Source organism: Euleptes europaea, chromosome 1, assembly GCF_029931775.1.
Source record: "Euleptes europaea isolate rEulEur1 chromosome 1, rEulEur1.hap1, whole genome shotgun sequence".
Lineage (NCBI taxonomy): Eukaryota > Metazoa > Chordata > Lepidosauria > Squamata > Sphaerodactylidae > Euleptes > Euleptes europaea.
This window is the reverse complement of record NC_079312.1, coordinates 14,301,938-14,373,560: the sequence shown is the minus strand read 5'-3', so window position 1 is coordinate 14,373,560 and position 71,623 is coordinate 14,301,938. Positions and strand designations below refer to the sequence as shown.

At 45.5% G+C, this 71,623-nt stretch overlaps 2 protein-coding genes across 2 annotated transcripts; both read left to right on the top strand.

Annotated features, from left to right (window-relative positions):
* Window positions 1-16,293: 16,293 nt before the first annotated feature.
* LOC130493760 (zinc finger protein OZF-like) lies at window positions 16,294-21,151 on the top strand. The gene is made up of 4 exons (XM_056867401.1): window positions 16,294-16,447; window positions 17,588-17,695; window positions 19,014-19,904; window positions 21,111-21,151. The coding sequence occupies exons 1-4, from the start codon at window positions 16,294-16,296 to the stop codon at window positions 21,149-21,151; spliced, it is 1,194 nt and encodes a 397-aa protein (XP_056723379.1).
* A 12,490-nt stretch (window positions 21,152-33,641) lies between these two features.
* On the top strand, window positions 33,642-65,688 carry LOC130493744 (zinc finger protein 883-like). The gene is made up of 9 exons (XM_056867400.1): window positions 33,642-33,792; window positions 34,280-34,337; window positions 48,171-48,379; window positions 48,829-48,921; window positions 50,577-50,886; window positions 51,052-51,293; window positions 58,424-58,427; window positions 64,638-65,163; window positions 65,242-65,688. The coding sequence occupies exons 1-9, from the start codon at window positions 33,642-33,644 to the stop codon at window positions 65,686-65,688; spliced, it is 2,040 nt and encodes a 679-aa protein (XP_056723378.1).
* The last annotated feature ends 5,935 nt before the right edge of the window (window positions 65,689-71,623 follow it).

The window sequence follows — 71,623 nt, the reverse complement described above, 5'->3', positions numbered from 1 at the left end:
ACTGAGCAAAAAACTAGCCCACTTGGAAGGAAAGTCTGGCACCCAGGCTTTTCCCCACCACAACACTGACTCTCCAGAGCAGTGATTTCCTTTTCCCTTTGGGGAGGAAATCTCAACAATTCCTCTGGAACCAGCAGTTAGATTGTCAGTCTAGTAGACAATACTGACTTTGATGGACCCAAGCGTCTGATTCAGTATAAGGCAGCTTCATCTGTTTGGTTGGTGCCTGGAAGAGGACGGGGTACAGAGGCGTAGACTTTCCAGGGGAGGCTGGGGCTGGGCCAGAGGAATTGCTATGATAGCATAGGGAGGGGCCTCCATGGGCACTATGTATGGAGGCAGGTCTATGGGGGTTTAGAGAGGGGCTCCCCAGAAATTTAGGGTGGCTTCAACAAATGATCTTCAGACAGCTGAAATACAACTTTAACATTTAAATGACAATGCAAACTTTTTATTTACATTTTTAAAATTACAGTAAAATCAAATATTCTCGTAATCCCCTAGTACCCCTTCTGCTGCTCCCACAAGCATCCTCTCCTGCCATATCCCACCTATCCTTCCCAATTTCCCTTCACTTCCCTACCCCAATAGTTGGCATGTATTGGTATGATTAGTGCAGAAGCAAGAAGAAGCTCCTGCTTGCTGGAACTGTAGATTACTTTTTTGAAGTGCTGTTTAACGTTTTTACAAAACAAAAGCAGCAGTAACTGTAATATACGAAGCAAATCTCAACAAGCTTTTTGCATATCCATCAGCTTTTGTCCCAGGACCTCCTCACTCAGAAGATTCCACGCTGGCCATAATTAGAAGAGGACTAGAGAATAAAACTGCTGCTTGAAGAAATCTATGGTGAGACCACACTTGGAATACCGGTGTACAGTTCTGGTCACCACACCTAAAAAGGATATTGCAGAGCTTGAGAAGGTGCAGAAAAGAGCAACTAAAATGATCAGGGGACTGGAGCAACTGCCCTATGGGGAGCGGTTAAAATGCTTAGGGCTGTTTAGCTTGGAAAGAAGGCAGTTAAGGGGGTAGAGGCCTGGCTTTTGCTTTACATTAAAGAGGGAAGTGTCACAATCCAGCTTTGTTTGTAGGTTGTTAATAATACGTTGGACAGGTTTCAGTTGAGAGCTGTATGTGACCACCGGAGGTAAGAACATAAGAAAGGCCATGCTGGATCAGACCAAGGTCCATCAAGGAAGCCCACAAACAAGACAACTGCAGCAGCATTATCCTGCCTGTGTTCCACAGCACCTAAGATAATAGGCATGCTCCTTTGATCCTGGAGAGAATAGGTATGCAACATGACTAGTATCCACTTTGACTAGTAGCCATGAATAATCCTCTCCTCCATGACCACGTCCACTTCCGTTTAAATGCCTTCCAAGTAGACTGCCATCACCACATACTGGGGCAGGGAATTCCACAACTATGAGTTGTGTGGAAAAAAAATACTTCCTTGTATCTGTTTAGAATCTCTCACCCTCCTACTTCAGTAATTGACCCTGCATTCTAGTATTATGAGAGAGGGAGGAAAGCTTCTTCCTGTCCACTCTCTCCAAACCATGCATAATTTTATAGATCTCTATCATGTCTCCCCTTAACCGCCTTCTTTCCAAGCTAAACAGCCTTAAATGTTTTAATCTCTCCTCATAGGGCAGTTTCTCTAGCCCCCTTTTGGTTGTTCTTTTCTACACCTTCTCAAGCTCTGCAATATCCTTCTTTAGGTGTGGTGACCAGAACTGTACATAGTATTTGTAAGGTCTGAGTCCACCTGTCAAATCCCAAACAACAGAACATCCAAACAGAGTTGTCTAAGAAGCCATTTATTTGGGAAGCATAAGGTGAAAGGCAGCAACTTACAGGAAAAGGGACGAGGACTCAAGTGAGGAAAGGCGGGCAGGTTGAAACATACATCAGAAGGGCGCCATTATACATCAGAAATGGCACCGTTAGATACCAGGCTGACTCTGGTTGCCATGATAGATTACAGCAGGCCGTCAAAACAAACTGCTGAGCTACTCGACCTTGACTCCAGCTGCGCTCCCAGCTTGGAGCTCACATTCTGCCCCCCTTAGAGCTCCCTCCTCCCCACGTCAGTCGACGGGGCGGGCTTATCTGGATACATAGCATGGAATTGACGTAGCAGGCGAGGGGCGGAGATGTGACGATGTTTAACCCATTCATCATGGGCGGGACTGAAATGCTTCCATCGGACTAGGTATTCCAAGCCCCCCCCCCCCTATGAACGTGGGAATCAAGGATTTTGGAAACTTCACAGTACTCCTGCCCTCCCACCATTTCAGGGACTTCTGGGGGCTTCTCTCTATGCCACTGGGACGTGGGTACGTACTGTTTCAATAAACTGACATGGAAAACTGGATGGACCCTCTTCAATTTTTTGGGGAGTTGTAGCTCCACCGTGACTTCATTAAGCACTCGGGTGACAGGGAAAGGGCCAATGTATTTTTCACTCAGTTTTTTGGAGGGTTGCAGAGACCGTAGGTTTTTGGTGGAGAGATATACTTGATCCCCCACCCTGAGCGTCCTGCCTGGAGACCAATGCGTGTCTGCTTGAGCCTTATACTTCCATTTGGCCCGTTCCAGATTTCTAGTTAACCAAGGCCAAGTAGACTGGATGGTTTTGTCATGGGCTATCATATGTGAACAGGATTTTGATATGAAAGCATGTCCCATTAGGCTTCATGAGGACAGAAATATGTTATAGAAATGATGTCATTTCATAGACTGGTACACTTGGAACACCTGTGACTGCATTAAGCTCAAGGCTAGTAACTTGCTATTAAAATCATGTCATATCATTAAAGGTCACAGCTGCAGGGATGCCGATTAAGCAAAGCATACAGCTGGACAAAGATAGACAAGGTCATATCCATTAACTATAACAGATGACAGTCAAGGATACAGTACCATTTATAATTAAATAGCCTATTGAACTACTGACTAAACAAGCTATGGTTTATTTATAGAATGCCTTAGCTAAGGGATACTGGAACTAAAAGATTACTAAACCAGCCCATCTGCAAGATAAATGGCTCTGGAAAGGTATAAATAGAGCTCTCTCTCTGACTACAGGTTAGAGAGTTGGCAGAGAGCAACTGAATGTTGCTTGGCTGTTGGCTCTCCCAAACATCCGCCAAAAATGTAAAACTAGGAAGGCAGGGGGTTGAAGGAAGACGGCTGGACGCTGTCTGACCTCACTCCCTACATATGTCTCTTGCGTGAGACTAAGAGTGAGACTAAGAGAGAGGTTCCTGATGGTCTGAACATGCTGACCTATGGACTTCCTCCATCTACCAAGAGATGTAAAAGCCTTGGCAGCCTAGTCCTTGTGGGGATTAGGAAACTGATCCTTGCGTGGATCAGGACACATTTATTCTTGTCTCTGTTTCTGAAGAACTCTTACAAAGAGAGTTATTATGCCACACAGTCTGTCCCTCTGAAGACTGATTGTCTGGAATAACTGTCTGTACAGATGCTTCATCTTGAATATGTGATGAAGACTCTTATGCTCTAAGGACTATAAGAGTATGGATCTTACCATGTTTGAATATGGTGACATTGAGAGTTCATTTGTTCTAACAAGACTAATGTCTTCTCATAAGATCTGTCTTATATACAGACTTCCTAGTTCTGACAGACAAGAAGTAAATGCAGCTTCTCTAAGAAGCCCACTAACAGAGCATATTCCAGGGGTTCCTCTACACAGGGAGAGGAATATACTCTGCAGTCCGCTCTAAGACTAAAGTCTCATACAGAACTGTCTAACATATACATGCATACATGAACATGCATCACAGCCAACAATGGCTAACACATAGAATTACTCCAATTGAAATACATATAATTGGAAATACATGGATGGAGATCCATGGAGCTCTAAGCTCTTAAGCTGAACTATATTCAATACTCTCTAAAGACTGGCACTGCCAGAGAGATTGTAGAATAGAGTTTATACTCTACACATAATGTTAAGCTTTACACATAGCTTCAAATACTGATTAATTACAGTATAGCTCTTAGCTATACAGCTATACAGCAAAGCCATCTTTGAGTATGGTTTTCACAGAATCTTTTATAATCTCAAACATAGAGACTCTATGGTTTTATGCCTTCAGTCTCAAATAGACTGATGTTAAGAGCTATAGAACCAGCTCTAACATGAAACTATGGAACCAAAGCGATCTCTCAATAAAATAACAGAATAATACTAAGAGGATATCTGAAGGAAATCTAACTATTCTAAATGAACTTATAGACTCCTTACAGAAACTCTGCAATGACATAACTGTCTTATATTTACATAAAATGAAGTAGAATACTTATTCAATGCACTAACCATTATTTTACAAGATTTCTGTAAACTGTATTATTTCTTGAATGGAATATATACTTGAGAAACTCTCATATAGAGTCATAGAGATTGTTGATATTATTAATATTGCTTGAATACATAGAATTGTTGTTCCTGTTGAACTAACTAATACAGTTTTTATTTCTGTAACTGTTTACATGCATATACTTTATGTGAAATAAATAGTATTTTTATTCAAATATTCTTTTCATATTTTTACTGGAACAATTCAATAGAAAATCTATCTCGCGAGAGATGGAAAGTGTTGATCCCTGCTTAGTGGGTAACGGGCTGAATAGATACAGATCACTTTTTAGGAAGGGGTCAGTTCTAGGAGCTGGGTACCTTAACGGCACGGACCGCGACAGTTTGAATCCAGTCTGATAACTCAGTACCTCCCTCCTCCCCTGACACATCCACCTGCCCAAGGGGACCAAACTCCTTGCCATACACAATGCGGAAGGGGCTGAAACCTGTAGATTGATGAACAGAATTATTATATGCATATTCTGCAAAAGGCAACAGATCAACCCAGTCATCTTGATGATAAATCACATAACATCGGCGATAACATTCTAGTACAGCATTCACTCTTTCAGTTTGTCCATCTGTTTGAGGGTGGAAAGCACTAGACAGACCCTGCTCCACCCCCACCATTTTGAGGAAGGCTTTCCAGAATTTGGCAACAAATATAGAGCTGCGGTCCAAGATTATCTTGCGCTGGAAGAAATGATATTTGAATATGTGTGTCACAAATAAGTGAGCCAGTCTTTGAGCGGAAGGCATGCCTGCACAAGGGACTAAATGAACTTGTTTGGAAAAAAGGTCCGTGACCACCCACAGGACAGTTTTTCCATGACTGAGTGGTAAATCATTGAGGAAATCCATGGCTATTACCTCCCAAGGCCCTGAAGGCACCTCTAACGGTTTTAGCAGCCCGGTGGGCTTGCTTGGCAGACGTTTAGCAGTGGCGCATACTGGACAGCTGCGAATGAAGGAGTCCAGATCAGAACGCATACCCGCCCACCAGAATTGATAGTGAAGCAAATGCAGTGTTTTTACAAATCCAAAATGTCCAGAGATTTTTGCTCCATGAGCTAGTTCTAATACATTTTTTCTCATCTTGTAGAATTTTGAATCTAATCCTCAGTTTCTTGCCATTCCATACAAACTTGTTTAGTCTCTATTGCAAATTATTGTGTCTTCTCTTCCAAGCGTTCTTCATGTGGGTGCCACATGAGTCTTGCAGGGGGGGAGAGCATTCCACAGGTGAGGCACAACCACAGAAACAGTCCTCTCACTGCCACCCACTACACCTCTGAAGGCATGGGAACAGAGAACAGGGCCTCAGAAGAAAAGTTTCCCAGGGTGTGTGTGTGGACATGATCCTTTAAGTATCCTGGCCTAAGCCATTTAGGGCCTTAAAAGGAACTAGCATGTGGAATCATTCCCCAAAACAGATGGGCAGCCCGTGCAAACCTTTGAGCACCTGAGTAGTACAATCCCTGTATCCCACCATGCCTTTTGCTTATTGGCTATATTTTGTACCAACTGAAGCTTCTGTATAGCTTTCAAAGGCAGCCCCAAGTAAACCATATCAGAGTAATCGAACTTGGATGTGATCACAACATGGAACTTTGTGGCCAAATCACTTGTCTGTGTGGGTGGCCTCATTTTGCTTCCTTCGTGAAAATAAGAGAAGTCAGCATCTTTACTATTGGAAGGAGTGATCTCACTTCTGTAGGCTGCATCGACTCGGTATGATCTGTTTGGATAGATAATGACTCTCTGATAGAAATGCCCTTCCCAAAGCCTGATTGTTATGTGGGAATTGGGAGAGTGAAGACAAAAGACTCAGTGTCAAGGAAACAGACCTTTGGTCACAGAGCTGCGTTTTATTTATAGGAAGCTGTAAATAAGTAACTTGTAACTTGCAACTGTTGTGAGTAACCATGGTAGCGGCAGAGATAGCTAACTAGGGCAGCCGAGCAAACAACCTCTTCCATATATGGTGCAGGAATTAGAAGCCTTTGTCTATTGTTCTAAACCCCTCTGCAGAGGCAGTCTAGATGACGTGGTGTGCCAACCATCACCTGACTGCCCCAAGGCCTTGTGTGGTATGGCGGCGGTGTGCCAACTCGCCAATAGCAAGGCCTTGTGGATATGGCGGTGGTGTGCCAGCTCGCCAATAGGCCACACCCCTACATTGTTATGACCATTTTTAACTGGAAATACAAGGGACTGACCCTGGGAACATCTGCATGCATAGCTAATATTCAGTCTCTTTAGAATGCCCTCTTTAGAATGCCCCGTTTATCAATTCCAACATGCCTTTGGTGTCCTCTTGAGAACTGGGATGATTGTGTATGTAAAACTCATGTTGAAGTACCCATTCACACAAACTTGGTCTCCCCAAGAGCAAAGCCAGGCCTCAAGCAAAGACATACGTCTTTTATGCATGACTGCTTCCCTCACGGTAACCCCTCTGACAATTTCGGATCTTTGCTTTGATTATGCATGTTGTTTCCGACCGTCAGAAGTTGCCCTATTCTCCCCACTGCGCTTCCCTGTGTTTTGCCCGCGTTTTCCAATTTGAGATAAAACAGATTCCTGGAAACGCAGGCAAAATGTGCGGAAACGCAGGGGGAGAGCAAGGCGACATCTGACAGTCGAAAATGGCATGTATAATCAAAACAATGACCCGAAGTCATCAGAGGGGTGACAGTGAAGGAAACAGCCATGCATAAAAGTCCATAGTGTAGCGTGCTCCTAACGGTACAACTTTACTTTCTGGCCTGACAAGAGCTACCTTTAGGAGTCTAACCCAAGAACCAACTTGCTCCGCTGAAACCCTTCAGATGGTATAAGCATGGGTTACTCCAATATAGAAGGTCTCGAAACTCAACAGATATTTTGTTTCTTGAATTCTTTTTGGGGTGGGAAAACTAGAAGTTCCATAGAACACAGATCTCTGCCTGCTTATTGCTAGAACTTCCATCCCTGAGAAATATTATGTCAAACCATAAACTGCTTTTGAGAGCCTACCAGGGCTTAACTGGTGGTCCCTTTGCAGGGGCCAATGAGAACCGTGGCTAAGGTTGCCAGTTTTTCAACCACCCCTCCCTTCCACTTTAAGAGCATCGGGATACTTGTATATTAGCAATTAAGCATTCCAGAGGGACTATCAGATATGCCTGATGGGAATGTTGACAGCTATGGTGTAAAAAAGCTTCATCTAATTTCCTCACATCTAGCTGCAGCAAATGCAGAAGACCAAGTCAGGCTGGCAGTTGTCCCTAGTCAGTTGACAACCATTGTGACAGTTGAATCCCAAAACTCAGTTCACTGTATTGACTCACCTCCCTGAGATATGGCATGACTTAGGAAAGAATGTTCTCTGAGCATGTGTAAGACACACTCTCTCCCTGTTGAACCGGAAAGCTCCGTATCACAGAGATGCAGACTTGGAGGGCAGAGCTGGCTCCAGAAAGGGGTTTCAGTACCTCTATCAATTCAGCACTGGTGCTAAAGAGTTGGAGGGGGGTCTGGGGCTCAGCACCATGGCAAGTGGAAATTGAACTGGTGCCGTTTCTCTCATCAGAGAGAGGCTATGAAGAAAGATGCTGCATGTGTTGAATGTTTGACTGCCATATAAAAGCGGAGAGGAGGGTGAGGGGAAGGTGGTAAACTAACTCTTTTCCCCACAGGTGGTCCTTTTTCGTCTTCTGCCATTTACCTGGGAGAGGCTGGAAAGGGTTAAATGGTCGGAGCCTGCATTTCTAGAAGCCCAATAATGGGAGTGGCCTTTTCAGCCACCTGATTCCTCCTCTTCAAGGAGATTATCTTTGCAAGATTTTTGTGTGTCTGGCCTTTCTGTAGTCCCAGATGAAATGCAATGTAGAAGTTTCCAGGAGTAGGTGAGTGCAAAGAGGGAAGGAGATTCCTGGATGAAGGGAAATGGTGGAGAAAATAGGTTCAGTGGCTGATAAGGAGACCAGTGGTTAAGAGGGAGGGGGAGACAGAGGTCTAAAGAGGAAGTCTTAATCCTTCCGTGCTCATTTGCACAAGAGTTGGTGCCTGTCCACTTGATCAGCACTAATGAAGAGCAAGACACGGAAATAATAAAATATGCTTGAGGAGTCCTTCCTCTCCCATAATACCAGAACCTGGGGTCATCCACTGAATCTGTAAAGGTAAAGGTCCCCTGTGCACCGGGTCATTCCTGACCCATGGGGTGACGTCACATCCCGACGTTTTCTAGGCAGACTTTTTGTTTTATGGGGTGGTTTGCCAGTGCCTTCCCCAGTCATCTTCCCTTTACCCCCAGCAAGCTGGGTACTCATTTGACCGACCTCGGAAGGATGAAAGGCTGAGTCAACCTTGAGCCGGCTACCTGAAACCGACTTCTGTCGGGATCGAACTCAGGTCATGAGCAGAGTTTGGACTGCAGTACTGCAGCTTAACACTCTGCGCCACGGGGCTCCTAGGGTGGCAAATTCAGAACAGACAAAAGGAAGATTTCTTCACACAACACTATAGTTAATTTGTGGATGTGGTCACGGCCACCAACTTGGAAGGCTTTAAAAGGGGCAGTGGACAAATTCGTAGAGCCCTGGGCTAGCAATGGGTGCTAATCATGATGGGTATCTACTCTCTCCAGTACCAGAGGTAGTATGCCTCTTTAAATCAGTTACTCTGGGGTGCAGGCAGGATGATGCTGTTTCAGTCTTGCTGCCTGTGGGCTTCCTCGAGGTAGCCGATTGGGCTCTGTGAACAAAATGCTGGACTAGATGGGACTTTGGTCTGATCCAGCAGGGCTTTTCTTATGTCGTTCCTTTATCAGTTCACAGCTCTATCTAGTAAAGTATCTTGTTTCCAACTGTGGCAAGCCAGATCCTTCCCTGAAGGTAACAGTTCCCTCCCTTGTTGTTTCAGAGGGTAACTTCATTGGTCTTCAGTAGAATTGCTAAATTCCAGTCCAGAGTCCAATAAGATTTTGTGGGGTATGAGCTTCTGAAGGGGTTACCGCACTTTGTATTCCCAGCGATGTATTAAGATATTGTCGAAGGCTTTCACGGTTAGAGTTCATTGGTTCTTGTAGGTTATCCAGGCTGTGTGACCGTGGTCTTGGTATTTTCATTCCTGACGTTTTGCCAGCAGCTGTGGCCGGCATCTTCAGAGGATTAACACTTCAGAGGAGACACTGTCCTTAAGTGTTACTCCTCTGAAGATGCCTGCCACAGCTGCTGGTGAAACGTCAGGAAAGAAAATACCAAGACCACGGTCACACAGCCCGGATAACCTACAAAAACCGATGTATTAAGAGTTTGAAAATGTTATAAAAAACATCGCTTTAAAAGGGTTTTTGGATACCACGGTTTATAAATGGTTGAAAGACGTCTTCACAGCTAAAGGGTCCAAACAAAGTGTGAACAGTATTTTTTATAACGTTTTCAAACTCTTAATACATCGCTGGGAATACAAGTGTGGTAACCCCCTGAGAGTCAACGCTCCATTTATCAAATATGCTGTTGTTTGTTTCCAGTGATGCTACTGAGTGGTGTGTTTCCTCTGTTTGTGGAGGCTCTATTCCTAGATGTTATAGCTGGTTGATATTGACAAATGGGGACCCACAAGGAGTTGTAATGGGAAACACATCCCCCCCCAGTATTCCCCTTCACTGAAAGCCCCCATAGCCTCTCCCCTTTTCCTTCTGCCTTCCCCCCTTCCCACCCAACTTACCTTTATCTCTCTCCCCCTTCAGCTTTCCCTTCTTCCCTCCCCCTGGTAGCCTGGTAGGGACACATTTTCCTCTGTATCCCCTTCCCCACACCATTTCCATTTTCCCTCCTCCTGGCAACCCCCTTATCTTCACCTTTCCATGATTCCTTCTCTACTTCCCACCCACCAACGACCCACATTGTATCTGCTTCTCATAGGGTTGCCAGCTCCAGGTTGGGAAATACCTGGAGATTTTGGGGGTGAAGCCTGGGAGGGTGGGGTTTGGGGAGGGAAGGGACTTCATTAATGCCATAGAATCCACCTTCCAAAGCAGCCTTTTTCTCCAGGTGACCTGATCTCTGTTGCTTGGAGAGCAGTTGTAATAGTGGGAGATCGCCAGCCACCACCTGGAGGTTACTAGAGAAAGAAAACAGTACCCCAAGACCCAATTGCTAACAAATAGTGTTATATTACAAAAAGTGATATGACAAATAAAGACGAACATACACAAATATGTACATTACACCTACATGATATGAAAGACCAAAGTATCAAAACCTGGTATAAATCTCAATACAACAAATTGCCAAACAATATAAGTGCAGTTCATAAGGCAAAAGCCTTTGGTGAGTTCAGATGGGCAAAAAGCCGTTCCGCAAGAGTAATGAAGAGTATTTAAGTCCAGGATTGATAACAAGAAGATCTTCAGAACGTGTTATCCAGATCAATTTGACACATTTCGCTTTTGGCTTTGTCAGCCCAATGTTCAATGCAACTAATTACAAAACCATAATAGGAGACAAATTTTAAGGACCAAACAGGTTCCAAACAGATCTCTAAAGTGTGAAAAAATAACCAACACAAAACATTAGATTTTGTGTGTGTGATTTTTTTGGGGGGAGGGGGTTGCTGTTGAACAGTATCAAGTAGGCAGTTCTGGTGAGTCATGCAAGTTGTGTGGTAGCACGTTGCCTGGTGGTTGCTGCTAGGCCTGGCTCTGATGGAGAAGACCCTGCCCCCTACTCCTGCCTTTTACTGACAGAAACCAAGGTTCAAAGACTGGAAATACTTTTGTGGTTGCCTAGCCACAACTATTGAGGACATTCAGTTCTTAAAGCTACAGGCGCTGCTTCTATTATTTTGGTAGGTTTGAAACTCCAATTTTATTTAATTTTTTTATTTCAGATTTTTCTGCAAGCCGTGGGCTTTTTCAGTTTTGTAGAAAGATCTGTCTGTGTGTATTTTATGTTATTCATAATGGTACCTGGTCCTAGGAAAGGTAAAGGTCCCTTGTGCAAGCACCAGGTCATTCCTGAACCATGGGGTGACGTCACATCCGACGTTTACTAGGCAGACTTATTGCTTTTAAATGGGAATGAGACAGACTGGTGGAGGTGACCAGGTCCATCAGTGGTTATTAGTTATGATGGATAGATAGAACCTCCGTGTCCAGAGGCAGTCTACCGCTGGTTGCTGCGTGCTGGGGGCCAGGGCCGTCTTAACAGCATTATGGGCCCCTGAGCAAACCAGTGTGCTGGGGCCCCTACGACAACCACTCAGGAATAAAAAGTAAATGGTCAAAAGTAGTATTTATTTATGGCAAGTCACTTAACATACACAGATTAGCATAGGGCCCCTATGCTCGTGGGGCCCCCGGGCAAGCGGCTATCGGGCCCATGTGTTAAGATGGCCCTGCTGGGGGCAACTCTGTGGGGTGGCTGTTGCCTCCATCCTCTGGGGGGGGGGCTTCCTAGATGCATCTGGCTGGCCGCAACAGGGTGCTGGATGAGGCAGGGCGTTTGGTTTGATCCAGCGGAGCTGTGTTATTCTTCTGAAAGGCATGGGGCTTGAAACTCAAAAGCAGAATTCAGTGCCCCCCCCCAAAAAAAAACTTTCTGTGAATCTTTAAGCCAGCTCCTGAGTTCTTAAGTGTGGAGATAAAAGCCCAGCCACGTGAAAATCCCTGGAAGCAGAGAAATAAGAAAAGGGGGGGGGGAGATCAGGAAAGATCCTAAAAAGAACAGAGGCTACTTTTCTTCCATTGCAGCCTTTTGTCCTCTTTGCGGTGAACGACAATCCCCAAAACTCCTTGCCCAGGGGCTATTCATGTTTTTAACCTGAAAATTACCCCAATTATCCTCTTTGGTGTTGCCATCTGGATTATAGTCATCAATGAATCTATAGATCGTCCACTGCTTCAGTTCTTACGAAAACTCCTAAATGCCCCTCGATGTGTTGCTGGCGTTACTCTTTGTTCCGAGTTTGGCCAAATGTCAGTTGAAGCTAGGGCGTGGTTGGCCGCCTTTAAACTACACCTTAAACTGTGCTTTAGCATTGAGGGGTTCCTAGCTTCTCTGAAGCATGACCCTTTCAAATCCTCATGGCAAAAAATCTTAGATGAGAAACTGTCGTTGCTGGGCTTCTCGCAGGATATGTTATCAGATCTTGGGAAAACTGAAGCTTTTGCCAAAATTAAAAAGCGCATTAAAGAGCTCGATTATAACAGCACTACTTTTCGTGCTCGTCGCGTCTGTTCATCCCAGTTCTTCGGAATACCCCCTCCGCGTGGTCTGCCTGCCTATACATATTATCTGACAACTCCTCGTCTCTGTAGAGTTTTTTGCTTGGCTAGATTGAATGCTAACCCTTCTATGGTAATGCAGGGCAGAATTCTGAATATACCATACCCAGACAGGATCTGCCCTTGCTCTTCTGGCTCTATTGACTCATTAGCCCATGCCCTTTTGGAAGGCCGCTTTTACGAGGAACTTCGATCGCACTATATTTTCCCCCTTTTAATATACAAATCCAATGCCTCTGTGACTGACATAATGCCTTTTTTATTAAGCGACAGGGACCCCAAGGCTACATTGTCAGTGGCAAGATTTGTTTCAGTCCTTATATCCCTCCAACACTAGTTATATGCTGCTCAAGATCAATTGATCAAGGAGCTTCTAAGGGATAAACGGAAAGGAAAACTCCTTGCAAGCGAGAAAGGTCAAGAGAGAGAACTGAACAAAAAAACATTAGGCGTGCTTTTGTGTGTGGGCGTGTCCGTGGGCGTGTCTTTGTGCTTGGGCGTGTGGGCGTGTCTTTGTGCTTGGGCGCTTCCTGGAGAGGAGAGCAAAGTGGAGCCACGTGGCTGGAGCCTTATTTTTTCCAAGGAGGGGCGTTTGAAACGCTCTCGGGGAGCTCTTTTTCCCGGGCTGGAGGAAGAATTTGGCTTTTGCAGGAAAGGTTGGGTTATGTTTTTTTTAAAGAGCTGCTGGGCACCAAGGGGGTGGGCGGAAAAGAAGGGTGCATGGGCTTAGGGAGCTCCTTGGAGGGAAGATGAAAGAGCGAGCAAGGGGGGGGGGGTCTTCCAGGGAAAGATCCTGGCACATGGACGGGTGATCTCCGAAACACCGGGGGGCGGGGGATCGTTCCACACCAGGTGGTTCCTTGGTTTATTTTTCAGTCTTCCAGTTGCCCATGAGAAGTCCTCAAAAAGCGGCCGGGCTCAGCAGAGAAACCAGAAGGCAGAATACACCAGGAAAGAAGCGAGCAGAACTTGCCCCCAAATACTAAATGGCCCCTTTTTCGGTTCTTTCCCTTCCGTTGTAATTGCAGGCAGCCTGTCCTGCCTCTTCCTCCTCCTCCTCTTCTTCCCCATCTCTGCTTCTCAGCCGGCTGCTTCCCCAAGTAGGGTTGCCAACCTCCAGGTGGGGTCTGGGGGTTTCCCACAGTTGCAACTGAACTCCACTGAGGTCCCTCCCCTGGCCCCACCCTCAAATCTCTAGGAACTTGCCAACCCAGAATTGGCACCCCTGTCCCCAGTCTTCAGTTTGCCTGGGGTGAAAACCTGCACACGTGTGTGTGTGTGTGTGTGTGTGTGTGTGTGTAGCGCTGCAGGCTGTGGGCAGGTTTATCACCCCAGGCAAAATGAAGACTGGGGACAGGGGTGCCCTCCTGGGATGGGATGTCTGTCCAAACCAGTGGTTCCCAACCTTTTTTTGACCAGGGACCACTAGGACTTTTTTGTTCGGTGCAGGGACCCCAAGGTTCAAAATAAAAATTCCGAGAATTTGAAAATAAACTTGAATCATCACTGTTTGGTAAACATTAAACTTAGAATAATATTTGAATATATATATTTTATAATAGAGAACTTTTAATTGAAAATATTAATTTATTATGGGTTTATAACTTTGTTTCACGGACCTTAATTTAGTTCTTGTGGACCCCTGGTGGTCCATGGACCCCCGGTTGGGAATCAGTGGTCCAAACCAAGAGTTTCCCCAGCACAGAAAAAAACTACCTCGGGAATGCTCGGCTGGAATCCTCTCCCTTGAGCTGTTACTTTTCTACAGCCAAAAACATGTTTTGGTGCCAGCAAATGAGGCTCTCCCAACCCTCAGCTTGCCTGCGTTCCTAAGGAAATAGCAAACACATGAGGCTTCTTTATACTGAATCAGACCCTCGCTCTATCAAAGTCAGTATTGTCTACTCAGACCGGCAGCGGCTCTCTCTACTAAGGCTTTTCTCTCAGTTTCCCTGGCAGAACTGGAACTATTTGAAGCTGACGATCCGGTCCAGTCAACGCTTTCTAAAACATATGCTATGTCACCTCCTGTTGTTTCTTTTTTACTTTGATATGCTCCAAATGTTCCCCAGAAATCAAAGAGCGGTTTCGGGCGGCTGGCAAAGACAGGAATCTTTTGTCTCCCTTTTCTCAAATGAACACGTCTTGTCTGTTGAAAGTCTCTTTTTGATATTTACATTCTTAACATGTTCTGCAATCCCTGTTTTGGTGGGTGAATGGCCCAAAGAGACAATTCAATTAAAAAGTTCAATAAAATTGCATTGGGATCTTTGGAAATTTTAAAATCAGAATGGATTTCAATAATAACAATCTCCTCCAAATGTTGAGCACAACCATTGCATGTTTGTTCATTTTGTCTTTCCCGTAGCTTTTTCAGACCTTTTGCTTTTCCCCGTATGAAATTCTCCCATCATAAAAAGTTAGTGGATATAACCATGCTGGTGACAGGCCCAGAGTCACCCAGTGAGTTTCCATGGCAGAGTGGATTCGAACTTGGATCCTAGTCCAACACTGACTGCTACACTGCATTGGCTGCCAGTCGCGTACACACTCTGTTACTGTGAGGTTAAGAATCACACAGGTTAAGAATCAAAGCAAAAAAAACTCCAGCAGAAAGCAGATTTGAAGCAGTAAGAGGGTGGGGAGATCCTGTGTTTGATCCATTACACAGGGGATTTTCTTTTAAGCAAATTGGACCCCAGAGAAGTCTGGTTAGGAATGCTTTTCTGACTCCATATCACTTAGAATATTATTCCAAGATGGCACTCCTCTGATTTTCCCAGATTACATATGACTTGAGGGATATTCTTCAGAGTCGGAAAAGACACATTCAATTTTTCTTGAAGATAATTCACAGTGGGTAGCCGTGTTAGTCTGTTTGCATTAGTCAAAAAGGGCAAGAGTCCAGTAGCACCTTAAAGACTAACAAAAATATTTTCTGGTAGGGTATGAGCTTTCGTGAGCCACAGCTCACTTCTTCAGATAGAAGTGAGCTGTGGCTCACGAAAGCTCATACCCTACCAGAAAATATTTTTGTTAGTCTTTAAGGTGCTACTGGACTCTTGCCCTTTTTGACTAATTTTTCTTGAATTAGTTTGATTTATTCCAATTTTTTCCTCAAATGACCTGCATATGGGATTTTGCTTTCTTATGAATGGTTTTATTTGTATTTAGCCATAGGCCATTACAAACATATCAAGGCTACCACAAATACATAATAAAATATTCGATTAATAACATCCTGGATTAATAATAAATATACATAATAAAACTTTGCTAAATCGATGCATACAAAACAACAAAAATAATAGCTAAAAATTGTGGAGGTGTCCCAATCGGCCAATGGGACCTAGTGACCATTAAAATCAACATGGAGGATCTACTCCCTTAGCAGCCATATTGGCCCTTATTTTCTTTGCTGCCAGAGCATACAGGGCAGTCCTAAAGGAGACAAACCCATTTGTATCTTTTAACAAAAATACTAGTTTCTCGGCTCTAGGACAGGTGTTTAGGCTGGAAACCAACCCGGCAAGAAATTTAGCCCCGGGTTCCACAGAGGGCATTCAAATAAGTAGTGGTGCTTTCTTATGTGATTACTCAGGAGCAACAAGAGAAGATGACCTGGGGAAATCCTCCTTCAGGGCCCCCGACGTCCTTTGTGGAGGTGGCTGTGTTCTTCACGGAGGAAGAATGGGCTCTGCTGGATCCGGCCCAAAGAGCTCTGTACTGGGAAGTCACGCAGGAGAATTACGAGACTGCGGCCTCTCTGGGTAAGGATCTTGGCATTTTTAGGCTGTATGCCGGAGAATATTAGTCTGTAACGAATCCAGGCATTCAGTAATGGGAGATCTGGATTTTGAGGGTTATGAGTTACCGGTTAGAAGTCTTAAATGGAGAAAAGGGATTAGTTTGCCAAGAGTGTGAATTATAGAGACCTGTGGAGGTATCAGACCTTTGCTGAAGTTTCCCTGATTAGGGAGCTGAATGTTCTGTACTGAGGCATTACACCAGGGATTCCCAACTTTTTTGAGCCCGCAGGCACATTTGGAATTCTGACCTGGCATGGTGAGCTCAGCAACCAAATGGCTGCCACAAGGTGTCAGCGGATCCCAAGGAGCCTATGGTCACCATGTTGGGGACCCCTGAATTACACAGTGGACACCTAACGGCACCTTCCCAGAGTAAGCCCCATTGAGTAGATGAGTAGGACTCTGAGTAGACATCCTTATTAGAGGTTGCCAGGTCCAGCAAGTAACCAAGTTGCAGCAGAGTACTGTGTTTATATGTTGTAAACCCATCTGAGATAAGATTTTCCTTATCTCAGATGGGTTTACAACATATAAACTAAAACCCAGGCACTATTAGAGACGTAACATCCCACAACTCCTGGTTGATGGTTAATATTTACCTCAGAGTTTTTCCTGAGTAAGCTACGTGTCTGGTATTTGTTTCCTAGTAATGTTTGCATTGTGTCTGCATGGTGTAGTGGTTAAGAGCGGTGGTTTGGAGCGGTAGATTCTGATCTGGAGAATCGGGTTTGATTCCCCACTCTTCCACATGAGTGGCGGAGGCTAATCTGGTGAACTGGATTTGTTTCCCCCGCTCCTACGCAACGAAGCCAGCTGGGTGACCTTGGGCAAGTCACACTCTCAGCCTCACTCACCTTACAGAGTGTCTGTTGTGGGGAGGGGGAGGGAAGGTGATTGTAAGCTGGTTTGAGTCTCCCTTAAGTTGTAGAGAAAGTCGGCATATAAAAACCAATTCTTCTTCTTCTGCATCAAGCTAGAAGCAAAGATGCTGTCGTCTGTTTGAATAGCCCCCTGTCCCCCAAAGTCTAGGTGTATTCTCAACATCATAAATATTATTGGGAAGTCCAATTCTCTTCATGTTGTCTTCCGTTCTCTTTGAAGGACTTTGGGTTCCCGGACCATTCCTTGATTCTCAGCACCATCCAAGAGAAATGTGTTTCTGCCAGAGCTCTGAAGAATCGGGCAGGTGTGCTGATGTCCCCTCGCCAGGTAAGGGGGAGAAGCAATGAAAGGGGTGTTTCAGTTTATTTTGCAGGATTTTTTTCTGTGGGCGCTCCACGTATTCCCATTTTGTCTAATCAGGGACACAGTGCATGTAAAAAGTGTCCTGTTCCCATTGTGGCACTTCTCTTGGGTGAAAACACGTATGACAGCAAATGTACCACTGCTCCAAGGAACAGCTGCTGCAGGTCTGGTTGCTTCCTCCTCCCCTTCTTTGATAATCTCAGCCTATTTTTGGTTCACCCGGGATGGATCTCTCCTGCTCTGGGTTTTCCTCCTCTGGAATGATGTTGCCACTGTTCCACTTTTATAGCTGTTCTCTTGTTTTCTTAACTGTAAAAACTTTTTGGTTAATAAATTCGCTTTTATTGTTCACTCTACCAGGGTCCTTCCCACCTGATATGCTGCAATACAGCAGGGCATGCCTTGACTGAATAGGGAAGGAGCTGCTCTAGGGGGCAGAGAGGGTCCTCTGGGTCCTCTTCAGTCAAACCCCACAAGCAGACTGGAGGCAGCCAGTGAAGGCCCTTTCCTGCTGTGGGGTGGAGGGTGTTCGTGAAACTGGAGAACTCCCATTCCTCGTATTTCCCATTGGGTGCCATCTTGTTACTACAGAAGCAAAATGGGCCAGATACATGATGTAGATTGGTGGTGCCCATTGGCCTATTGATTTTTAGGGGATGCCTTTGAAAACTGTCCAGAGACTTCGGTTGGTTCTAAATTGGGTAGGTTAAGAGCAGTGGACTCTGATCTAGAGAACTGGGTTTGATTCCCCACTCCTCCACATGAGCGGCGAAGGCTAATCTGGTGAACTGGATTTGTTTCCCCACTCCCACACACAAAGCCAGCTGGGAGACCTTGGGCTAGTCACAGCTCTCTCAGCCCCACCTACCTCACAGGTTGTGGGGAGGGGAAGGAAAGGTTGGATTCTTCCTGAAGTGGTAAAGTCGGCACATAAAAACCAACCTTCTTCTTCTTCAGAATACTAGGATGATATCCCCCTAGTACTGAAAGATCTGTGCTGAGTGGCTGATCTGGGCACAATTCAAAATGCAGGTTTTTACATATAAAGCCCTAAGTGGTCTGGGGCCAGGTCACTTGAAAAAAATCACTTCCCCACACCTCCTGTCCAGCCCACCAGCTGAGATCCTCCTCAGAAGCTTTGCCCTGCCTTCTGAGATGGGGGGGGCGTTGACCAGGGACAGGCCTTTTTCAGGGGTGGCAACTTGCCTGTGGGCAGCCCTTCCCCTTGAGGTTTGCCCAGTGACTACGCTACCTTTACATTCTCTTTAATTAAGGGTTTAAGAGTGTGGTAAGAGATTCTCTCAGAATAGCCGCCTAACTGATCATCAAATGGTTTACACAGGGGAGAAGCCACATAAATTCTTGGAGTGTGGGAAGCGCTTCAGTTGGAAGAACAGCCTTACTTTTCACCAGAAAATTCACACAGGGGAGAAGCCATATAAATGCTCAGAATGTGGGAAGAGCTTCAGTCAGAAATGCAAGCTTACTTCACATCAACGTGTTCATACTGGGGAGAAGCCATATGAGTGCTCGGAGTGTGGGAAGAGCTTCAGTCGGAAGGACAGCCTTACTTTGCACCAGAAAATTCACACAGGGGAGAAGCCATATAAATGCTTGGAGTGTGGGAAGAGCTTCAGTCAGAAATGCAAGCTTACTTCACATCAACGTGTTCATACTGGGGAGAAGCCATATGAGTGCTCGGAATGTGGGAAGCGCTTCAGTCAGAAATGCAAGCTTACTTCACATCAACGTGTTCATACTGGGGAGAAGCCATATGAGTGCTCGGAATGTGGGAAGCGCTTCAGTCAGAAATGCAAGCTTACTTCACATCAACGTGTTCATACTGGGGAGAAGCCATATGAGTGCTCGGAGTGTGGGAAGAGCTTCAGTCGGAAGGACAGCCTTACTTTTCACCAGAAAATTCACACAGGGGAGATGCTATATAAATGCTTGGAGTGTGGGAAGAGCTTCAGTCAGAAATGCAAGCTTACTTCACATCATAGTGTTTATACTGGGGAGAAGCCATATGAGTGCTCGGAATGTGGGAAGCGCTTCAGGCAGAAATGCAATCTTACTTCACATCAACGTGTTCATACTGGGGAGAAGCCATATGAGTGCTCAGAGTGTGGGAAGAACTTCAGTCGGAAGCACAGCCTTACTATTCACAAGAAAATTCACACGGGAGAGAAGCCATATAAATGCTTGGAATGTGGCAAGAGCTTCTGTACTAATCAGTACCTAACTGTCCATCAGTGGAATCACATACAGGAGAAGCAACATAAATGCTGGCAATGTGGAAAGAGCTTCAATCAGAAAATGAAGCTTACTTTACATCAACGTGTTCATACTGGGGAGAAGCCATATGAATGCTTGGAATGTGGGAAGAGATTCTCTTGCAGGGGCAACCTCACTATGCATGTAAGAATTCACACAGGGGAGAAGCCGTATAAATGCATTGAGTGTGGGAAGAGCTTCAGCCATAGCTCAGCCCTGGCATCACATCTCCTGCTTCACAGAAATTAGAAACCATATCAGTGTTCAGAATGTGGGAAGAGCTTTAGACTGAGAGACCATATTACTAAACATCGACGCATTCAGACTGGAGAGAAGCCATATACATGCTTGGCGTGTGGGAAGAGGTTCTCTGATAGTGGCCACCTGACGAGACATCAAAGGATTCACACTAGGGGGGAAACGTCTAATTGAGGTGTTTATTGTTTACACAGCAGAGAAGCCATTTAAATGCTGAGATTGAAGCAAGGCTTTTCTCATAAATCTGGTGTTACTGTACTTAGGAAGATTCATGCAAAATTATTACACAGATGCCTTTTTTATTTTGAGTCAGTAAATTATAGCATAAAATGGGAGAGAGTTTTTTAGCTTTCTTTCATGCTTAAATAAGAAGTTATATTAATGATATCCCTGATATATATTCAATGCTGTTCTTAATGTGTTGATGTTTTAATGCCGAATTGTTCGAATGTTTTGATATCTGCTGTTTTGGGAACCCTATTTGGGAGGAAAGGCAACATAGAAATGTTTTCAATTAGGGGTTCCCAACCTTTTTACTCTGTGGGCACATTTGGTATTCTGACATGGCATGGTGGGTGCAGCAACAAAATGGCTGCAGCAGGAAGAGGAGCCAGCCACATAATGATTGCTGAAGCTTAACTTCAGTAACACAGTGCAGATCCTTGTGCTGTGGTGGCAGCTGCTGCCAAAGTGACATTTAATAAAATCTGCTCAGTCCATAAAATCTCCAATAGTGAATCAGAAGCCTTGCTGGGCAAAAGCTCTATCTAGCCCCACCAACTTGTTGAAAACACTTGACGAGTTCCAGAAAACATGTTGGCGGGTGTTGGGGACCCCTGTTTTAAATAAATATCCAAACAAGGACTGGATTTTCCTGTGTGCATCTGAGAAATTACTCCAGTCCCCAAAATGCAGCTATAACTTGGAAGAAATAAGGTCATTAGACCTGAAACGCTAGAAAGTTTTTCAAAGGATGTGTCTTGTTTATTATAGAGCCAGTGAATCTCAAATTCATATTGGATGTTCCCTTGAACTCTTCAGCTCTATGAAGCTTTCTTTTATAATATAAAAGAGTTTTAAAAAATCCCCTATGTACTACCCCACTCCTCATGTTTCTGCATCAGAAGACTGAGAATGCCCTCTGCCTGGAAGGGATCCCACATAGAGCGGGGGCATACAGAGAGACAACAGGCAGCTGCCTCGCGTGGTGGCTTATTCTGAATCGAGGATGGCTCAGTCCGACCTGATCTGAAATATTGTATCACTGACAGAATTTAACATCAGCTGATCAGAAGGAAGAAGGCAAGGCTAGTGGGCTGACATGCAGAGACGCAGCAGGCAGAATCCTGTGCTCGAATGGGTGTTTTAGGTTCCTGGACATTTCAAGTTGATTTATATATTGGTTGTACCAGGAGATTCTTAGATCCTAGCCAGACACTCTAACCATCATACCACATAGGCTCTGATAGGGCAGGGATGTTGTTAAACCCATTTGTTTTATAACGGGAGATATTTCCCACCATCTGTGTGCATGCTGCCTACACCTTGGCTTCTCATGAGTAAACCTTTGGTTTTATTGCAAATACCAGAGGGGTTCTGTGGAGCTCATCTGTGCCAGGATGGTACAATTCCCTTCATTTTTGACACTGCCAGTCCCAGCATCATCCTGGAGTTGGTGGTCAATTTTGAAACCTCTTGCTTGGTTTTCTGTGGAGTTACGCCTGCCAAAGTCAACCACTAAAACAGTAGAAACTAACCCTCATTACTGCAAGTATCTCTCTTGTTCTCAAAATCCCAATGTCTCCCTCTCCCCTCCAGCCCCCGAGATTAAAGCTGAGCTTCCCCTTCCTTGTTCTTCTTCCTGTTCCCCATCGGTTCCCTCCCTTTGATATGTTCCAACTTAAGTTATTAACTCGTGGTCCTTCTCTCCTCCTGTGGTATGATATTAGTTGTTGTTGCCGTAGAAACATCTCTCCCTGCTGGGAACTATTTTGGTGCCTTGAATTAGACTATCTGAGTAAACATTAAGTATTGTTTTAACTAAATGTATTTTGTATTATATTTTAAAATGCATAATTATCGTATTGTATTTTAATCATGATGTGAGCCACCCTGAGCCCAGCATTGTAGGGACAGGGCAGGATATAAATAAAAGTTGTATTATTATTATTGTGGTCGTTGTTGTTTAGTAAAATGCCTGCTATATGGTGCACATGGAGGGGAGGGTCTGTAAAGTACAGAGAATTTGATTTGAGTGGGGCCAGTGCTTTGGACACAGGGGGTCCCAAAGAGGAGGAGCTCTTTTCCCAGACCAGTCACCAGCCAGATCCCTTGACTTCTCTGGGGCAGCTACTCTTGGGGAGAGAGGCCTGTCTACCCACCGGCACCCAGACTTTGTCCCACCACAACACTGGCTCTCCAGAGCAGTGATTTCCTTTTCCCTTTGGGGAGGAAATCTTAACAATTCCTCTGGAATTTCTCTGGTTAGAATGTCAGACTAGGGTGGGGGAGACCTGGGTTCAAATCTTCACACTTATAAAGCTCATGGGATAGCCTGAGGCTGATCATCTACCGTCAGGTTACCCTCACTTGCAAGTCAAGGCTAAAATGGATCCGATGAGCCACTTTAAAGAAGGATGATGTACAATGTGATATAAGTGGGAGGACAGGGACCAAAATAGGGTGCAGTGCCATACTAGTCTCCACCCTCCAAAGCATCCATTTGCTCCAGGGGAACTGATCTCTGTAGTCTGGAGCCTGCCATTCCAGGGGATCCCCTGGTCCCACGTAGAGGCTGACCTCCCTACCTGTGACTGATACCCAGAGAGATCCCCGGGGGTTTGATTGGGGCTGGATATGGCATAACCTTCTGTACGAGCACCTGGCATGCCAGAGAGGCCACCATGGTCCTCAATTGCCCCCAAACAGCACGGAGTTTTGAGTGGCCAGCGAGCTTCCTGTGGCAAATAATTGATTCCACTTTGTTACATTCTGCATTTTAAGGTTGCTGTGTTGAACACTGTTCACATTTGGATGAAGGTGCTTTTTTCTTCTCAGCTCACAGTTGAAAAGGGTGATGTTTGTTGGCTGTTCTTAAAAATAATTTTTAAAAAGGGTTTTAGGGATGAAGGGAGCGCCAATGCTGATACCCTAAAAATCTTGTTGGTCTTTAAGGCGCTACTGGACTCGAATCCTGATCTGCTGCAGACCAACACGGCTTCCCACCTGAAACTGAACCTGTATTGTGTGTGTGAAGTGCCGTCAAGTCGCAGCCGACTTATGGCAACCCCTTTTTGGGGTTTTCATGGCAAGAGTCTTAACAGAGGTGGTTTGGCAGTGCCTTCCTCTGCACAGCAACCCTGGTCTTCCTCGGTGGTCTCCCATCCAAATACTAACCAGGGCTGACCCTGCTTAGCTTCTGAGATCTGACGTGATCAGGCTAGCCTGGGCCATCCAGGTCAGGGCCCACAAGTAATTACACTTCAACAAATAACTTCACACACGCAGCAAAACTGGTAACAATAAACTCGAGTCACCCCCCCCCCATTTTGGAAAGCATATTCTCTGGCATTAAAGGCACCTTGAAAGCTAGCCATACATGCAGGGGAGATAAAATGCCAACCAAGCCCAGAAGAGCCCCCAAGCACCTATTGTTTGAGGCCAGCCTGGGTAATTACTTTCACTCCACCCAGCGGACAGCTGAGAACGCCCCACTCCCCTCCCAGAGTGATAAAACTACTCAGTTGCACCAGAATGAAAGCAGGAATCCTGCCTTGCCCAGGGAAACAGGACATTCCCCAGGCCAACTTCAGCCAAGGCCCCGGCCAGTCCTTTGTCTCCTCGGGTTAATTCAATCAAGTTTCCCACCCACCCTGCTCGCCTCTAGCCCTTCCTAGCTCTGCCAAACACTGGGGTTTCCCCTCCAAAATTCAAACCCCAAGAGTCCCAACAGGCAGCAATTTAGATTTGGCCACCTTTGGGACTCTGACATCAACTTGGAACCAGGAAGGACTCTGCCTCCCCCAAGAACTGTTCCTCCCACCCCATCTTTAAGGAATCCTGGCTCACCTCTTCTTCTCATCTGACTGGCACAGTATATTGTGTTTTGATTCTCCCCTTTTATTCCCCTTTCAGGCAACAATCCCACCCCTAACCCCGAGTATCCTTCAGTTGGACTGGGTTGAGTACTTAGCTGCCTCTATGTGTAGATGATATCTTGCTGGATCAACTGCTTAGTTTTGAATTGGCTGCATCCAATTTTCTTCATTCTGCTCTTTATTTGAAACAAAACTGTATTGAAACTGTTAGCGCCACCCATAGGTTGCGCTAAGGTTCGGCCCTTGGTGCTTCGTCCAAGTACAAAATGAACCAGAGGCAGAGGCAAAAAGTAAATATTTAGTTTATTGTGCACAGTAAAGGCCACTGCTTGCAAGACAAGGGTAGCCAATTCAGAGAGCATTGAATACAAGCAAAATGTCTTCTTATATACCTTTTGGGTGGTGTGTAGTAATATAGCATTATGACACACAGGCGACATACTGCAGTCGCTTAATATAATAATAAAATGTACTAATGACACATAGAATCATAGAGTTGGAAGGGACCACCAGGGTCATCTAGTCCAACCCCCTGCACAATGCAGGAAACTCACAACTACCTCCCCCCTACACCCCCAGTGACCCCCACTCCATGTCCAGAAGATGGCCAAGATGCTGTCACAGGCTTGAGCAATAGTTAGCCTGAACATATGGTTTTCCTATGAATCTATATGAGTAAAAGCATATTGAGGCTTCTCTGAACAGAAATAAAGTGGGGTAAAGTTCATGCTGGCTGGTTAAAGCTATTCTTAAAGCTGCACGTTTACAAGGTTAAGATTGCTTAATGGTTGAGTCTGAAATAATATCAGCATCCGAGGTGCTTTTCTCGACACCAACAACAAGGTCATTTTCAGCCTGGAAGTTTAGCCTCTCTGATAGCAGCTAAGTAAGGAAGAAATAATGCTGCCATATACTGATTTAAACCTAGTCTCCAAGCAGCATAACAGATGGTGACCTTGCACTTGTAAACTGTGACTTAATGCCAAGAACATGGTAATGTTTTATTCACAGACCAAGTGACAATGACAGACAGACCACCACTAAGAGTGACAGGGATATAGACAGAGATACAGGGCAAGAAGCTTCTTGCCTCTCAGCTCAGCTGACCACTGTTCTGAGAGAATAAAAGCCAGAGTTCAACAGGCAGAAGGCAGAGAGTTGGTGGAGGACGACCTGGTCGTCTGGCTATCAGCTCTCCCCACATCTCCAGAGATGTAAAACTTGGAAAGCATGGAGCTGACGGAAGATGGCTGAAAGCTGTCTGACCTCACTCTCTACTCTTCATCTGTCTCTTGTGTGAGACATAGGAAATGAGTTCTTGGAGGACAACCTGGTTGCCTGGCCATGGCTCATTCTATTATTTCATATCTTGCGTGATATGGAACTTTACCATTTCACAAGCTCTTTGTGAGAATGGGAAAGACTCTCTTTGAGAGGGATTCATATCCAGATGACCTGCTAAGGCTGGATGTCTGGAATGAATGCTTGCAAACTATTCCATATAATGGAGGCTCTTAGCATTCCTACTAACCTTACTATGGGGTCTAGGAGTATTGGATCAGTTCCATATTTGGAAACACTGACATCTCATTAATTCTAGTAAGGACTGATGAGTTCTCACTGAATGATCTAAATGGTCTGACTTGGCTTTCCTTGAGAAACATGGAAGCTATGAAACCCAAGTTACAGAACTGGTCTCTTCAGTTCTCAGAACCAGAAACAGAATTCTTAGATGCTCTTAGAGATTCCTCTAAACAACCAGAGATATCTCTCAGGGTAAAGAGTCAGAGGTTTCCCCAACATAACAGGGGAAGCTTCTACACTCAGTGACAATAAGTGACATACACAGCATACAGAACCTATTAGGCTTACTTATGAAGACTCTTAATCAAGTAAACATATTCTCTGAGATTGGCAAAGCCAGAGAATAACTCTTCCATAAGAACACTAATACAGCCTTAAGCTTACACATAATATACACAGCCTTATACATAACACATAAGCTCTGCATTGCTGACTGTTAAGATACACACATACCTTCAGCATGTATGTAACATTCCTGATCTTAACAATGATCAGAAGTACATAAACATAGAACAGATTGAATAAAAAGCTTATAATATTCTATCCTCTGCACACAGCATTGGGTAAAGTTAACACATACTAGAAATATATAAAAATCCTAAACATGAGTTAGGTCCTTTACAAATCTATCTAAGCTAAGCATATGAGCTGGAGAGATTTGGAATTGGTATAAGGTTGTGCTTGATCTAATATAACTTATGTTTTATATTCTAGGTACTTTGAATTAAGATGCTTTTAACTATGACAAGTCTTCTTTCCTTATACTAATCATATTTTAACAGGATTTCTGTAAACTGATTTATTCCTGAATGAAATGCATTACAGGTTTAAGGTTAGAAAACCTTACATAGAGAAATTGCTTATAAAGATTGTTTAAAACTGCTTGCATATATTAACATAAATGAACATGTAAGAGAATCATAAATGTTTGTACTTTATGACATGTTTTAAGAGTGTGTAAATATTCACATGCATATATATATATTATATGAAATAAATGTTATTTAAAGGACGTTTCTTGTTTATAAATTTTCTGGCACACTTCAATAGAAAGCCTACAGTAGTGGGAATTATCATTGACTCCTGTCTGTGAGGTCTCGCTGAATAAGATATCTCCACTTCTCAGTAAGTGGTACATTCTAAGAGTGTAGACCCCTTAACGACATTGAGCCGTGACAATGCCCTCCCTCTTATCATCTGCCTAAGGTTATAGAATCAGCATTGCTGACAGACGGCCATCTAGCCTCTACTTAAAAACCTCCAGGGAGGGAGAGATTACCACCTCCCGAGGAAGCCAGTTCCACTGAGGAACCGTTCTAACTGTTAGAAAATTCTTCCTAATGTCTAGACGGAAACTCTTTTGATTTAATTTCAACCCATTGGTTAGTATAATCTAACATGATTATACTAAATTAGTTAGTATAATCAATATATTGGAATGTGGTCTGGGAATGCATTGACTGTTGGGGGTCTCTTTGAAATGCGTGGACACTCTTTGAAATGCATGTTGTACTGATATGCATAGATGTCAGATTGTCATAATTACTTCAGGGCATTCATCCATTAACATACCCTTCGGATACCCACTGTACTAGTCCTTGTGCTGTTCTATAAACAATGGACATCAGATATCTTTGTTGGTGCCTCAAGTTTTCTATCTATGCATAATATACTGTTCTTTACACAAGCTCCCTTTGGCCTACCCTGTCAGCATTCTCTTCCCACAACCTTCCTTCCCAGTAGGGCAGAGTGTAATCATGGCCTGGGTTAATACAAAATCTAATTTTTGTATTAGAGCGGTAAAGTTAGAGCGGTTCCTCTGGAACAGGCTTCCTCGGGAGGTGGTAAGATCTCCTTCCCTGGAGGTTTTTAAGAAGAGGTTAGATGGCCATCTGTCAGCAATACTGATTCTGTGACCTTAGGCAGATGATGAGAGAGAGAGCATTTTGGCCATCTTCTGGTCACTAGTGGTGTGGAGGGGGGAGGTAGTTGTGAATTTTCTGCATTGTGCAGGAGGTTGATGGCCCTGGTGGTCCCTTCCAACTCTATGATTCTATGATTCTAATACAGAAAAGGGTTAATTCAAAATCTAATATGTCGTGTCCCTTATCAAAATGTTTTTTGCCTCCTTCTGCTTCTGGGAATGTGGTGCCAGGTTTGGCCCTGTCTATCCAAAGACTTCACAAGTTCCCCAAAGAATCCCAGATGGCTTTAAGTGCACTTAAGAGAGAAGAGCAGTTTGTGTAAGGAAAGCATAAACAAAACTATAGTGCAGAGTCTGTAGCCCTTACTAAAATATTTCATTATGGTATAAAAGGCATGAAAAACGTCGCCTTTAGGAGGCAGTTGAAGACAGTTTCATTTGAGAGTGCATTTGGTTAAGTTTACTAGCAGTCCTGAGTTGGGATTTTAAATGTTGACTTTATGATTTCAATATATTTTATTTTATTGTTTTATTTATGTTGTAAGCCACCTCGAGCTCTGTAAGGAAAAAAGATGGCTAATAAATGTTTTGAATGAATGAATGGTCCTATTATCCATCTAAAAAGAACTGGCTTTTAGTTCTGATGGCTACATAGAACCTCAATGTTCAGAAGCAGTCTACTGCTTGGGACAACTCTGTGGGGTGACTGTTGCCTCCATCCTCTGGGGGTGGGCTTCCTAGATGCATCTGGCTGGCAACAATGGTGCTGGATGAGGCAGGCGTTGGGTTTGATCCAGTGGAGCCCTGGTATTGTTCTGAAAGGCACCCGGCTTGTAACTCAAAAACAGAATTCAGTGCCCTTTCCCCCCCAACTTTAAGGTTGACAATGAGGAAATTTAAATTGTTGGAAGATTTTCTATTCCTTGGCTCCATCATCAACCAAAAGGGAGAGTGCAGCTGAGAAATCAGAAGGCGATTGAGACTGGGAAGGGCAGCCATGCAGGAGCTAGAAAAGATTCTTAAGTGTAAGGATGTGTCACTGGCCACCAACACTAGATTAACTCATGTTATCGTATTCCCTATTACTATGTATGGCTGTGAGAGCTGGACAATGAAGAAAGCTGATAGGAAGAAAGTAGATTCTTTGGAAATGGGGTGTTGGAGGAGTGTTGTGGACACCCTGGACCGCAAAAAAAACACATCAGTGGGTTTTAGATCAAATCAAGCCTGAACTGACCCTAGAAGCTAAAATAACTAAACTGAGCCTGTCGTACTTTGGTCACAATATGAGAAGACGAGTCACTGGAAAAGACAGTCATGCTAGGAAAAGATGAAGGCAGCAGGAAAAGAGGAAGACCCAACAAGAGATGGATTGACTCTGTAAAGGAAGCCACGGCCCTCAATTTGCAAGATCTGAGCAAGGCTGTTAAGGATAGGACACTTTGGAGGACGTTGATTCATAGGGTCGCCATGAGTTGGAAACGACTTGATGGCACTTAACACACACAACAAGCATATCATAGGTCAATTAGTGAAGAGTAGTATGCATTCCTAAAGTCAGTAATAAACATGCAAACTACGACAGTGCGAAGAACAAAGGAGCGAGGTTCAAGGGAACAATTGCCCAAAGGCAAAAGAAACTCCATTCAAGGACACAATAGCAATCCCAGGTCTGTATGTTGGCACAATGACAGACGCAAGAGGGTAGGGCCAGCTTCTCAATTTCTTTCAAGCCACAAGGGTTTCTTCTTCAGTTGCTTCTGAGGAGTGAAGTTCACACGCCTGGTATCTGCGTGTTCGGATGTATACAATCCGGTGAGAGACTGTCAGAGAGCTTACTAGAAGTATCCCTGTTAAAATAGCTTGTGGCATCAAGTGCTCAACATCCTGCATGGGAATTTACCCATCATCAGAACAATGCAACTGATGAAGAAAAGCTTGTGGCTTGAAAGGGAGGGAGGGACAGAACGAGAGAATTTTGGATGACTCTTACAGAATTTGCATGGCAGCCGAAATAAGTCCTACGTCACACACTTGTATAGTTAGGGTTGCCAGGTACCTCTTTGCTACTGGCGGGAGGTTTTTGGGGCGGAGCGTGGGAAGAGCGAGGTTTGGGGAGGGGAGGGACTTCAATGCCATAGAGTCCAATTGCCAAAGCAGCCATTTTCTCCTGGTGAACTGATCTCCATCAGCTGGAGATCAGTTGTAATAGCAGATCTCCAGCTAGTACCTGGAGGTTGGCAACCCTGTGTATAGTCAATCAATGGGAACTAACACCTAGGACACTGGTTGACCACTTGATGATAGGGCTTTAAAGGGGGAATGAAACAGATTCTTGATGGCGGCCAGGTCCATCAGTGGGTATTAGATATTAGAGGCTTAGCAGAACCTCCATGTTCAGAGGCAGTCTACCCTGAATACTGGGGCAACTCTAGGGTTTCCAGGTCCCTCTTCACCACTGGCGGGAGGTTTTTGGGGCAGAGCCTGAGGAGGGTGGGGCTTGGAGAGGGGAGGGACTTCAATGCCATAGAGTCCAATTGCCAAAGCGGCCATTTTCTCCAGGTGATCTGTTCTCTATCGGTGGGAAATCAGTTGTAATAGCAGGAGATCTCCTGCCACTACCTGGAGGTTAACAGCGGAGCGATGCTATTCTTCTGAGAGGCCAAGGCATGCAGTCACCCTAGCCTCGTTTTAAAACGAGAGTCCAGTCCTCCTCCCGCCACCCCCTTTCTCTGGGTCTTTAAGTCGGCTCCTAAATTGTTCGGCGCGTGGAGAGAAAGACCAGCCACGTGACAATCCCTGGAACCTGAGAAATCAGGAAGGGGCCTGAAAAGAGCCGGCAGCTGATTGGAGGGAGGCAGGCAGGCAGGCAGGCGCGGATTCTCGTCGCAGGCGTTCGTTCCCGCCGCTGGGAACTACACTTCCCAGAAGCCCTTGCGAGTGGAAGCGAGGCCCTGTGGGGGCCCTGGAGAGAACGGGGCTGGGTAGACACGCCCACATTCTTCTTCGGAGGGAAGTTCGAACCGGCGTCCTCCAGCTCTTTTGCCCAGGTCGGAGGAAGAGGGGTTGGACGCGGGGCGTTTGCGGAGACGGTAGGATTGTGATCCCTTAAAGATATTTAGGGCAAGAAAGGGGACGGGGCAGAGGAGGACGGTGCATGGACTTAATTCCCCGGGGGTCGCCGTGTTAGTCTGTCTGCAGCAGCAGAAAAGGGCACGAGTCCAGGAGCACCTTCAAGACTAACACGAATATTTTCTGGCAGGGTGTGAGCTTTCGTGCGCCACAGCTCACTTCTTCAGAAAGCTCATACCCTACCAGAAAATATTTTGGTTAGTCTTTAAGGTGCTACTGGACTCTTGCCCTTTTGTATTTGGACAAGGATGATTCGCAGTGGGTCGCCGTGTTAGTCTGTCTGCAGCGAATATTTTCTGGCAGGGTGTGAGCTTTCGTGAGCCACAGCTCCCTTCTTCAGAGACATGGGCTGAAATGGCCCCCTGGGAGGGTCGCGTTTGCAATGGGAAATGGGGTGGGATTCCGGGGCAAGATCTTGGCGCAGAAATGCGCTTTCTCTGCAGCACCCGCGGCGGGGGGGGTCATTTATTACTCACTCTCCCCGTTGCCCGTGATAAGCCCCCCCCCAAGCGGTCGGGCTCAACGGAGGGGCCAGAAGGCAGAACCCAGCTGGGCTGACCGCGGTTCCTTGAGACCGAAACGGGACGCTGGGATGGCAGCGGTTCCTTTCTGTAAATGTATTGAAATGTATTAGGGCCGCAAGGGAATAGCTTGTTTCGAAACGGGACTTATGGTCAGCCTAGTCCCAGCCCGATTGCCAAAGCGGTGCCTTTATGATTTTTCAGAGATTTGGGGGCAAGAACTGGGGACCTGGGCGGGGGGGGCGAAGAAGAATTGGGCACCAGCTGGAATAGCGCCTTGGAAGGATCCCGTTTGCAATGGGGTGGGGAGGGAGGGGGGCTTCTCGGTCCTGCTACAGAAATGCGTTAACGCTGCAACACCCGGGGTAGGCAGGGGGGGTCGGTCCACACCCGGTGGTTTCGGCCTTTATTTCTCACCCTTCCCGTTGCCCATGAGAAGTCGGCAAAAAAGCGGCCGGGCTCAGCGGATGGGCCAGAAGGCAGAACCCCCCGGAGGAGCCTCAGCCCCAGTTTGCCCGCTCAGTCCCAGTCCGGGGGTGCAATTCCGCCCCTGCCCAGGGAGTTTCGCGTCTCTCCCCCCCCCCCCACTTGGGCCAGAGGGAATCGCCCAGTGTTAAACACCCCCCCCCTTTCGGTTGTTTCCCTTCCTGATCAGCGCAGGCATCCTCCTCCGCCTCCCCCCTCCTCTTCTCTCTCCCACCTCTGGTTCTCAGCCGGCTTGCTCCCCGGGCAGGGTTACCAAGCTCCAGGTGGGGGCTGGAGATCTCCTGCAGTTACAGCTGTACCCCGCTGAGATCTCTCCCCAATCTCCATCACCACATCTCCAGGAATCCCCTGACCCAGGATTGGTAGCCTCAACCTGCCCAGGATTAAAACCTGCAGACCTTGTGCGATGGGATGTCCCTCCAAACCGGGAGTTTCCTGCGCACAGAAAACTAGTCTGGCTAGTTTACAGAAAACTGACTCGGCGGATGGGCCAGAAGGCAATTCAGCCCCTGCCCAGGGAGTTTCCCGGCTCCCACCCCCCCTTGGGCCACAGGGAATCTCCCAGTGCTAAACATCCCGTCCCCTTTTCGGTTGTTTCCCTTCCTGATCAGCGTAGGCATCCTCTCCCACCTCCCCTCCCCTTCTCCCATCTCTACTTCTCCACTGGAGTTCCCCCCGGATAGGGTTACCAACCTCCAGGTGGGGCCTGGAGATCTCCAGCAGTTACAGCTGAACTCCACTGAGATCTCTCCCTAATCTCCGTCACCAAATCTCCAGGAATTCCCTGACCCAGGATTGGTAACCCTGTTCCCAGACCTCAACCTGCCCAGGATTAAAACCCGTACCAGGGGGTATAGTGCTGCAGGCGACAGGAAGGACCTGGTATGATGGGATGTCCCTCCGAACCAGGAGTTTCCTGCGCACGGAAAACTAGCCCCTCAGGAAGGCTAGGTTGGAATCCTTTCCCTTCAGCTGTTTTCCACAGCCAAGAAAATTCTTTGTGTGGAGGCACGTGCCAGCATATAAGGCCCTCCCAACCCTCCGCCTGCCTGCGTTTTTAAGCCGACCTGTGCTCCTGACCTAAGTTTTTCCCTTCTCAGTTTCTCTGGCAGAACATGAACTATTTGTCAATGTCTATTGCTAGCAATCCAGTCCAATCAAGGCTTTATTGAACATATTATATATCATTTGCTGATTTTTAAAATTGTTGCGTACCACAAAATGTTTCTGTTCCGAAAGAGAGGTTTCCAGTGATTTGCAAAGATGTTTATTTACGTTATCAATAGTCGGCCTTTTTCACAGGGACTCAAGGTGGATTACGTGGAGTGAGTCAGTCTGGAAAAACCAGAAAGAAGTGAAGCATAACTATTTACATGACACATTGAGCGGTACAGACACGATTTTCTGAAGCCGTATTACTTGGAATATTGTTCCAAGATGGCATCCCTCCGATTTTTTCAGATGACGTGACTCATATGACTCACGGGATACTCTTCAGAGTTTCAAAAAACAACAACAAACCAAACACTTAATTTTTATTGCAGTGATTTGATGTATTCCATAATTTTCTCCCCAGATTGCCCGCACGTAGGATTCGGCTTTCTTTTGTGAATACTCTGGCAACGTTAGAGAAGATGAACGGGGGAAATCCTGCAGGGGCCCCGAAGTCTTTTCTGGAGGTGGCTGTGTTCTTCAACCGAGAGGAATGGGCTCTGCTGAATCCGGCCCAAAGAGCTCTGTACTGGGAAGTCATGCAGGAGAATTACGACTCAGCAGCCTCTGTGGGTAAGGATCTTGGCTCTTTTATCCTGAATACGGAAAGCAAGGGAGTATTTAACAAATCCAGGCCAATACTAATGAGACATCTTGTCAGTTGGGTTTTGAAGGTTGAGAGTTACAGGCTGGAAGTTGTGAGGGGAGGGAGGGAGGGGTTAGTTTAACAGGTATGTGAATTAGAGACCTGTGGAGATATCAGATCTTTGGTGAAGTTTCCCTGATTGGGGAACCAAAATAACCAAACATAAATATTTGCCTCAGGTTCTTTTCTGATGAAACAACATGTGTGGCATTTGCTTCCTAGTAATGCTTGCATTGTGTTTTCATCAAGTTGGAAACAAAGATCATGTAGTTAGTTTGAATACCCTTCCCCCAAAAAAAGAATCTGGGTGTATTCTTGACATCATAAATATTCTCAGAAAGTCTCAATCCCTTCATGGTGTTTTCTGTTCCCCTCAAAGGTCTTTGGGTTCCTGGACCATTCCTTAATTCACAGCGCCAGCCAAGAGAAGTGCGGTCTCCACAGAGCTGCGAGGAATCGAGCTGGTGTGCAGGTAAGGGGGAGAAAAATACAGTAAAAGGGGGGTTCTGGTTAATTTTGCAGGATTTTTTTCCCTTTGGGCCTGCTACATATTCCCATTTTGTCTTATCAAAGACACAATCCATTGTGGCACTTTTCATGAGTGAAACCCCCCCCCCTTAAAGAGTAGCCAGCTGAGTGCTAAACTAAGAACATAAAAAAGCCGTGCAGTCTGTTCACGCAGTGGCCAACCAGGTGTCTCTAGGAAGCCCACAAACAATAGCAGCATTGCCTACCTGTGTTCCACAGCACTTAATATATTCAGCATGCTCCTCTGATCCTGGAGAAAATAGGTATGCATCATGACTAGTATTCATTTTGGCTAGTAGCCATGAATACCCCTCTCCTCCATGAACATGTCCACTCCCCTCTTAAAGCCTTCCAAGTTGGCAGCCATCACCACATCCTGGGGCAGGGAGTTCCACAATTTAACTACACATGAGAGCAAATATGCAACTGCCACCACAGGTCTGGGTCCTTCCTCCTTGGATGATCGCATCCCATTTTGATGATCTCAGCCTATTTTCACCCATAATAGATGCATCCTGCTTGTGGGGTTTGTCCCTTGGGGCAAATGAGGGGATTTTAGAATATGAAGGAGCTCCTACAGAGGCAAGAAATGGCTGACTTCTCCTTCACTGTCCCAAAGGGGCAAAAAAATCGTGGGCAAAGGGTGTGCACCTTTCCTGGAGGTCTTTCTTTCCTGGAGCTCTTATTTGATTTCTCTCTCTCTGTTCCAGCAGGAGAGACATCAGAGGCTGAGAGACAGGCGCAACCAGGAGGAGTGTCTGAAGAAAGACAGGAAGCTCTGGAGGTGGAAACGTGGAACCGAGATGGACCTCAGAGGCAGCTGAAAAGAAAAAGGAAAGGAAAAAAGAAGCAGAGGAAGGTGTTGGTTGCCTGTCATCAGAGAAACTTGTATGAGATCCCGGCACAAAGCAAAGCTCTAAAAGAAAAAGGAAGGAATAAATGCCTTGTGGATGGAGAAAGAGAACTGTGCGTATCCACAGTTAAAGACCAAAAGTCCAAAGCAGGCAAGAAAACAAATGTCTGGTTGGAATGTTGGAAGAGCTTCTTTTGGAATAGCCTACTAACTGTGCATCAGAGGACTCACATGAGGAAGAAGCCATATAAATGCTCAGAGTGTGGGAAGAGCTTCAGACAAAGAGGCCACCTTAATTCACATCAATGCGTTCACACTGGTGAGAAGCCGTATAAATGCTTGGAGAGTGGGAAGAGCTTCAGTCACAGCACAACACTTACATCACATTTCCTGCTTCACACAGGTGAGAAACCATATCAACGCTCACATTGTGGGAAGAGCTTCAGACGGAGAGACCAACTTACTTCACATCAACGAGTTCACACTGAGGAGAAGCCATACAAATGCTCAGATTGTAGCAAGAGCTTTTCTCATAAATCAGCCCTTAATTATCATAAGAGGAAGCACACAGGGGAGAAGCTATATAAATGCTTGGAGTGTGGGAAGAGCTTCTCTTGCAATAGCAACCTGATTTTTCATCAACGCATTCATACTGAGGAGAAGCCATACAAATGCTTTGAGTGTGGGCAGAGCTTCAGTCATAACGCAACACTTAAATCACATTTCCTGCTTCACACAGGTGAGAAACCATATCAATGCTCAGAATGTAAGAAGAGCTTCAAACGAAGGGACCACCTTATTTCCCATCAACGTGTTCACACTGGGGAGAAGCCATATAAATGCTTGGAGTGTGGGAAGAGCTTCAGTCACAGCATAACACTTACATCACATTTCCTGCTTCACACAGGTGAGAAACCATATCAATGCTCACAATGTGGGAAGAGCTTCAGACGGAGAGACCACCTTACTTCACATCAACGAGTTCACACTGAGGAGAAGCCATACCAATGCTCAGATTGCAGCAAGTGCTTTTCTCATAAATCAGGCCTGAATTATCATAAGAGGAAGCACACAGGGGAGAAGCCATATAAATGCTTGGAGTGTGGAAAGAGCTTCTCTCTGAATAGCTGCTTAATTGTTCATCAAGGGGTTCACATAGGGGAGAAGTCACATAAACGCTTGGACTGTGAGAAGACCTCTCCTAATACCCACCGAACTGTGCATCAGAAGACTCACACAGGGGAGAAGCCATATAACTGTTCAGAGTGTGGGAAGAGCTTCAGTCGGAAGGACAGCCTTACTTCACATGAACGTGTTCATACTGGGGAGAAGCCATATAAATGCTTTGAGTGTGGGAAGAGCTTCTCTTGGAATAGCCACCTAACTTTTCATCAACGCATTCATACTGGGGAGAAGCCATATAAATGCTTCGAGTGTGGAAAGAGCTTCAGTCAGAGCACAACCCTTACATCACATCTCCTGCTTCATACAGGTGAGAAACCATATCAGTGCTCAGAATGTGGGAAGAGCTTCAGACGGAGATACCACCTTGTTTCACATCAACGTGTTCACACGGGGGAGAAGCCATACAAATGCTCAGATTGTAGCATGAGCTTCTCTCATAAATTAAGCCTTAATTATCATAAGAGGAAGCACACAGCAGAGAAACCATAAAATGTTTGGCGTGTGGTCAAAGTTTCAGTTCCGGCGCAAGGTTTAATCGTCATTGAAGGATTCACAGTAGGTGGGAAAATCAAAGGGTTCACACAGCAGAGAAGCCATCTAAATGCTGAGATTAATTTTAATGTGTTGCTATTTTAATGTTGAATTGTTTTGATGTTTGCTGACTTGGGGGCCATATTTGGACAGAAAGGCAGCACAGAAGATAAGCAAGATAATATAGAAATGACTGTAGAATAGTTTTGTTTAAGATGAGATATGTAATGTTTTAACAGTTACGATTATATAGTACATATACATTGAATAGAATAAAATTTAAAACATGTTTAATGATGAAATACACAAGTTAGGATAATATTACCAAAGGTTCAAGGGTATGAGATATATCAATTTTTAGTACTGCCCCATTCTTTCTGTAATTATTATCAGGATAGAACATATCTCCTTCCATGGAGGTTTTTAAGAAAAAGTTAGATGGCCATCTGTCAGCAATGCTGATGCTGTGACCTTAGGCAGATGATGAGAGGGAGGGCATCTTGGCCATCTTCTGGTCACTAGGGGTGTTGGTGGGGGGAGGTAGTTGTGAATTTCCTGCATTGTGCTGGGTGTTGGGCTTGATGATCCTAGTGGTCCCTTACAACTCTGATTCTATATTCTCAATGAAATAAGCCCATTTGGGCTAAGATGGCACATTTGATTATTTTGAAATGTATTTTGAATGTTGTCTGTTATATGCTAAAACCTAATAAAAACTGCATTTTTTAAAAAAGAGTAATTCAGTCAAACCTGATCTGAGCTACTGTCCTTGAATAGGTGTTCTGGGCTCCCAAGCATTTTTAATTGGTTTCTGTATTGGTTATAGCACACTCCCAAATTCTCTCAAGGCCCAGGCTTTGGGAATTACTGAACAAGGCACTGGGGACCAGGGTTGCAGTCATAACCACCACTTTTTAATGTGTGTTCCTCACTCAATTCAAAAAGTCATCCTTCTGAGCAAACATGGGTGGGATCCCGTTGAAGGCCTTGTCTTGCAGCCTCTCATCCCAACTAGGTTTCCTGGCAGCAAGATGTTATTCTGGGTCCTTTTTTATCCCCCCGGGTTACACTTTGCCATGAGTAGATTCAGTAGTGTATCTGAAGTGGATTGGACCAGTTCATGGGATCACAACACTGAAGGTATAAATGAAACATTACACTATACTCAATGTGCAAAGGGAACAGAATGAATACTGAATTAAATGACTGACCCTATCGTGACTAATAGAAGGTGGTTGCATGGATGCAGTGGCTTGATGCAACAAACTATAACACAACATAGGTAGAGGCCCCTACAAACACAACTACTGCTGCTGGCAGCTTACCAGGAGGAACTGGGGGGGGGCAAAGAAAAGCATGCTGGTGCCCATCACTTCCGGCACAGAGCTGGAAGTGACATCATCGCTTCCAATGCAAAAAGTGGGGGGTGGGGTTTTCTGAAGCTTACAAGGTCAAGAATATTACAATTCCCTTCATGTTTGGCACAGAAATTCCCACGATCATCCTGACATAGCTGGCCAATTCTGAGTGTCCTAGCTTCATTTTCTGATGAGTCCTGCATGGCACAGATGGACGGAGTTCCCAGTAGTGACCCAGAGTGGTTTATTCTGTCCTCCTCTCCACCATGTAATCCTCCCTACCACCCAGTGACATAGGTTAGGCTGAGAGTATGGCTAGCCCAAGGCCACCTAAGACGTTTCTGTGGTGAAGTGGGAATTCGAACCAGGTTTTCCCAGACCCTAGCCCAACATCACAACAGAAGACTTCTGAAACATCATGGGGAGAGGACGCTTCAGGTGCATTTCTAAGAAATCAATTATAACAGCTAGAAACTGACCCTCATCACTGAAAATATCCCTCCTCAACATCCCAGTGTCTCTCACTCCCCTCTTGTCCTCTAGTTAAAGCTGAGCCTGAATGGTACTCCTGTCTCCCTGCAAAGGTCCCGTGAGGTGGCTTTTATCAGTCGCCAGCTTGGTTCGCTGTTCCTGGTGAAGTACCAAAGGACTAAGCCTGTGATGAGATGGTCCATTGGGCAGCACTTACCTGGGGATGCGTCTGCCCAGTAACAATGCTCTTCTCTGTAGTAGTTGTTGCCCCTGAGAATGCAGAGCTGGTCCCTGTGGCAGCAGAGTGGATCTACACAGTAGTTTCTTTTATGTTTTCTTCAGTCTCCCATGCCACTACAGGGTTTCTTGGTGTCTTTGTTGAAAAATATTGGTTATTGTCCTCTCTTAAAGTCACTATTGTGATATGTCAATTGTGTGTGTGTATGTGTAAAGTGCCTTCAAATCGCAGCCGACTTATGGCGACCCCTTTTGGGGTTTTCATGGAAAGAGACTAACAGAGGTGGTTTGCCAGTGCCTTCCTCTGCATGCACAGCAACGCTGGTATTCCTTGGTGGTCTCCCATCCAAATACTATCCAGGGCCGACCCTGCTTAGCTTCTGAGATCTGACCAGATCAGGCTAGCCTGGGCCATCCAGGTCAATTACCAGTTATGTCACCAGTTTTTTAAAGTCTGAAAAAGCCTCCTCCCCACAAAAAAAACTTTCGAGGATAACATAGAGTTCATAAGCTGCCCTGAATTCTTTGGAGGAAAGGTAGGATACACAGAGAACAGGTAGCTAGAGTGTAACAAGTTAAATATTTACATGGGTGTTTCACATGGGAATTTATAACATGGGAAGCTGCCTGTTGATGTGCCATTTCTAATGTGGTGTTGGAGGGGAGTAATATAAATACCTGCCAAAAAGGCAAGTGGGTTCTAGATCAAATCAAGCCTGAACTCTCCCTAGAACCTAAAACGACTAATCTGAGGCTATTTGGTCACACTGTGAGAAGACAAGAGTCACTGGGAAAGACAATAATGCTAGGAAAGGCTGAGGGCAGCAGGAAAAGAGGAAGACCCAACAGGAGATGGGTTGACTTTATAAAGGAAGCCACGGCCCTCAGTTTGCAAGACCTGAACAAGGCTGTTCACCATAGGACATTTTGGAAGTCGTCAATTCATAGGGTCACCATAAGTCAGAAGTGACTTGACAGCTCTTACGCATGCACACACAAATGTCATATGTGGGCACATATATGCACAGCTACGTACTGTTGTGAGATGAGCCTTTTTCAATCATTATGTTTTCCCACACCTATGGGGAGAACATGCTACATGCTGTTCTCACAATATGGCCAGTCACCATTTTGTCAGGTACGCATGTTCTGTGGGGAAAATCCACACGCTTCCTCTTTCAACGTGGTGAATACCTGTATGAGGAGAAGCTGATGTAGTGCGTTCTTCCCATGCGTGTGGTAAAACGTATCTCTCCTTAGACTGTACAACTAGATATAGTATGTCTTATCTGTTTGCTGTACGTATTATTCTAGTCTCACTGCATTGTTTTCTGCATGCATAATTCCATTTTCTGCATTGTTCAACAAATCCTGTCTCCGTACTTTGTTTCAGACTGCAGTAATCCTAATCCTATTGCATTGTCTATTAGAGGTCTCATCCTATTGATTGCATTGATTTACACTGTGTAATCTACCTTGAGTCTTGGTGAGAATTGCGGATGATAAATAGATTAGTCAAATAAACGCTGGAATAAATGACGATAGTCTTTAAAGTACCACCGGACGTCTTGGTTTTAGCATGTTTTAACCCAAAGGAAACAGGAGAGGTTTGTTACTTATCATTGATGTGGAGAAGGCACTTTGGGAGGTCCCACTTGGCTTCTCTGAGGATTGCTGCACCTGCCAAAATTCTTTCCCTTTGCGGAGGGAAGCTTCAACATGCCGCCCTTTGGGCTTGGCACTCTGGCTAGGGTTGCCAGCTCTGGATTGGGAATTACTGGGAGATTTTGGGGGTCGAGCCTGAGTACGGCAGGGTTTGGAGAGGGGAGGGATTTCAATGTCATAGAGTCCAAGGGCCAAAGCAGCCATTTTCTCCAGGGGAACTGATCTCTATCACCTGGAGATCAGTTGTAATAGCGGGAGATCTCCAGCCACCACCTGGAGGTTTGGTAAAAAAGAACAGCACAAAGGCCAAAAAAACAATGACAATGCAACAATCTGCATCTACATATCAATGTGTATTGAGCAAATGCGTAAATGAAGACTAAAAATACCCGAAATAGAAGATTGGAACGAAAAACTGTTGGGCTATGCCAGTATGGCCAAAATGACTTTTTTGCTAAATCCAAACTCTAACGAACTTACAGAACAGTTTGATGAAAAGTGGGAATCATTTTATACTTATATGACCTCAAGTTAATCAGACGAACGTCGTATATTGACCAGTGCGAATATGAATAACTGGCAATGCTTTATTTAATATGTTTCAATTAATTGATAAGCAAATTCCGAGCTCTTATATGTTATATTTTTAATGCGCAACACTTAGATAATTTGAATGGTTTCCATATTTTTATAATTACTTTTTTAAAAGATATATTATACTACATTTGATCTGTACTAGCTGGTAATGTGATATTGTACTTGATTGATTTAGTTTATTTTCTAAATGAAATTGTTATATTGTTTTTGTACATCAAACGGTTTATCCTTCCCTTTTTTCCTTTTTGTACCCCCCCTATTATAAAATAAATAAAAAAAATAAAAAAAGGCTACAAATAAAAGCCCACTAACGAGCAGCCATGAAATCAGAAGGAGATTGAGACTGGGACGGGCAGCCATGCAGGAGCTAGAAAAAATTCTGAAGTGTAAGGATGTGTCACTGGCCACCAAGACTAGATTAATTCATGCCATCGTATTCCCTATTACTATGTATGGGTGTGAGAGCTGGACAATGAAGAAAGCTGATAGGAAGAAAGTAGATTCTCTGGAAATGGGGTGTTGGAGGAGAGTGTTATGGACACCCTGGACCGCCAAAAAAACAAATCAGTGGGTTTTAGATCAAATCAAGCCTGAACTGACCCTAGAAGCTAAAATAATTAAACTGAGGCTGTCGTACTTTGGTCACAATATGAGAAGACAAGAGTCACTGGAAAAGACCGTCATGCTAGGAAAAGTTGAAGGCAGCAGGAAAAGAGGAAGACCCAACAAGAAATGGATTGACTCTGTAAAGGAAGCCACCGCCCTCAATTTGCAAGATCTGAGCAAGCCTGTTAAGGATAGGACACTTTGGAGGACGTTGATTCATTGGGTCGCCATGAGTCGGAAACGACTTGACGGCACTTAACACACACATGCTTGTTAGTGGGCTTTTATTTTTAGCCTTCATTTACGCATTGGCATGGTTAGCACAGGATTGCATTTGCTCAATACACATTGATATAAAGATGCAGTTTGTTGCGTTGTCATTGGTTTTTTGGCCGTTGTGCTGTTCTTTTTTCCATACCTATACTTTCAGCTCACACTTTCCTCTTTTTTGTACTACTTGGAGGTTGGCGACCCTATCTTTGGCCAGGGGAGGGAGGGACAGAACGAGAATTTTGGATGACTCTTACCGAACTTGCATGGCAGCCGAAATAAGTCCTACGTCACACACTTGTATAGTTAGGGTTGCCAGGTACCACTTCGCCACTGGCGGGAGGTTTTTGGGGCGGAGCGTGGGGAGAGCGGGGTTTGGGGAGGGGAGGGACTTCAATGCCATAGAGTCCAATTGCCAAAGCAGCCATTTTCTCCTGGTGAAGTGATCTCCATCAGCTGGAGATCAGTTGTAATAGCAGATCTCCAGCTAGTACCTGGAGGTTGGCAACCCTGTGTATAGTCAATCAATGGGGAACTAACACCTAGGACACTGGTTGAGCACTTGATGATAGGGCTTTAAAGGGGGAATGAAACAGATTCTTGATGGCCAGGTCCATCAGTGGGTATTAGATATTAGAGGCTTAGCAGAACCTCCATGTTCAGAGGCAGTCTACCCTGAATACTGGGGCAACTCTAGGGTTGCCAGGTCCCTCTTCACCACTGGCAGGACGTTTTTGGGGCAGAGCCTGAGGAGAGTGGGGCTTGGAGAGGGGAGGGACTTCAATGCCATAGAGTCCAATTGCCAAAGCAGCCATTTTCTCCTGGTTAAGTGTCGCAAGAATTTTCAGTATTGATCATTAGTTTATATAAAAAAAATTAGTAATCTGTATTAAAAGAGTTTGGGTTGAAATTGACCACATACATTATCACCTATAGACCTGACTTTCAGAAAGCAGCTATTAGCTGACATCATCTCCAAGCAGGACTCTGACCCAAAAGGGTCATAAGTAATTGCATCACCAGCAATCAACCACCCAAAGCACATCAGATGCCCCAAAATTTATGCAAGGTTATAAAAACAGACAACAAATCATTTGTCCACTAAGGGAGAAGTTGTTTTCTGAACATGGGAACACTGACTGATGGACAAGCACAATCAGATATCAAAACAGACAGTGAAAAGAATTACTATGTAACAAGATATTTCTAAACAATTTAGTCATGATTTTCAGAAAACTCATTTCCTAAGAATGTGTCAGGGAGGGGTCATTGGGACCCCCTCTCCTCTCTATAAAGGAACAACCCAAAACCCCAGTTCTTTGTCCTTCCCAGGGAGAAGCATTTTCTCTCTCCTTTGGAACGACCCAAAGTACTTTGCTACATGTTATTTGTTTGTGTGTATCTCTGTGGGGTATTGTTACTCTTCTCTATGCCTTATAATAAACCTATATCCTTTCTACTATGAATGTGTGGTCTGAAGCTGTCTTAAGAACATGGTTTGTGGTTTCCTATTGCACTCTCTGGCATTGCTTTGGTAAGGAGCAGGCAGGGAGGACCAAACACAACGAACAAGAAGGAGGGGGGAATGTCAAATTCCCGCCACATGAACTGATCTCCATCAGCTGGAGATCAGTTGTAATAGTAGATCTCCAGCTAGTACCTGGAGGTTGAGCAACCAAAATTAACACCACTGTTCTGCTACCACAGGTTAGGAAATTAGCACAGGACTGGCTGAAATAATTACTGGATAACAATCTAGTAAACAAGTGTATCAAAGTGCATAAAGTGAAATAAATAAATAAATATAGACAACAATATCTTAGACAGTCCAAATGGTACTATTTTCAAATATTCAATGTAGATCAAGCTGGAACACTTCTTCAAAGATGAATGATGAGGGGGACGATCGTTTCATTTCTTCTTCAGCCCCGTTTTTATTAGAGACGTTTTTATTAGTTACCTATTGTATCCCGTTGGGAATAGTTGAAGTCGTCTGTGCAACTATGGGCAAAAACGCATGGTCGCTTTATCCTCCTTTAATCCCTGTTTCAGCCAGGATTCAGCCTGGATCGAACACATGCGTTTCGCCTAATGTGAGTTCGATCCTGGCTAAAACAGGGATTAAAGGAGGATAAAGCGACCATGCGTTTTCACCCTATGTCTCTGAGCTGTTGTATCCTGCATGGAACTTGACAATGCCATTATACATAAGTTGCCACTTTCATCCCCACGGGAGAAGTGAAAATAATTGAATTGCTGTATATGCAGGTGAAATTATTCTAATAAAAACGGGGCTGAAGAAGAAATGAAACGATCGTCCCCTTCATCATTCATCTTTGAAGAAGTGTTCCAGCTTGATCTACATTGAATATTTGAAAATAGTACCATTTGGACTGTCTAAGATATTGTTGTATGTATTTATTTATTTATTTAACTTTATGCACTTTAATGCACTTGTTTACTAGATTGTTATCCAGTAGTTATTTCAGCCAGTCCTGGGCTAACTACCTGGAGGTTGGCAACCCTAGGCAACTCCGTAGGGCTGATGTTGCTTTGATCCCCTGTGGGGCTGACCACTGTGGGAAACAGGATGTGGGATTTGGGAAACCTTTGGTTTGATCCAGCGGAGCGATGCTATTCTTCTGAGAGGCCAAGGCATGCAGTCACCCTAGCCTCGTTTTAAAACGAGAATCCAGTCCTCCTCCCGCCACCCCCTTTCTCTGGGTCTTTAAGTCGGCTCCTAAATTGTTAGGCGTGTGGAGAGAAAGACCAGCCACGTGACAATCCCTGGAACCTGAGAAATCAGGAAGGGGCCTGAAAAGAGCCGGCAGCTGATTGGGCGGAGGGAGGGAGGGAGGCAGGCGCGGATTCTCGTCGCAGGCGTTCGTTCCCGCCGCCGGGAACTACACTTCCCAGAAGCCCTTGCGAGTGGAAGCGAGGCCCTGTGGGGGCCCTGGAGAGAACGGGGCTGGGTAGATACGCCCACATTCTTCTTCGGAGGGAAGTTCGAACCGGCGTCCTCCAGCTCTTTTGCCCAGGTCGGAGGAAGAGGGGTTGGACGCGGGGCGTTTGCGGAGACGGTAGGATTGTGATCCCTTAAAGATATTTAGGGCAAGAAAGGGGACGGGGCAGAGGAGGACGGTGCATGGACTTAATTCCCCGGGGGTCGCCGTGTTAGTCTGTCTGCAGCAGCAGAAAAGGGCACGAGTCCAGGAGCACCTTCAAGACTAACACGAATATTTTCTGGCAGGGTGTGAGCTTTCGTGCGCCACAGCTCCCTTCTTCAGAAAGCTCATACCCTTCCAGAAAATATTTTGGTTAGTCTTTAAGGTGCTACTGAACTCTTGCCCTTTTGTATTTGGACAAGGATGATTCGCAGTGGGTCGCCGTGTTAGTCTGTCTGCAGCGATATTTTCTGGCAGGGTATGAGCTTTCGTGAGCCACAGCTCCCTTCTTCAGAGACATGGGCTGAAATGGCCCCCTGGGAGGGTCGCGTTTGCAATGGGAAATGGGGTGGGGGGTGGGATTCCGGGGCAAGGTCCCGGCGCAGAAATGCGCTTTCTCTGCAACCCTCGCGGCGGAGGGGGTCATTTATTTCTCACTCTCCCCGTTGCCCGTGATAAGCCCCCCCCCAAAGCGGTCGGGCTCAACGGAGGGGCCAGAAGGCAGAACCCAGCTGGGCTGGCCGCGTTTCCTTGAGACCGAAACGGGACGCTGGGATGGCAGAAACGGGAGAGGGGTTATGTCAGGTTAGTGGGACCCGATCGGAGCCCTTTTTCCGATGAGAACGGACCCCGCCGTGCCTGCAGGCAGCAGGAGGAATGTCCCGACGGAAGGAGGACAAACGTTGGAAGTGGAATGCGGTGCAAAAAGGGGACAAAATGGGCATTTTAATTAAAAAGGCCAGGGGATATGTTAAGAAACGGGACTGTCCTGAGACCGCAAGGTAGACTTCCCCTGACTATGGAAGATCCAGTGATTTAGCAATTTGTAAAAATCTTTTCCTTTCTGTAAATGTATTGAAATGTATTAGGACCGCAAGGGAATAGCTTGTTTCGAAACGGGACTTATGGTCAGCCTAGTCCCAGCCCGTTTGCCAAAGCGGTGCCTTTATGATTTTTCAGAGATTTGGGGGCAAGAACTGGGGACCTGGGGGGGGGGCGAAGAAGAATTGGGCACCAGCTGGAATAGCGCCTTGGAAGGATCCCGTTTGCAATGGGGTGGGGAGGGAGGGGGGCTTCTCGGTCCTGCTACAGAAATGCGTTAACGCTGCAACACCCCGGGGTGCGGAGGGGGGGTCGGTCCACACCCGGTGGTTTCTGCCTTTATTTCTCACCCTTCCCGTTGCCCATGAGAAGTCGGCAAAAAAGCGGCCGGGCTCAGCGGATGGGCCTGAAGGCAGAACCCCCCGGAGAAGCCTCCGCCCCAGTTTGCCCGCTCAGTCCCAGTCCGGGGGTGCAATTCAGCCCCTGCCCAGGGAGTTTCCCGTCTCCCCCCCTCCCCTGTCCTTGGGCCAAAGGGAATCGCCCAGTGCTAAACATCCCCCCCCCCATTTCGGTTGCTTCCCTTCCTGATCAGCGGGCATCCTCTCCGGCCTCCCCCTCTCCTCTTCTCTGTCCCACCTCTGGTTCTCAGCCTGCTTGTTCCCCGGGCAGGATTACCAACCTCCAGGTGCGGGCTGGAGATCTCCTGCAGTTACAGCTGTACCCCGCTGAGATCTCTCTCCAATTTCCATCCCCACATCTCCAGGAATCCCCTGACCCAGGATTGGTAGCCTCAACCTGCCCAGGATTAAAGCCTGTACCAGGGGTTATAAGTGCTGCAGGTGACAGGAAGGGCCTTGTGTGATGGGATGTCCCTCCAAACCGGGAGTTTCCTGCGCACAGAAAACTAGTCTGGCTAGTTTATAGAAAACTGACTCAGCGGATGGGCCAGAAGGCAATTCAGCCCCTGCCCAGGGAGTTTCCCGGCTCCCACCCCCCCTTGGGCCAGAGGGAATCTCTCAGTGCTAAACATCCCCCCTTTCGGTTGTTTCCCTTCCTGATCAGCGTAGGCATCCTCTCCCACCTTCCCTCCCCTTCTCCCATCTCTGCTTCTCCACTGGCGTTCCCCCCGGATAGGGTTACCAACCTCCAGGTGGGGCCTGGAGATCTCCAGCAGTTACAACTGAACTCCACTGAGATCTCTCCCTAATCTCCGTCACCAAATCTCCAGGAATTCCCTGACCCAGGATTGGTAACCCTGTTCCCAGACCTCAACCTGCCCCGGATTAAAACCCGTACCAGGGGGTATAGTGCTGCAGGCGACAGGAAGGACCTGGTATGATGGGATGTCGCTCCGAACCAGGAGTTTCCTGCGCACGAAAAACTAGCCCCTCAGGAAGTCTAGGTTGGAATCCTTTTCCTTCAGCTGTTTTCCACAGCCAAGAACATTCTTTGTGTGGAGGCACGTGCCAGCATATAAGGCCCTCCCAACCCTCCGCCTGCCTGCGTTTTTAAGCTGACCTGTGCTCCTGACCTAAGTGTTTCCCTTCTCAGTTTCTCTGGCAGAACATGAACTATTTGTCAATGTCTATTGCTAGCAATCCAGTCCAATCAAGGCTTTATTGAAAATATATCATTTCCTGATTTTTAAAATTGTTGTGTACCACAAAATGTTTCTGTTCCGAAAGAGAGGTTTCCAGTGATTCGCAAAAATGTTTATTTACGTTATCAATAGTCGGCCTTTTGCACAGGGACTCAAGGCGGATTACGTGGAGTGAGTCAGTCTGGAAAAACCAGAAAGAAGTGAAGCATAACTATTTACATGACACATTGAGCGGTACAGACACGATTTTCTGAAGCCGTATTACTTGGAATATTGTTCCAAGATGGCATCCCTCTGATTTTTTCAGATTATATGACTCATATGACTCACGGGATACTCCTCAGAGTGTCCAAAAAAAAACACCAAACACTTAATTTTTATTGCAGTGATTTGATGTATTCCATAATTTTCTCCCCAGATTGCCCGCACGTAGGATTCGGCTTTCTTTTGTGAATACTCTGGCAACGTTAGAGAAGATGAACGGGGGAAATCCTGCAGGGGCCCCAAAGTCTTTTCTGGAGGTGGCTGTGTTCTTCAACCAAGAGGAATGGGCTCTGCTGAATCCGGCCCAAAGAGCTCTGTACTGGGAAGTCATGCAGGAGAATTACGACTCAGCAGCCTCTGTGGGTAAGGATCTTGGCTCTTTTATCCTGAATACAGAAGACAAGGGAGTATTTAACAAATCCAGGCCAATACTAATGAGACATCTTGTCAGCTGGGTTTTGAAGGTTGAGAGTTACAGGCTGAAAGTTGTGAGGGGAGGGAGGGGTTAGTTTAACAGGTGTGTGAATTAGAGACCTGTGGAGATATCAGATCTTTGGTGAAGTTTCCCTGATTGGGGAACCAAAATAACCAAACATAAATATTTGCCTCAGGTTCTTTTCTGATGAAACAACATGTGTGGCATTTGCTTCCTAGTAATGCTTGCATTGTGTTTTCATCAAGTTGGAAACAAAGATCATGTAGTTAGTTTGAACACCCTTCCCCCCAAAAAAAGAATCTGGGTGTATTCTTGACATCATAAATATTCTCAGAAAGTCTCAATCCCTTCATGGTGTTTTCTGTTCCCCTCAAAGGTCTTTGGGTTCCTGGACCATTCCTTAATTCACAGCGCCAGCCAAGAGAAGTGCGGTCTCCACAGAGCTGCGAGGAATCGAGCTGGTGTGCAGGTAAGGGGGAGAAAAAATACCTTAAAAGGGGGCTTCTGGTTAATTTTGCAGGATTTTTTTCCCTTTGGGCCTGCTACATATTCCCATTTTGTCTTCTCAAAGACACAATCCATTGTGGCACTTCTCATGAGTGAACCCCCCCCCTTAAAGAGTAGCCAGCTGAGGGCTAAATTAAGAACATAAAAAAGCCATGCAGTCTGTTCACGCAGTGGCCAACCAGGTGTCTCTAGGAAGCCCACAAACAATATGACTGCATCAGCATTGCCTACCTGTGTTCCACAGCACTTAATATATTCAGCATGCTCCTCTGATCCTGGAGAGAATAGGTATGCATCATGACTAGTATCCATTTTGACCTGTAGCCATGAATACCCCTCTCCTCCATGAACATGTCTACTCCCCTCTTAAAGCCTTCCAAGTTGGCAGCCATCACCACATCCTGGGGCAGGGAGTTCCACAATTTAACTAGACATGAGAGCAAATGTGCAACTGCCACCACAGGTCTGGGTCCTTCCTCCTTGGATGATCGCATCCCATTTTGATGATCTCAGCCTATTTTCACCCATGATAGATGCATCCTGCTTGTGGGGTTTGTCCCTTGGGGCAAATGAGGGGATTTTAGAATATGGAGGAGCTCCTACAGAGGCAAGAAATGGCTGACTTCTCCTTCACTGTCCCAAAGGGGCAAAAAAATCGTGGGCAAAGGGTGTGCACCTTTCCTGGAGGTCTTTCTTTCCTGGAGCTCTTATTTGATTTCTCTCTCTCTGTTCCAGCAGGAGAGACAACCGAGGCTGAGAGACAGGCGCAACCAGGAGGAGTGTCTGAAGAAAGACAGGAAGCTCTGGAGGTGGAAACGTGGAACCGAGATGGACCTCAGAGGCAGCTGAAAAGAAAAAGGAAAGGAAAAAAGAAGCAGAGGAAGGTGTTGGTTGCCTGTCATCAGAGAAACTTGTATGAGATCCCAGCACAAAGCAAAGCGCTAAAAGAAAAAGGAAGGAATAATTGCCTTGTGGATGGAGAAAGAAAACTGTGCATATCCACAGTTAAAGACCAAAAGTTCAAATCAGGCAAGAAAACAAATGTCTGGTTGGAATGTTGGAAGAGCTTCTTTTGGAATAGCCTACTAACTGTGCATCAGAGGACTCACATGAGGAAGAAGCCATATAAATGCTCAGAGTGTGGGAAGAGCTTCAGACGAAGAGGCCACCTTAATTCACATCAATGCGTTCACACTGGTGAGAAGCCGTATAAAGGCTTGGAGTGTGGGAAGAGCTTCAGTCACAGCACAACACTTACATCACATTTCCTGCTTCACACAGGTGAGAAACCATATCAACGCTCACAATGTGGGAAGAGCTTCAGACGGAGAGACCACCTTACTTCACATCAACGAGTTCACACTGAGGAGAAGCCATACAAATGCTCAGATTGTAGCAAGAGCTTTTCTCATAAATCAGGCCTGAATTATCATAAGAGGAAGCACACAGGGGAGAAGCTATATAAATGCTTGGAGTGTGGGAAGAGCTTCTCTTTGAATAGCAAGCTGATTTTTCATCAACGCATTCATACTGAGGAGAAGCCATACAAATGCTTTGAGTGTGGGCAGAGCTTCAGTCATAACGCAACACTAAAATCACATTTCCTGCTTCACGCAGGTGAGAAACCATATCAATGCTCAGAATGTAAGAAGAGCTTCAAACGAAGGGACCACCTTATTTCCCATCAACGTGTTCACACTGGGGAGAAGCCGTATAAATGCTTGGAGTGTGGGAAGAGCTTCAGTCACAGCATAACACTTACATCACATTTCCTGCTTCACACAGGTGAGAAACCATATCAATGCTCACAATGTGGGAAGAGCTTCAGACGGAGAGACCACCTTACTTCACATCAACGAGTTCACACTGAGGAGAAGCCATACGAATGCTCAGATTGCAGCAAGTGCTTTTCTCATAAATCAGGCCTGAATTATCATAAGAGGAAGCACACAGGGGAGAAGCCATATAAATGCTTGGAGTGTGGAAAGAGCTTCTCTCTGAATAGCTGCTTAATTGTTCATCAAGGGGTTCACGTAGGGGAGAAGTCACATAAACGCTTGGACTGTGAGAAGACCTCTCCTAATACCCACCGAACTGTGCATCAGAAGACTCACACAGGGGAGAAGCCATATAACTGTTCAGAGTGTGGGAAGAGCTTCAGTCGGAAGGACAGCCTTACTTCACATGAACGTGTTCATACTGGGGAGAAGCCATATAAATGCTTCGAGTGTGGGAAGAGCTTCTCTTGGAATAGCCACCTAACTTTTCATCAACGCATTCATACTGGGGAGAAGCCATATAAATGCTTCGAGTGTGGAAAGAGCTTCAGTCAGAGCACAACCCTTACATCACATCTCCTGCTTCACACAGGTGAGAAACCATATCAGTGCTCAGAATGTGGGAAGAGCTTCAGACGGAGATACCACCTTGTTTCACATCAACGTGTTCACACGGGGGAGAAGCCATACAAATGCTCAGATTGTAGCATGAGCTTCTCTCATAAATTAAGCCTTAATTATCATAAGAGGAAGCACACAGCAGAGAAACCATAAAATGTTTGGTGTGTGGTCAAAGTTTCAGTTCCGGCGCAAGGTTTAATCGTCATTGAAGGATTCACAGTAGGTGGGAAATTCAAAGGGTTCACACAGCAGAGAAGCCATCTAAATGCTGAGATTGAAGCATGGCTTTTCTCATAAATCTGGTGTACTTAGGAGGATTCATGCAAAGAAATTACACAATTGCCTGTGTTTTTTCTCATCAGTGAATAACTGCATAAAGTGGGAGGGTTTTCTATCTGTCTAGCTATCTTTCATGACTAAATAAGAAGTTATATCAGTTGTATCACAGAGATATTAATTTTAATGTGTTGCTATTTTAATGTTGAATTGTTTTGATGTTTGCTGACTTGGGGGCCATATTTGGACAGAAAGGCAGCACAGAAGATAAGCAAGATAATATAGAAATGACTGTAGAATAGTTTTGTTTAAGATGAAATGTTTTAACAGTTACGATTATATAATACATATACATTGAAAGAATAAAATTTAAAACATGTTTAATGATGAAATACACAAGTTAGGATAATATTACCAAAGGTTCAAGGGTATGAGATATATCAATCTTTAGTACTGCCCCATTATCAGGATAGAACATATCTCCTTCCATGGAGATGTTTAAGAAAAAGTTAGATGGCCATCTGTCAGCAATGCTGATGCTGTGACCTTAGGCAGATGATGAGAGAGAGGGCATCTTGGCCATCTTCTGGTCACTAGGGGTGTTGGTGGGGGGAGGTAGTTGTGAATTTCCTGCATTGTGCAGGGTGTTGGGCTTGATGACCCTAGTGGTCCCTTACAACTCTGATTCTATATTCTCGATGAAATAAGCCCATTTGGGCTAAGATGGCACATTTGATTATTTTGAAATGTATTTTGAATGTTGTCTGTTATATGCTAAAACTTAATAAATACTGCATTTTTTAAAAAAAGAGTAATTCAGTCAAACCTGATCTGAGCCACTGTCCTTGGTGTTTTGGGCTCCCAAGCATTTTTAATTGGTTTCTGTATTGGTTATAGCACACTCCCAAATTCTCTCAAGGCCCAAGCTTTGGGAATTACTGAACAAAGCACTGGGGATCAGGGTTGCAGTCATAACCACCGCTTTCTAATGTGTGTTCCTCACTCAATTCAAAAAGTCATCCTTCTGAGCAAACATTGGTGGGATCCCGTTGAAGGCCTTGTCTTGCAGCCTCTCATCCCAACTAGGTTTCCTGGCAGCAAGATGTTATTCTGGGTCCTTTTTTATCCCCCCGGGTTACACTTTGCCATGAGTAGATTCAGTAGTGTATCTGAAGTGGATTGGACCAGTTCATGGGATCACAACACTGAAGGTATAAATGAAACATTACACTATACTCAATGTGCAAAGGGGACAGAATGAATACTGAATGAAATGACTGACCCTATCGTGACCAATAGAAGGTGGTTGCATGGATGCAGTGGCTTGATGCAACAAACTATAACACAACATAGGTAGAGGCCCCTACAAACACAACTACTGCTGCTGGCAGCTTACCAGGAGGAACTGGGGGGGGCAAAGAAAGGCATGCTGGGGCCCATCACTTCCAGCACAGAGCTGGAAGTGACATCATCGCTTCCAATGCAAAAAGTGGGGGGTGGGGTTTTCTGAAGCTTACAAGGTCAAGAATATTACAATTCCCTTCATGTTTGGCACAGAAATTCCCACGATCATCCTGACATAGCTGGCCAATTTTGAGTGTCCTAGCTTCATTTTCTGATGAGTCCTGCATGGCACAGATGGACGGAGTCCCCAGTGGTGACCCAGAGTGGTTTATTCTGTCCTCCTCTCCACCATGTAGTCCTCCCTACAACCCACTGACGTAGGTTAGGCTGAGAGTATGGCTAGCCCAAGGCCCATAAGACGTTTCTGTGGTGAAGTGGGAATTCGAACCAGGTTCTCCCAGACCCTAGCCCAACATCACAACAGAACACTTCTGGAACATCATGGGGAGAGGACGCTTCAGGTGCATTTCTAAGAAATCAATTATAACAGCTAGAAACTGACCCTCATCACTGAAAATATCCCTCCTCAACATCCCAGTGTCTCCCTCTCCCCTCTTGTCCTCTAGTTAAAGCTGAGCCTGAATGGTACTCCTGTCTCCCTGCAAAGGTCCCGTGAGGTGGCTTTTATCAGTCGCCAGCTTGGTTCGCTGTCCTGTTCCTGGTGAAGTACCAAAGGACTAAGCCTGTGATGAGATGGTCCATTGGGCAGCACTTACCTGGGGATGCGTCTGCCCAGTAACAATGCTCTTCTCTGTAGTAGTTGTTGCCCCTGAGAATGCAGAGCTGGTCCCTGTGGCAGCAGAGTGGATCTACACAGTAGTTTCTTTTATGTTTTCTTCAGTCTCCCATGCCACTACATGGTTTCTTGGTGTCTTTGTTGAAAAATATTGGTTATTGTCCTCTCTTAAAGTCACTATTGTGATATGTCAATTGTGTGTGTGTGTGTAAAGTGCCTTCAAATCGCAGCCGACTTATGGCGACCCCTTTTGGGGTTTTCATGGAAAGAGACTAACAGAGGTGGTTTGCCAATGCCTTCCTCTGCATGCACAGCAACGCTGGTATTCCTTGGTGGTCTCCCATCCAAATACTATCCAGGGCCGACCCTGCTTAGCTTCTGAGATCTGACCAGATCAGGCTAGTCTGGGCCATCCAGGTCAATTACCAGTTATGTCACTTACCAGTTTTTTAAAGTCTGAAAAAGCCTCCTCCCCACAAAAAAAACTTTCGAGGATAACATAGAGTTCATTAGCTGCCCTGAATTCTTTGGAGGAAAGGTAGGATACACAGAGAACAGGTAGCTAGAGTGTAACAAGTTAAATATTTACATGGGTGTTTCACATGGGAATTTATAACATGGGAAGCTGCCTGTTGATGTGCCATTTCTAATGTGGTGTTGGGGGGAGTATTATAAATACCTGCCAAAAAGGCAAGTGGGTTCTAGATCAAATCAAGCCTGAACTCTCCCTAGAACCTAAAACGACTAATCTGAGGCTATTTGGTCACACTGTGAGAAGACTAGAGTCACTGGGAAAGACAATAATGCTAGGAAAGGCTGAGGGCAGCAGGAAAAGAGGAAGACCCAACAGGAGATGGGTTGACTTTATAAAGGAAGCCATAGCCCTCAGTTTGCAAGACCTGAACAAGGCTGTTCACCATAGGACATTTTGGAAGTCGTCAATTCATAGGGTCACCATAAGTCAGAAGTGACTTGACAGCTCTTACGCATGAACACAAAAATGTCATATGTGGGCACATATATGCACAGCTACGTACTGTTGTGAGATGAGCCTTTTTCAATCATTATGTTTTCCCACACCTATGGAGAGAACATGCTACATGCTGTTCTCACAATATGGCCAGTCACCATTTTGTCAGGTACGCATGTTCTGTGGGGAAAATCCACACACTTCCTCTTTCAAAGTGGTGAATACCTGTATGAGGAGAAGCTGATGTAGTGCGTTCTTCCCATGCGTGTGGTAAAACCTATCTCTCCTTAGACTGTACAACTAGATATAGTATGTCTTATCTGTTTGCTGTACGTATTATTCTAGTCTCACTGCATTGTTTTCTGCATGCATAATTCCATTTTCTGCATTGTTCAACAAATCCTGTCTCCGTACTTTGTTTCAGACTGCAGTAATCCTAATCCTATTGCATTGTTTATTAGAGGTCTCATCCTATTGATTGCATTGATTTACACTGTGTAATCTACCTTGAGTCTTGGTGAGAATTGTGGATGATAAATAGAATAGTCAAATAAACACTGGAATAAATGACGATAGTCTTTCAAGTACCACCGGACTTCTTGGTTTTAGCATTTTTTAACCCAAAGGAAACAGGAGAGGTTTGTTACTTATAATATTGTCGAAGGCTTTCACGGTCAGAGTTCATTGGTTCTTGTAGGTTATCCGGGCTGTGTAACCGTGGTCTTGGAATTTTCTTTCCTGACGTTTCGCCAGCAACTGTGGCAGGCATCTTCAGAGTAGTAACACTGAAGGACAGTGTCTCTCAGTGTCAAGGGTGTAGAAAGAGTAATATATAGTCAGAAAGGGGTTGGGTTTGAGCTGAGTATTGTCCTGCAAAAGTATTGTCCTGTAAGTATCAAGATAATGTGCTAATGAGGGTATGGTATGTTAATATGGAACCATTTGTTACTTATCATTGATGTGGAGAAGGCACTTTGGGAGGTCCCACTTGGCTTCTCTGAGGATTGCTGCACCTGCCAAAATTCTTTCCCTTTGCGGAGGGAAGCTTCAACATGCCGCCCTTTGGGCTTGGCACTCTGGCTAGGGTTGCCAGCTCTGGATTGGGAATTACCGGGAGATTTTGGGGGTCGAGCCTGAGTACGGCAGGGTTTGGAGAGGGGAGGGATTTCAATGCCATAGAGTCCAAGGGCCAAAGCAGCCATTTTCTCCAGGGGAACTGATCTCTATCACCTGGAGATCAGTTGTAATAGCGGGAGATCTCCAGCCACCACCTGGAGGTTTGGTAAAAAAAAACAAAAAAACAGCACAATGGCCAAAAAACCAATGACAATGCAACAATCTGCATCTATATATCAATATGTATTGAGCAAATGCAATCCTATGCTAACCACGCCAATGCGTAAATGAAGGCTAAAAATAAAAGCCCACTAACGAGCAGCCAAGAAATCAAAAGGAGATTGAGACTGGGAAGGGCAGCCATGCAGGAGCTAGAAAAGATTCTGAAGTGTAAGGATGTGTCACTGGCCACCAGGACTAGATTAATTCATGCCATCGTATTCCCTATTACTATGTATGGGTGTGAGAGCTGGACAATGAAGAAAGCTGATAGGAAGAAAGTAGATTCTTTGGAAATGGGGTGTTGCAGGAGAGTGTTATGGACACCCTGGACCGCCAAAAAAACAAATCAGTGGGTTTTAGATCAAATCAAGCATGAACTGACCCTAGAAGCTAAAATAACTAAACTGAGCCTGTCGTACTTTGGTCACAATATGAGAAGACAAGAGTCACTGGAAAAGACAGTCATGCTAGGAAAAGTTGAAGGCAGCAGGAAAAGAGGAAGACCCAACAAGAGATGGATTGACTCTGTAAAGGAAGCCACGGCCCTCAATTTGCAAGATCTGAGCAAGGCTGTTAAGGATAGGACACTTTGGAGGACGTTGATTCATAGGGTCGCCATGAGTTGGAAACGACTTGACGGCACTTAACACACACAACAAGCATATCATAGGTCAATTAGTGAAGAGTGATATGCATTCCTAAAGTCAGTAATAAACATGCAAACTACGACAGTGCGAAGAACAAAGGAGCAAGGTTCAAGGGAACAATTGCCCAAAGGCAAAAGCAACTCCATTAAAGGACACAATAGCAACCCCAGGTCTGTATGTTGGCACAATGACAGATGCAAGAGGGTAGGGCCAGCTTCTCAATCTCTTTCACAATTGTTCCCTTGAACTTTGTTCCTTTGTTCTTCGCACTGTCGTAGTTTGCATGTATACTACTGACTTTAGGAATGTATATTACTCTTCACTAATTGACCTATGATATCCTTGTTAGGAAAAGTTGAAGGCAGCAGGAAAAGGCAACAAGAGAAGGATTGACTCTATAAAGGAAGCCACGGCCCTCAATTTGAAAGATCTGAGCAAGGCTTTTAAGGATAGGACACTTTGGAGGACATTAATTCATAGGTTCGCCATGAGTAGGAAATGACTTGACGGCACTTAACACACACATGCTTGTCAGTGGGCTTTTATTTTTAGCCTTCATTTACGCATTGGCATGGTTAGCATAGGATTGCATTTGCTCAATACACATTGATATATAGATGAAGTTTGTTGCGTTGTCATTGGTTTTTTGGCCGTTGTGCTGTTCTTTTTTCCATACCTATACTTTCAGCTCACACTTTCCTCTTTTTTGTACTACTTGGAGGTTGGCGACCCTATCTTTGGCCAGGGGAGGGAGGGACAGAACGAGAATTTTGGATGACTCTTACCAAACTTGCATGGCAGCCGAAATAAGTCCTACGTCACACACTTGTATAGTTAGGGTTGCCAGGTACCTCTTTGCCACTGGCGAGAGGTTTTTGGGGCGGAGCGTGGGGAGAGCGGGGTTTGGGGAGGGGAGGGACTTCAATGACATAGAGTCCAATTGCCAAAGCAGCCATTTTCTCCTGGTGAAGTGATCTCCATCAGCTGGAGATCAGTTGTAATAGCAGATCTCCAGCTAGTACCTGGAGGTTGGCAACCCTGTGTATAGTCAATCAACGGGGAACTAACACCTAGGACACTGGTTGACCACTTGATGATAGGGCTTTAAAGGGGGAATGAAACAGATACTTGATGGCCAGGTGCATCAGTGGGTATTAGATATTAGAGGCTTAGCAGAACCTCCATGTTCAGAGGCAGTCTACCCTGAATACTGGGGCAACTCTAGGGTTGCCAGGTCCCTCTTCACCACTGGCGGGAGGTTTTTGGGGCAGAGCCTGAGGAGGGTGGGGCTTGGAGAGGGGAGGGACTTCAATGCCATAGAGTCCAATTGCCAAAGCAGCCATTTTCTCCTGGTGAAGTGATCTCCATCAGCTGGAGATCAGTTATAATAGTAGATCTCCAGCTAGTACCTGGAGGTTGAGCAACCAAAATTAACACCACTGTTCTGCTACCACAGGTTAGGAAATTAGCACAGGACTGGCTGAAATAACTACTGGATAACAATCTAGTAAACAAGTGTATTAAAGTGCATAAAGTGAAATAAATAAATAAATAAATATAGACAACAATATCTTAGACAGTCCAAATGGCACTATTTTCAAATATTCAATGTAGATCAAGCTGGAACACTTCTTCAAAGATGAATGATGAGGGGGACGATCGTTTCATTTCTTCTTCAGCCCCGTTTTTATTAGAGTCGTTTTTATTAGTTACCTATTGTATCCCTTTGGGAACAGTTGAAGTCATCTGTGCAACTATGTCTCTGAGCTGTTGTATCCTGCATGGAACTTGACATTGCCATTATACATAAGTTGCCACTTTCATCCCCATGGGAGAAGTGAAAATAATTGAATTCCTGTATATGCATGTGAAATGATTCTAATAAAAACGGGGCTGAAGAAGAAATGAAACGATCGTCCCCCTCATCATTCATCTTTGAAGAAGTGTTCCAGTTTGATCTACATTGAATTTTTGAAAATAGTACCATTTGGACTTTCTAAGATATTGTTGTATTTATTTATTTATTTCACTTTATGCACTTTAATGCACTTGTTTACTAGATTGTTATCCAGTAGTTATTTCAGCCAGTCCTGGGCTAACTACCTGGAGGTTGGCAACCCTAGGCAACTCCGTAGGGCTGATGTTGCTTTGATCCCCTGTGGGGCTGACCACTGTGGGAAACAGGATGTGGGATTTGGGAAACCTTTGGTTTGATCCAGCGGAGCAATGCCATTCTTCGGAGAGGCCAAGGCATGCAGTTGCCCTAGCCTCGTTTTAAAAAGAGAGTCCAGTCCTCCTCCCCCCACCCCCTTTCTCTGGGTCTTTAAGTCGGCTCCTAAATTCTCAGGCGTGTGGAGAGAAAGACCAGCCACGTGACAAACCCTGGAACCTGAGAAATCAGGAAGGAGCCTGAAAAGAGCCGGCAGCTGATTGGGCGGAGGGAGGGAGGGAGGGAGGCAGGCGCGTATTCTCGTCGCAGGCGTTCGTTCCCGTCGCCGTGAACTACAGTGCCCAGAAGCCCTTGCGAGTGGAAGCGAGGCTCTGTGGGGGCCCTGGAGAGAACGGGGCCGGGGAGACACGCCCACATTCTTCCTCGGAGGGAAGTTCGAACCGGCGTCCTGCAGCAGCTCTTTGGCCCAGGTCGGAGGAAGAGGGTTTGGACGCGGGGCGTTTGCGGAGACGGTAGGATGATGATTCCTTACAGATATTTAGGGCAAGAGAGGGGACGGGGCAGAGGAGGACGGTGCATGGACTTAATTCCCCGGGGGTCGCCGTGTTAGTCTGTCTGCAGCAGTAGAAAAGGGCACGAGTCCAGGAGCACCTTCAAGACTAGCAGAAATATTGTCTGGCAGGGTGTGAGCTTTCGTGCGCCACAGCTCACTTCTTCAGAAAGCTCATACCCTTCCAGAAAATATTTTGGTTAGTCTTGAAGGTGCTACTGGACTCTTGCCCTTTTGTATTTGGAGAAGGATAATTCCCCGGGGGTCGCCGTGCTAGTCTGTCTGCAGCAGCAGAAAAGGGCACGAGTCCAGGAGCACCTTCAAGACTAGCACAAATATTGTCTGGCAGGGTGTGAGCTTTCGTGAGCCACAGCTCCCTTCTTCAGAGACATGGGCTGAAATGGCCCGCTGGGAGGGTCGCGTTTGCAATGGGAAATGGGGTGGGGGGTGGGATTCCGGGGCAAGGTCCCGGCGCAGAAATGCGCTTTCTCTGCAGCACCCGCGGCGGGGGGGGGTCATTTATTTCTCCCTCTCCCCGTTGCCCGTGATAAGCCCCCCCAAAGCGGTCGGGCTCAACGGAGGGGCCAGAAGGCAGAACCAGCTAGGCTGGCCGCGTTTCCTTGAGACCGAAACGGGACGCTGGGATGGCAGAAACGGGACAGGGGTTGTGTCAGGTTAGTGGGACCCGATCGGAGCCCTTTTTCCGATGAGAACGGACCCAGCCGTGCCTGCCTGCAGCAGGAGGAATGTCCCGACGGAAGGAGGACAAACGTTGGAAGCGGAAGGCGGTGCAAAAAGGGGACAAAAGGGACATTTTAATTAAAAAGGCCAGGGGATATGTTAAAAAACGGGACTGTCCTGAGACAGCAAGGTAGACTTCCCCTGACTCTGGAAGAGCCACTGATTTAGCAATTTGTAAAAATCTCTTTTCCTTTCTGTAAATGTATTGAAATGTATTAGGACCGCAAGGGAATAGCTTGTTTCGAAACGGGGCTTATGGTCAGCCGAGTCCCAGCCCGTTTGCCAAAGCGGTGCCTTTATGATTTCTCAGAGATTTGGGGGCAAGAAATGGGGACCGGGGGGGGGGGCTTCTCGGTCCAGAATTGTGCACGAGCTGGAACAGCGCCTTGGAAGGATCCCGTTTGCAATTGGGGGGGGGGGCTTCTCGGTCCTGCTACAGAAATGCGTTAACGCTGCAACACCCCGGGGTGGGGAGGAGGGGTCGTTGCACACCCAGTGGTTTCTGCCTTTATTTCTCACCCTTCCCGTTGGCCATGATAAGTCGGCAAAAAAGCGGCCGGGCTCAGCGGATGGGCCAGAAGGCAGAACCCCCCGGAGGAGCCTCAGCCCCAGTTTGCCCGCTCAGTCCCAGTCCGGGGGTGCAATTCCGCCCCTGCCCAGAGAGTTTCCCTTCTCTCCCCCTCCCTCGTCCTTGGGCCAGAGGGAATCGCCCAGTGCTAAACATCCCCCCCTTTTCGGTTGTTTCCCTTCCTGATCGGCGCAGGCATCCTCCCCCGCCTCCCCCCCTCTTCTCTGACCCACCTCTGCTTCTCAGCCGGCTTGTTCCCCGGGCAGGGTTACCAACCTCCAGGTGGGGGCTGGAGATCTCCTGCAGTTACAGCTGTACCCCGCTGAGATCTCTCCCCAATCTCCATCCCCACATCTCCAGGAATTCCCTGACCCAGGATTGGTAGCCTCAACCTGCCCAGGATTAAAACCTGCAGACCTTGTGCGATGGGATGTCCCTCCAAACCGGGAGTTTCCTGCGCACAGAAAACTAGTCTGGCTACTTTACAGAAAACTGACTCAGTGGATGGGCCAGAAGGCAATTCAGCCCCTGCCCAGGGAGTTTCCCATCTCTCCCCCCCCCCTTGGGCCAGAGGGAATCTCCCAGTGCTAAACATACTCCCTTTCAGTTGTTTCCCTTCCTGACAAGCGCAGGCATCCTCTCCCGCCTTCCCCCCACCCTCTTCTCCCATCTCTACTTCTCCACTGGCTTTCCCCCTGGATAGGGTTACCAACCTCCAGGTGGGGCCTGGAGATCTCCAGCAGTTACAACTGAACTCCACTGAGATCTCTCCCTAATCTCCGTCACCAAATCTCCAGGAATTCCCTGACCCAGGATTGGTAACCCTGTTCCCAGACCTCAACCTGCCCAGGATTAAAACCCGTACCAGGGGGTATAGTGCTGCAGGCGACAGGAAGGACCTGGTATGATGGGATGTCCCTCCGAACCAGGAGTTTCCTGCGCACGGAAAACTAGCCCCTCAGGAAGTCTAGGTTGGAATCCTTTTCCTTCAGCTGTTTTCCACAGCCAAGAAAATTCTTTGTGTGGAGGCACGTGCCAGCATATAAGGCCCTACCAACCCTCCGCCTGCCTGCGTTTTTAAGCCGATCTGTGCTCCTGACCTAAGTTTTTCCCTTCTCAGTTTCTCTGGCAGAACTTGAACTATTTGTCAATGTCTATTGCTAGCAATCCAGTCCAATCAAGGCTTTATTGAAACTATTATATATCATTTGCTGATTTTTAAAATTGTTGCGTACCACAAAACATTTCTGTTCCGAAAGAGAGGTTTCCAGTGATTCGCAAAAATGTTTATTTACGTTATCAATAGTCGGCCTTTTCCACAGGGACTCAAGGCAGATTACATGGAGTCAGTCAGTCTGGAAAAACCAGAAAGAAGTGAAGCATAAGTATTTACATGACACATTGAGCGGTACAGACACGATTTTCTGAAGCCGTATTACTTGGAATATTGTTCCAAGATGGCATCCCTCCGATTTTTTCAGATTACGTGACTCGTATGACTCATGGGATACTCTTCAGAGTTTCAAAAACAAAACAAAACACTTAATTTTTATTGCAGTGATTTGATGTATTCCATAATTTTCTCCCCAGATTGCCCGCACGTAGGATTCGTCTTTCTTTTGTGAATACTCTGGCAAGGTTAGAGAAGATGAACGGGGGAAATCCTGCAGGGGCCCCGAAGTCTTTTCTGGAGGTGGCTGTGTTCTTCAACCAAGAGGAATGGGCTCTGCTGAATCTGGCCCAAAGAGCTCTGTACTGGGAAGTCATGCATGAGAATTACGACTCAGCAGCCTCTATGGGTAAGGATCTTGGCTCTTTTATTCTGAGTATGGAAGGCAAGGGAGTATTTATCAAATTCAGGCCAATACTAATGAGACATCTTGTCAGCTGGGTTTTGAAGGTTGAGACTTACAGGCTGGAAGTTGTGAGGGGAAGGAAGGGTTAGTTTAACAGGCGTGTGAATTAGAGACCTGTGGAGATGTCAGATCTTTGGTGAAGTTTCCCTGATTGGGGAACCAAAATAACCAAACATAAATATTTGCCTCAGGTTCTTTTCTGATGAAACAACATGTGTGGCATTTGCTTCCTAGTAATGCTTGCATTGTGTTTTCATCAAGTTGGAAACAAAGATCTTGTAGTTAGTTTGAACACCCTTCCCCCCAAAAAAGAATCTGGGTGTATTCTTGACATCATAAATATACTCAGAAAGTCTCAGTCCCTTCATGGTGTTTTCTGCTCCCCTCAAAGGACTTTGGGTTCCTGGACCATTCCTTAATTCACAGCGCCAGCCAAGAGAAGTGCGGTCTCCACAGAGCTGCGAGGAATCGAGCTGGTGTGCAGGTAAGGGGGAGACAAAATACAGTAAAAGGGGGGTTCTGGTTAATTTTGCAGGATTTTTTTCCCTTTGGGCCTGCTACATATTCCCATTTTGTCTTATCAAAGACACAATCCATTGTGGCACTTTTCATGAGTGAAACCCCCCCCCCTTAAAGAGTAGCCAGCTGAGGGCTAAACTAAGAACATAAAAAAGCCATGCAGTCTGTTCACGCAGTGGCCAACCAGTTGTCTCTAGGAAGCCCACAAGCAATATGACTGCAGCAGCATTGCCTACCTGTGTTTCACACCACTTAATATATTTGGCATGCTCCTCTGATCCTGGAGAAAATAGGTATGCATCATGACTAGTATTCATTTTGGCTAGTAGCCATGAATACCCCTCTCCTCCATGAACATGTCCACTCCCCTCTTAAAGCCTTCCAAGTTGGCAGCCATCACCACATCCTGGGGCAGGGAGTTCCACAATTTAACTACACATGAGAGCAAATGTGCAACTGCCACCACAGGTCTGGGTCCTTCCTCCTTGGATGATCGCATCCCATTTGGATGATCTCAGCCTATTTTCACCCATAATAGATACATCCTGCTTGTGGGGTTTGTCCCTTGGGGCAAATGAGGGGATTTTAGAATACGGAGGAGCTCCTACAGAGGCAAGAAATGGCTGACTTCTCCTTCACTGTCCCAAAGGGGCAAAAAATCGTGGGCAAAGGGTGTGCACCTTTCCTGGAGGTCTTTCTTTCCTGGAGCTCTTATTTGATTTCTCCCTCTCTCTGTTCCAGCAGGAGAGACATCAGAGGCTGAGAGACAGGCGCAACCAGGAGGAGTGTCTGAAGAAAGACAGGAAGCTCTGGAGGTGGAAATGTGGAACCGAGATGGACCTCAGAGGCAGCTGAAAAGAAAAAGGAAAGGAAAAAAGAAGCAGAGGAAGGTGTTGGTTGCCTGTCATCAGAGAAACTTGTATGAGATCCCAGCACAAAGCAAAGCGCTAAAAGAAAAAGGAAGGAATAATTGCCTTGTGGATGGAGAAAGAGAACTGTGCGTATCCACAGTTAAAGACCAAAAGTCCAAATCAGGCAAGAAAAATGTCTGGTTGGAATGTTGGAAGAGCTTCTTTTGGAATAGCCTACTAACTGTGCATCAGAGGACTCACATGAGGAAGAAGCCATATAAATGCTCAGAGTGTGGGAAGAGCTTCAGACGAAGAGGCCACCTTAATTCACATCAATGCGTTCACACTGGTGAGAAGCCGTATAAATGCTTGGAGAGTGGGAAGAGCTTCAGTCACAGCACAACACTTACATCACATTTCCTGCTTCACACAGGTGAGAAACCATATCAACGCTCACATTGTGGGAAGAGCTTCAGACGGAGAGACCACCTTACTTCACATCAACGAGTTCACACTGAGGAGAAGCCATACAAATGCTCAGATTGTAGCAAGAGCTTTTCTCATAAATCAGGCCTTAATTATCATAAGAGGAAGCACACAGGGGAGAAGCTATATAAATGCTTGGAGTGTGGGAAGAGCTTCTCTTGGAATAGCCACCTGGTTTTTCATCAACGCATTCATACTGAGGAGAAGCCATACAAATGCTTTGAGTGTGGGCAGAGCTTCAGTCATAACGCAACACTTAAATCACATTTCCTGCTTCACACAGGTGAGAAACCATATGAATGCTCAGAATGTAAGAAGAGCTTCAAACGAAGGGACCACCTTATTTCCCATCAACGTGTTCACACTGGGGAGAAGCCGTATAAATGCTTGGAGTGTGGGAAGAGCTTCAGTCACAGCATAACACTTACATCACATTTCCTGCTTCACACAGGTGAGAAATCATATCAATGCTCACAATGTGGGAAGAGCTTCAGACGGAGAGACCACCTTACTTCACATCAACGAGTTCACACTGAGGAGAAGCCATACCAATGCTCAGATTGCAGCAAGTGCTTTTCTCATAAATCAGGCCTGAATTATCATAAGAGGAAGCACACAGGGGAGAAGCCATATAAATGCTTGGAGTGTGGAAAGAGCTTCTCTCTGAATAGCTGCTTAATTGTTCATCAAGGGGTTCACATAGGGGAGAAGTCACATAAACGCTTGGACTGTGAGAAGACCTCTCCTAATACCCACCGAACTGTGCATCAGACGACTCACACAGGGGAGAAGCCATATAACTGTTCAGAGTGTGGGAAGAGCTTCAGTCGGAAGGACAGCCTTACTTCACATGAACGTGTTCATACTGGGGAGAAGCCATATAAATGCTTTGAGTGTGGGAAGAGCTTCTCTTGGAATAGCCACCTAACTTTTCATCAACGCATTCATACTGGAGAGAAGCCATATAAATGCTTCGAGTGTGGAAAGAGCTTCAGTCAGAGCACAACCCTTACATCACATCTCCTGCTTCACACAGGTGAGAAACCATATCAGTGCTCAGAATGTGGGAAGAGCTTCAGACGGAGATACCACCTTGTTTCACATCAACGTGTTCACACGGGGGAGAAGCCATACAAATGCTCAGATTGTAGCATGAGCTTCTCTCATAAATTAAGCCTTAATTATCATAAGAGGAAGCACACAGCAGAGAAACCATAAAATGTTTGGTGTGTGGTCAAAGTTTCAGTTCCGGCGCAAGGTTTAATCGTCATTGAAGGATTCACAGTAGGTGGGAAAATCAAAGGGTTCACACAGCAGAGAAGCCATCTAAATGCTGAGATTGAAGCATGGCTTTTCTCACAAATCTGGTGTACTTAGGAGGATTCATGCAAAGAAATTACATAATTGCCTGTGTTTTTTCTCATCAGTGAATAACTGCATAAAGTGGGAGGGTTTTCTATCTGTCTAGCTATCTTTCATGACTAAATAAGAAGTTATATCAGTTGTATCACAGAGATATTAATTTTAATGTGTTGCTATTTTAATGTTGAAATGTTTTGATGTTTGCTGACTTGGGGGCCATATTTGGACAGAAAGGCAGCACAGAAGATAAGCAAGATAATATAGAAATGACTGTAGAATAGTTTTGTTTCAGATGAGATATGTAATGTTTTAACAGTTACGATTATATAGTACATATACATTGAATAGAATAAAATTTAAAACATGTTTAATGATGAAACACACAAGTTAGGATAATATTACCAAAGGTTCAAGGGTATGAGATATATCAATCTTTAGTACTGCCCCATTCTTTCTGTAATTATTATCAGGATAGAACATATCTCCTTCCATGGAGGTTTTTAAGAAAAAGTTAGATGGCCATCTGTCAGCAATGCTGATGCTGAGACCTTAGGCAGATGATGAGAGGGAGGGCATCTTGGCCATCTTCTGGTCACTAGGGGTGTTGGTGGGGGGAGGTAGTTGTGAATTTCCTGCATTGTGCAGGGGGTTGGGCTTGATGACCCTAGTGGTCCCTTACAACTCTGATTCTATATTCTCGATGAAATAAGCCCATTTGGGCTAAGATGGCACATTTGATTATTTTGAAATGTATTTTGAATGTTGTCTGTTATATGCTAAAACTTAATAAAAACTGCATTTTTTAAAAAAGAGTAGTTCAGTCAAACCTGATCTGAGCCACTGTCCTTGAATAGGTGTTTTGGGCTCCCAAGCATTTTTAATTGGTTTCTGTATTGGTTATAGTACACTCCCAAATTCTCTCAAGGCCCAGGCTTTGGGAATTACTGAACAAGGCACTGGGGATCAGGGTTGCAGTCATAACCACCACTTTTTAATGTGTGTTCCTCACTCAATTCAAAAAGTCATCCTTCTGAGCAAACATGGGTGGGATCCCGTTGAAGGCCTTGTCTTGCAGCCTCTCATCCCAACTAGGTTTCCTGGCAGCAAGATGTTATTCTGGGTCCTTTTTTATCCCCCCGGGTTACACTTTGCCATGAGTAGATTCAATAGTGTATCTGAAGTGGATTGGACCAGTTCATGGGATCACAACACTGAAGGTATAAATGAATCATTACACTATACTCAATGTGCAAAGGGAACAGAATGAATACTGAATGAAATGACTGACCCTATCGTGACTAATAGAAGGTGGTTGCATGGATGCAGTGGCTTGATGCAATAAACTATAACACAACATAGGTAGAGGCCCCTACAAACACAACTACTGCTGTTGGCAGCTTACCAGGAGGAACTGGGGGGGGGGGCAAAGAAAGGCATGCTGGGGCCCATCACTTCCGGCACAGAGCTGGAAGTGACATCATCGCTTCCAATGCAAAAAGTGGGGGGTGGGGTTTTCTGAAGCTTACAAGGTCAAGAATATTACGATTCCCTTCATGTTTGGCACAGAAATTCCTACGATCATCCTGACTTAGCTGGCCAATTTTGAGTGTCCTAGCTTCATTTTCTGATGAGTCCTGCATGGCACAGATGGACGGAGTCCCCAGTGGTGACCCAGAGTGGTTTATTCTGTCCTCCTCTCCACCATGTAATCCTCCCTACAACCCAGTGACGTAGGTTAGGCTGAGAGTATGGCTAGCCCAAGGCCACCCAAGACGTTTCTGTGGTGAAGTGGGAATTCGATCCTGGTTCTCCCAGACCCTAGCCCGACATCACAACAGAACACTTCTGGAACATCATGGGGAGAGGACGCTTCAGGTGCATTTAAAAGAAATCAATTATAACAGCTAGAAACTGACCCTCATCACTGAAAATATCTCTCCTCAACATCCCAGTGTCTCCCTCTCCCCTCTTGTCCTCTAGTTAAAGCTGAGCCTGAATGGTACTCCTGTCTCCCTGCAAAGGGCCCGTGAGGTGGCTTTTATCAGTCGCCAGCTTGGTTCGCTGTCCTGTTCCTGGTGAAGTACCAAAGGACTAAGCCTGTGATGAGATGGTCCATTGGGCAGCACTTACCTGGGGATGCGTCTGCCCAGTAACAATGCTCTTCTCTGTAGTAGTTGTTGCCCCTGAGAATGCAGAGCTGGTCCCTGTGGCAGCAGAGTGGATCTACACAGTAGTTTCTTTTATGTTTTCTTCAGTCTCCCATGCCACTACAGGGTTTCTTGGTGTCTTTGTTGAAAAATATTGGTTATTGTCTTCTCTTAAAGTCACTATTGTGATATGTCAATTGTGTGTGTGTGTAAAGTGCCTTCAAATCGCAGCCGACTTATGGCGACCCCTTTTGGGGTTTTCATGGAAAGAGACTAACAGAGGTGGTTTGCCAGTGCCTTCCTCTGCATGCACAGCACCGCTTTTATTCCTTGGTGGTCTCCCATCCAAATACTATCCAGGGCCGACCCTGCTTAGCTTCTGAGATCTGACCAGATCAGGCTAGCCTGGGCCATCCAGGTCAATTACCAGTTATGTCACTTACCAGTTTTTTAAAGTCTGAAAAAGCCTCCTCCCCACAAAAAAAACTTTCGAAAATAACATAGAGTTCATAAGCTGCCCTGAATTCTTTGGAGGAAAGGTAGAACAGGTAGCTAGAGTGTAACAAGTTAAATATTTACATGGGTGTTTCACATGGGAATTTATAACATGGGAAGCTGCCTATTGATGTGCCATTTCTAATGTGGTGTTGGAGGGGAGTATTATAAATACCTGCCAAAAAGGCAAGTGGTTCTAGATCAAATCAAGCCTGAACTCTCCCTAGAACCTAAAACGACTAATCTGAGGCTATTTGGTGAGAAGACAAGAGTCACTGGGAAAGACAATAATGCTAGGAAAGGCTGAGGGCAACAGGAAAAGAGGAAGACCCAACAGGAGATGGGTTGACTTTATAAAGGAAGCCACGGCCCTCGGTTTGCAAGACCTGAACAAGGCTGTTCACCATAGGACATTTTGGAAGTCGTCAATTCATAGGGTCACCATAAGTCAGAAGTGACTTGACAGCTCTTACGCATGCACACACAAATGTCATATGTGGGCACATATACTCACAGCTACGTACTGTTGTGAGATGAGCCTTTTTCAATCATTATGTTTTCCCACACCTATGGGGAGAACATGCTACATGCTGTTCTCACAATATGGCCAGTCACCATTTTGTCAGGTACGCCTGTTCTGTGGGGAAAATCCACACACTTCCTCTTTCAACGTGGTGAATACCTGTATGAGGAGAAGCTGATGTAGTGCGTTCTTCCCATGCGTGTGGTAAAACTTATCTCTCCTTAGACTGTACAACTAGATATAGTATGTCTTATCTGTTTGCTGTACGTATTATTCTAGTCTCACTGCATTGTTTTCTGCATGCATAATTCCATTTTCTGCATTGTTCAACAAAGCCTGTCTCCGTACTTTGTTTCAGACTGCAGTAATCCTAATCCTATTGCATTGTTTATTAGAGGTCTCATCCTATTGATTGCATTGATTTACACTGTGTAATCTACCTTGAGTCTTGGTGAGAATTGCGGATGATAAATAGAATAGTCAAATAAACACTGGAATAAATGATGATAGTCTTTCAAGTACCACCGGACTTCTTGGTTTTAGCATTTTTTAACCCAAAGGAAACAGGAGAGGTTTGTTACTTATCATTGATGTGGAGAAGGCACTTTGGGAGGTCCCACTTGGCTTCTCTGAGGATTGCTGCACCTGCCAAAATTCTTTCCCTTTGCGGAGGGAAGCTTCTACATGCCACCTTTGGGCTTGGCACTCTGGCTAGGGTTGCCAGCTCTGGATTGGGAATTACCGGGAGATTTTGGGGGTCGAGCCTGAGTACGGCAGGGTTTGGAGAGGGGAGGGATTTCAATGCCATAGAGTCCAAGGGCCAAAGCAGCCATTTTCTCCAGGGGAACTGATCTCTATCACCTGGAGATCAGTTGTAATAGCGGGAGATCTCCAGCCACCACCTGGAGGTTTGGTAAAAAAAAAAAAAAACAGCACAATGGCCAAAAAACCAATGACAATGCAACAATCTGCATCTATATATCAATATGTATTGAGCAAATGCAATCCTATGCTAACCACGGCAATGCGTAAATGAAGGCTAAAAATAAAAGCCCGCTAACGAGCAGCCAAGAAATCAGAAGGAGATTGAGACTGGGAAGGGCAGCCATGCAGGAGCTAGATAAGATTCTGAAGTGTAAGGATGTGTCACTGGCCACCAAGACTAGATTAATTCATGCCATCGTATTCCCTATTACTATGTATGGGTGTGAGAGCTGGACAATGAAGAAAGAGATTCTTTGGAAATGGGGTGTTGGAGAAGAGTGTTATGGACACCCTGGACCGCCAAAAAAACAAATCAGTGGGTTTTAGATCAAATCAAGCCTGAACTGACCCTAGAAGCTAAAATAACTAAACTGAGGCTGTCGTACTTTGGTCACAATATGAGAAGACAAGAGTCACTGGAAAAGACAGTCATGCTAGGAAAAGTTGAAGGCAGCAGGAAAAGAGGAAGACCCAACAAGAGATGGATTGACTCTGTAAAGGAAGCCACGGCCCTCAATTTGCAAGATCTGAGCAAGGCTGTTAAGGATAGGACACTTTGGAGGACGTTGATTCATAGGGTCGCCATGAGTTGGAAACGACTTGACAGCACTTAACACACACAACAAGCATATCATAGGTCAATTAGTGAAGAGTGATATGCATTCCTAAAGTCAGTAATAAACATGCAAACTACGACAGTGCGAAGAACAAAGGAGCAAGGTTCAAGGGAACAATTGCCCAAAGGCAAAAGCAACTCCATTAAAGGACACAATAGCAACCCCAGATCTGTATGTTGGCACAATGACAGACGCAAGAGGGTAGGGCCAGCTTCTCAATCTCTTTCACAATTGTTCCCTTGAACTTTGTTCCTTTGTTCTTCGCACTGTCGTAGTTTGCATGTATATTACTGACTTTAGGAATGTATATTACTCTTCACTAATTGACCTATGATATCCTTGTTAGGAAAAGTTGAAGGCAGCAGGAAAAGGCAACAAGAGAAGGATTGACTCTATAAAGGAAGCCACGGCCCTCAATTTGCAGGATCTGAACAAGGCTTTTAAGGATAGGACACTTTGGAGGACATTAATTCATAGATTCGCCATGAGTCGGAAACGACTTGACGGCACTTAACACACACATGCTTGTTAGTGGGCTTTTATTTTTAGCCTTCATTTACGCATTGGCATGGTTAGCATAGGATTGCATTTGCTCAATACACATTGATATATAGATGCAGTTTGTTGCGTTGTCATTGGTTTTTTGGCCGTTGTGCTGTTCTTTTTTCCATACCTATACTTTCAGCTCACACTTTCCTCTTTTTTGTACTACTTGGAGGTTGGCGACCCTATCTTTGGCCAGGGGAGGGAGGGACAGAACGAGAATTTTGGATGACTCTTACCGAACTTGCATGGCAGCCGAAATAAGTCCTACGTCACACACTTGTATAGTTAGGGTTGCCAGGTACCTCTTTGCCACTGGCGGGAGGTTTTTGGGGCGGACCGTGGGGAGAGCGGGGTTTGGGGAGGGGAGGGACTTCAATGCCATAGAGTCCAATTGCCAAAGCAGCCATTTTCTCCTGGTGAAGTGATCTCCATCAGCTGGAGATCAGTTGTAATAGCAGATCTCCAGCTAGTACCTGGAG

Excerpts from the sequence above, each read along its gene's own strand:
- LOC130493760 (XM_056867401.1), top strand. The coding sequence starts at position 16,294 with ATGACCTGGGGAAATCCTCCTTCAGGGCCCCCGACGTCCTTTGTGGAG. Across the intron at positions 16,448-17,587 it reads CGAGACTGCGGCCTCTCTGG|GACTTTGGGTTCCCGGACCA; the intron begins GTAAGGATCTTG and ends TTCTCTTTGAAG. Across the intron at positions 19,905-21,110 it reads CCTTACTATTCACAAGAAAA|AAATATCCAAACAAGGACTG; the intron begins TTCACACGGGAG and ends CCTGTTTTAAAT.
- LOC130493744 (XM_056867400.1), top strand. The coding sequence starts at position 33,642 with ATGAACGGGGGAAATCCTGCAGGGGCCCCGAAGTCTTTTCTGGAGGTG. Across the intron at positions 48,380-48,828 it reads CGACTCAGCAGCCTCTGTGG|GTCTTTGGGTTCCTGGACCA; the intron begins GTAAGGATCTTG and ends TTCCCCTCAAAG. Across the intron at positions 65,164-65,241 it reads GCTTAATTGTTCATCAAGGG|ACGACTCACACAGGGGAGAA; the intron begins GTTCACATAGGG and ends ACTGTGCATCAG.